Source organism: Arachis ipaensis, chromosome B5, assembly GCF_059453495.1.
Source record: "Arachis ipaensis isolate K30076 ecotype BB chromosome B5, ASM5945349v1, whole genome shotgun sequence".
NCBI lineage: Eukaryota > Viridiplantae > Streptophyta > Magnoliopsida > Fabales > Fabaceae > Arachis > Arachis ipaensis.
The window spans coordinates 93,578,704-93,650,792 of record NC_142440.1 but is presented as its reverse complement, the minus strand read 5'-3'; the positions used below and the strand labels follow the sequence as shown (position 1 = coordinate 93,650,792).

General features: G+C 38.1%; 2 non-coding genes across 2 annotated transcripts; both read left to right on the top strand.

The window, feature by feature from the left end:
• Positions 1–32,946: 32,946 nt before the first annotated feature.
• On the top strand, positions 32,947–33,054 carry LOC148565012 (small nucleolar RNA R71). The gene has a single exon (XR_015884921.1). It is a non-coding gene; the product is annotated as a small nucleolar RNA R71 (small nucleolar RNA).
• Positions 33,055–37,869: 4,815 nt separating this feature from the next.
• LOC148565011 (small nucleolar RNA R71) lies at positions 37,870–37,977 on the top strand. The gene has a single exon (XR_015884881.1). It is a non-coding gene; the product is annotated as a small nucleolar RNA R71 (small nucleolar RNA).
• Positions 37,978–72,089: the final 34,112 nt, after the last annotated feature.

The following is a 72,089-nucleotide window of genomic DNA, read 5'->3' as shown; positions in this document are numbered from 1 at the left end:
TCCTTGAAATAAGCTTTTGATTTTCTTATTAGCTTCTCCTTTTGGGTGCTTTGCCCCATGAGTTGATAATAAAGCTACGACTTCTAAATGCTTTGTTTTCAAGTATTACCACTTGATACATAAGCACCACAAGCATTTAATTAGAGGACTTCATTAAGCTCATTTGTTTCTTTTCTTGACTCTCTAATCATTGATGCTCAGAGCCTTGAGCTTTGAGGGAGTGCATTTGCACTTTGAGCCTAACCTTGACTCTAAGTGTTTTGTTTTCAAGCTTTTTGCTTGATACATAAACACCACAAGTACTTAACAAATTAATTGTCTTTGGTACACAGAGCCTTCAGCTTTCTCATTCTTTCCTTTTTGCTTTTCTTGCCTTAATTGTATTTTCTTCTTCAAGTTTTTCATGATTTTCAAAAGATTTCACAAAATGTCCTAGATGAAAACTTCAATAAAATAAAATCTAATGCAATTGAGCAACAATTAATTATACTAGCTTTCCAAAACTTGTATGCACATGCTAAGTTCTTCTTTAATGACCTTGTTTGTTTATGATCATGATGCTTTATTGCTTTTGAATTCACAAAACTCAAGTTGGTAGTCATAATGTCACAGCAACATTATGCAAATCAAAATTTAGGCTATGCTTATTCATACCACACATGCATATAGAGAAGATAAAGACAAGCATGCAATTTAAAGTGCTGGAAACAAATGAGAGGAAAAGGAACTTTACAACCTTGTAATTCATCTTCTCTATTATTGTCATTTTCCTCCCATTCTCCTCCTTCCCATACCACACTTAGAATGCTTGCTTAGCCTTAAGCAACAATTAGAACAATGGTGCTGGGGTCTAAAATGGATCATGAATGTCTTACACAAGAAGATGTCAGTAGCATATGTGTTTAAGCAAGCAAGTTAAAAATAACCATTAAGGCACAGAGAAACAGAAACATTGTGATTGCAAACATAAGAGGGTGTGCATGATACATTTCATAAAAGATAAGTGGCACAACAAACTTAGTGTGACACTTTCACTTAGAATTGATGCAAGTATCTTGTAAGGATTGGAACCAAATTTTGTTGCATAGCAACACCAAACTTAGAATGCAATCATATGTCAATTTATTTGAATTAAAACTAAGCACATGAAACTGTTATATGTTAAGTACAATCACCAAGACAAGAATATGTCATTAATAAGGATCTCTTGGTGATGTCCTAACAAAGACAGTTAATAAGCAAACTAGATGAAGGCATTTAAAAACAGAAAAAATGACTAAAGCAAGTAGAATGAAAAAGTGTCAAATCAAAAGAGAAAAATAAAACTGCAGAGGCATTATGATTATGCAGACAAGTAGTGTTGCTTAATGGATTGCATAGAAAAATAAGTGGCACACCAAACTTAGAATCTTAGTGTGACACTTCCATGTAGAATTGATGCAATCATCCAAAGGGTTTGAAAACAAATTGTTGCAGGGCAACACCAAACTTAGAATGTAACCGTATGCCAAATTTATTGAAATTTAAACAAAGCAAAGATAGAAAGTAAACAAAGCAAAGAAATGTTACCTACGATTGACATGTTCTTCACTTTCTTCCTCTTCTTCCAGTTTGTTAAGAGGAATGACCTCAAAGGGGGAGAAGATTCAGCTAGTGTCCCTTGTCTTGGCCTCTCCTCAGCAAGCTTCCTTTTGTAGATGGCTTGATTGAGCTTGCTTGCTGGATCAGGGACAGGATTGGTGCTCTTGTTAGTTGCCTTCACTTCTTAGATATCAAGACATGGTTGCTGTGTTATTATTGGAGTTTTGTCCTCATCAAGAGTCCCTTGCAATGGTGGTTCCGTGAGCTCTTCCTCTATGCACTTCTCTACTTTACTTGAGTGTGAATTCTCTTGAGTATCTTCCTCCATTTCTTCTTCATGATTTTCCATTAATTCCTTTGGGAGGGAATCTTTATGTTTCATTGTCACCTCAAGTAGCTTTTGTGAATGTAAAACCTTGGCTCATGTTCCTCATCCTTCATTGCAATTTCACTTGACACAGGGACCTTTTGTTCTTGTTTTTCCACTTCCTCACCCATAAATTGGTCTTCATCCTCACTGTTTAATGGTTCTAAGTTCCTCCTTGTTTGCTCTAAGGGCCCATTCATCTTCTTGAAGAGGATTTCTTTTCAGGATTGGGATTGCGTGTATCTTTCCACGAGTTGCCTGTGTATTTCAATGGCTTGGCATCGACTTTCTGAGGGTTCTTTGGACCATTGAAGGTAATCCTCAACTGCTAGTTCAAGAGATGAAGGTTGAGAGAAATTTTGGTGACATGGATGTGTTGTGTGAAGTTGTGTTGAGGGGTGTGGAATGAGTTGTGTGATTGGTGGGATGACTTGTATGGATCTTGGAGGAAACTTTGTGTCGAGGCATAATCAAGTGATGAAGAACTTTCAAATGAGAAACTGGGACGTGAGGGTGGATGCTCTTTCATTCCTTGGTGATACTCCCAGCCACCATTAGAATAATGACCTGAATCATTTTGTGGTGGTGGGAAGTATCCCATATGATTCTTTTGCTCATCTTGTGTCTCTGAAGAAAATTTCCATGAATTGGAGTGCTCAGAATTGGTTCTTTTTTTGGTGATATTCCCAGCCACCATTAGAGATTAGTGATGGTGGGTAATATCCCATAAAATTTGTTTGATCATAAGATGAGTTAAACTCTATTTGAATTTTGGAAAACACAACCCCAAGGAAAATTGAAATTACTCATATCAGAGATGAGAATTTCTTAGTGACGCAATAACTCAAACACCTTGGTGTCACTTTGAAACAGAAAATAAAAACAAAGAAAATGCTTGATCTAGACTTCTCACCCACTTAATCATTGTTGATCTAAATCAATCCATGGCAACGGCGCTAAAAACTTGATGGGTTGAAATCAAAATTCCAACACCTAAACTCACCGGCAAGTGTACCGGGTTGCATCAAGTAGTAAAACTCACTTAGAGTGAGGTCGATCCCACAGGGATTGATGGATCAAGCAACTTTAGTGGGTGATTAGTTTAGTCAAGCTAACATTAAAGTGAAATTGGATGAAATGTAGCCAACAGAAAGTAAATTGACAAGAATTGTAAATGACAGAATGTAAATAGGCAGAAAACTTAAAGAGCAAGAAATGTAAATTGACAGAATCTTAAATGACAAGAAATGTTGCATCAAATGTAAAGGGGGTTGGGTACGGGAAAGTTAAATGAAAGCAGTAAATCAGTAACTTAGAGCAATTACAGGAAATGTAAATTTGCAGGAAATATAAATCAAGCTCACAGCAAACATCAAATGTAGAATGCAGAGGAACATGAAGATTTAAATTGCATGAAAGTAAATTGGGTGCAATGGGAATAGAAAGCAACGAGAATAGAAGATTGAAATCAACGCTCAATATAAATTGAATTGTGAAATTTCAGAAAGGGAAACTTGCAGAAGAACTAAAACAGAATTTAAATTTAGCTCAATTGTGAAATCTAAAGGAGAAATTCAAGATCTCAGGGGATCAATGAGACTAGAAAACAAGTCTAGATCTCAATTCCTTCTTTGATCCAACTGAGAACAATTTGCAAAAGAGATGAAGATGAAAGCAGTAAAGGAAACTCAGATTAAATTTTCAATTCACTAAGATTATGCAGAAGAAGAACAAAGAGATTTCAAATCAAGATTTGAAACAGAATTCCTTCAAATCTCAATCCAAAATTCAGAAACAGAAAGTAGAATTTCAGAAGTAAAAGCAAAGAGAAGAGAGCTCTCTATTCTACTTGCTCCCTAGTGGAGCCAGCCTTCTCATGAAATGAGAATGATGCTTTTATATAGGCTTTTTACGAAATGAAAATAAAATGAAATTGAAATTAAAAATAAATTACAACTTAAATGAAATTCCTCATCTAATTGATCCTTGTGCCTTTGAGTGATTGGGATTTGCTTGCTTTAGATTTGAAGAAGAGTGGATCCGGTTGGATTTGGTTCAAGTTGGTTGGAAAATGAACCAAGGTCACCTCCCAGGGGAATGCTCGGTTGATGGAGTGAGCGCAGCACTCCCCCTTGCCTTGGCCTTCCAATTTTGGTGCGTGACAAGCCTTCCCTTGGGCAGCTCTTAATGCTCGGTTAACAAGGAGAGCGCAGCATCCATGTTGTGGATTGAGGCTTCAGGTTCGAGCCTTGGTGGAAGCATTTCAGCGCCCAATTTGAGGAATAACCAAAGGCAGCGCTCCTCCAGCTCCTTGGTTTGAATCTTGGCTGCCCCTTTTTTTTTGTGTAGCGCCTTGTAATTTCCTTGAGATGGCGCCCGATAATGCTCGGTTAGTGCAAAGAGCATAGCGCTTCATGCTTTCCTTGGATGATGAGTAGCGCTCGGTTGGTGCAATTCACGCAGCGCCCATGCTTCCTTGTTTTGGTTTTGCAATGTTACATGCATTCTTGCATTTACTTTAATAAAGCTTAATGTATTAACATTAACGAACTCATTTGCCAGTTGCAATGCATGGCTTTAACGTTAATTGCATTAGTAATTAAAGTTGCATGCTTTTATGACTTTAATTAATAATGCTTTAATGCATTAACGTTATTTGCCAATTACATTAAACAATTCATGCATGCATGCATATGATATTAATGCATGTGCCAAGGCTTCATGGTCATGGGCCACGCTTTTAAAAGCGTGGCCTAAGATTCCGAGGCGTGCTCAATCTTCAAAGCGTGCCCAAAATTCCTCTTTTCTTCTTTTTAGCTTATTTTGTGCTCTTTTGCTTCTTTTTCTTCTTATTTCCTACAAAATTTATAAAATTAAAAGATCAAGGAAATATACCATTTAAGCACAAAAGAATGCAATATTTAGGCACTAATTATCAATTTCTTGTATGAAAAAGCATAGAAAAAACATGACATGATGGCATGTCATCATTTACCCAATTTCCTTAGCCTAGGCCTAGAGTAAAGAGAACTACTCCATAATCAAAGGAAACATTTCATCAAACACATGGTAAGCATTACTGAAAGACATATTCAAAGTGCAATTAAATTGAAATTAACAAGTACCCACTAACAATTATCAACATACAATCATTCAAACAACACAATTAATCATAAAAATCATCAATGTAACATTAGCAATTCAAGATTCACAAGATTCATGAAATGGGTATAAAATGACAATTGATAAGAAAACATAAAACTAACACAAGATCTAAACAAAATTATGCTAAGAAATTCAAATTAAGCCATTAAAACTAGTAATTAACAAGATCCAATTCAGAATTCAACAAGGGAAGATCAAATCAAAGCTAGATCTAGAGTGGAACAAGGGTTTCTCTCTCTAGAAGAACAAGAACCAAAAACTAGCTAAAAATTGTGTCTAAGTGTAAAATGAATGATCCTCCCCTTTCCCCTAGCATCCTTGGGTCTTTTCTATGCAGAACCAGCTTGAATTTGGGCCTATTGAGCCTCAGAAATTGCCAGCCACGATTTCCTTTAATGAGGTCACGTGCAGCTTGTCGTGTATATGCGCCATGCGTGCGTGCGCGTCGATTGCTTTTGTGATCCACGCGTGTGCGCCGGTGTGAATTTTCCTAATCTGCGGGGATGCGTCGATCTTTGCGCGCCGCTTCCAGCTGTCCACATCCACGCGTGCGTGCAAGGTACGCGTGCGCGCCCATGCTGAAATTTCCGAAATCCAAATCTTCATGTTCCTTCCTCTTGTGCATGCTTTCTTTCTCTCTTCTAGGCCATCCTTGCCCTATAAATTCTGAAATCACTCAACAAACACGTCACGGCATCGAATGGCAATAAAAGAGGATCAAAATATAGTAATTTTAAGGCAAAAGAAGCATGTTTTCCATCATGAAGCAATATTAGGAAGAGAACACAAAACCATGCAATTCTTGTGAATAATAAGTGTGAAAAATATTAACAAAACCCCCCAAATTCTACACAATATAAACCACAAAATTGGGGTTTATCAAATCTCCCCATACTTAAACTAAGAATGTCCTCATGCTTAAAAAAATAAAAAGACCAAGGATCATGGTAAGAAAGGGTTTATGAAATGCAAATTTCCTAAGTGAATGCATGCAACTAATGTAAAATCATCTATTTACTTGGTCAAGGGTAAATCTATCCTCCAAGAACACATATGAGCATATGGGGAGAAAATGATATGTAGTTCATAAATCCTACCAATTTGAACATTACTATGAAGTGCATATAATTTGCTAGATGAACGCTTGTGAAAGCCGGGAACAAGGAGTTGAGCATCAAACCCTCACCGGAAGTGTATCCGCTCTATTCACTCAAGTGTATAGGGTTCGTCACTCAATCCTCTCCTGATCATGCTTTCCAAGATTTGTCTTTCATCTAACAATCAACAATTACTTAATGCATGCTTACAAGTATCATGAGGTCTTATTCATGGGTTGTAATGGGGCTAGGGTGAAGGTAAGGATGTATATGGTCAAGTGAGCTTAAAATTTGAATCCTTGATTAACCTAAGATCCTACTAGACACATAGGACAACCTATACAACTATAATACAATACCTAGCTACCCATGGGTTTCACTTTTTACATATTCATGCATTCTTTTCAATTGACATCCCATATGCATTGTTATTATTACTTTGTCTTGGGTCATTTTTGTCCCCTATCATTGCTTTCTCTCTTTTTTTTTTATTTCTTTTTCTTACATTCTCATATATACACACAATTTTTTTTGGTCCCCTTTTTCTTGGGATTTTATGTACAAAAGTTTCAATGCATATGGTTCAATCATTCAATACATGAGTATGTTCCCAAATCCTAGAATTTTCAATTACAACTACAATACACCTCTTTACATCTACCCAAGTTCCCAAGTACACCCTCCCTTTTGAATGATACACACCTCCACTTACCTAAGCTAATCAAGGATTCAAATTCAGGGACATTTATTGTTTTTTGCTTAGGGTTGTTGATGCACTCTATTTAAGAACAAAGAGGGTTTATCATGGGCTCAAAATTTGTTAGAAATGGTAGATAAAAGGGTTAAGGCCATTTGGAAAAAGTGACTATTGAAATGATGGCCTCAATCACGTAAATGCATTCATACACAAAGTAATAGACATATAGAATCAGACAAAGCAAGGATTACATTCATAGAGAGAGAATAATGCACACAAGAATGGAAAATAGTGGTTAGAAGATATAACCACACAATAGGCTCAAAACTCACATGCTTGTGTTCTTAGCTCAATCACTATGTTCCAAAATACATTCTCGACGCAAGTTTACAGAAAATTTTTTTTTCAAAATTGGTAGGGTATCCCAAAATTACAGTTTCTTGGGGAAGAAGTCATTATTTTGACCAAGTAACTCTATAGAGACTAACTATCATGCAAAGGGTATTTACAAGCAAGACTAACTACAAATGCAATGTACTAACTACTAAGCAAAAGATAGATCTATGCGTGTTGAAAGGAAGAGATTGTTACCCATGGAGATCGGTCGAATGACCTCCCCACACTTAGAATTTAGCACGGTCTTCCGTGCTACCAACAATGCGCAAAGGACGGTCAGGACCGGAACCTTCACTATCCCCTTCATCAGAGCTCCCATCACTTGGGTTTGAGGTGGATGTGAATATTTCGGGTTCCTCCATGCTAGGGGTAACACAACGCAGAAGCTTCTTGATGTAAGTGTATCGGTGTTGGTTGCACCGCTCATATCTATCAATCTTCCGATGTAGATCTTCTATCCTTTGATGGGTGGATCTTTGCCGTGGTGTTGACGATGAGGTGGAAGGAATAGTAAATGGGAGGGCGATGTCAAGGCTTGTGTTGTTCATAGGAAGATGTAAGTATTTTCCACTTGGGACCACATCGCCCTTAGCCGGAATTATAGCCTTCGTGTCCATGGCTTCCCAAGGAACACCTGCAGCAGCAACTAAATCAGATACCAATGCTGGAAATGGCAAATTACCTCGGGCGTGGACTTGACCCATCGCTTGCCTGATAAGAAGCGGAATGTTCACCGGTCTCTCCGTGAGAATACACCAAACAAGCAAGGCGAGATACGCCCTGAAGGACAACTTGTGGGCGCTAGATAGCACATAGTGGGATAGGATCTGGGCTCAAGCTCTAGCTTCTATAGTGAGGAAACGTGCGTCAATGCACTTGGGCCTCATCCGGAGTCGACCATGGGTCCAAAATGTCTCTAGTTCAGTAATGACTCGGAGGATCGAGTCCCAATCAGATCCAAACTCTACTTGCTGATGTAAGACCTCTTGGTAGCCATCCATGTCACTTGGTACCGGTAACACATTAAGCACTTGCTGAATAGCCTCTACTGAAATTGAGACTTGCTTCCGACGCACGTATACCGATTAAAGAGAGGGAAGATGGTAGTTAGTGTAAAACTCTACCACCCATGAGAGGTTAACCTCCTGTGGTTTTCTCAGAAGAAACTTCCATCCTCGCCGTTCAATGCGGGGTAGAATACAAGGAGCAACCTTGTCTGGCGGGGCGAGTAGATACTCGGCATGATAGTTCCTTTCAACCATGGCGGGGAACTCAAGTTCACAGAAGCGGTTGGGGAACCTTGAGGAATCCTTTGCCGGTTTTCTCTTCTCTTTTTTATCAATAGGAGCAGGTGCCTTCGCCTTCTTAGATAGGGGTTTGGCTCCTAATGACGAGTGCGCCTTAGGATTTGACTTTCGGGGTGCCCTCTTTGCGGCTGGTTTCCTTGAAGCTTTCTCCTTGCCTTTCTTGGTGGCCATCCTGAAAAAGGAAGGGAAAGAAGGAAAGCATTAAACCCAAAGGATCATCTCAACAAAAACATGCAAGTGAAAGATAGTGCCTAAAAGAAATAGTGCAATAAAGTAATCATAGAGGCATGTGTCACAACACTTGGCATGGGATGCAAGAGGGAGTAAAGCATGCAATATGGCATGAGAAGAGTAATCTCAAGCATCCATAACAAAGAGCAAGTCATGTTCAATGAGTATCTAATTAGCAAGCATACACTCTAAGCAAAGTGGACTCAATGTACTTAGAAGAGAGCAAGTGAATGAGGAGGAAGCACCAAATTAAAGGTATATGATTAAAATAACCCAAAATGGCATTCGTGCATTTCCTTGAACACTTGGCGTGCAGTTATCAAGCAATGAGCAATTATGAGATACTCAACCAATTTGAATCCCAAAATGAAATATCAATCATCATACAACATCACTTACTGATAAAGATAATGAGAGACATGATAAACCCCATTTGTAGGGTTTATCTTGTTAGGGGATTTTATAACCTTTTACCCACATTTATTCAATGAAATAGCATGCTTTCATGATTGTCTCCGAATTTGTGCTTAAGAGTGAAAACATGCTTTCTAGGTCTTAAAATAGCTAAATATTAATTCACCTTGATTCCATTAGATGCCTTGATATATTTGTTAAGTGATTTCAGATTTAGGAGGCAAAGATTGGATCAAGGGAATGAAGGAAAAGCATGTAAAAATGGAGAACTCAATGAAGAAATGAAGGAATCGCAAAAGCTGTCAAGCAGACCTCTTCGCACTTAATCGACCATAACTTGAGCTATAGAGGTCCAAATGATGCGGTTCTAGTTGCGTTGGAAAGCTAACATCCAGAGCTTCGAAATGATATAAGATTTTCCATAGTTTTATCTGCGCATAGAGGCACGCACGCGCACGGTACGCATACGCACCGATGGTGGCACATGCTTCACTTAATGCAACTCGTGGCCAGCGATTTTAGAAGCCTTGTGGGCCCAATCCAACTCATTTCTGATTCTATTTAAGCCCAGGATTGAAGGGGAATTAACATACTTTACATACTTTTGATCATTAGTTTATTTTAGGTTAGTTTTAGAGAGAGAAGCTCTCACTTCTCTCTAGGATTAGGATTAGGTTTTAGATCTAGATTAGAATTTCTTAGATCTAGGTTTAATTCATGCTTTGATTTAATTTTCCTTTACAATTTCTTGTTCTTCTACTCTTCCTCTCTCTAATTTTGTATTTCATTCTTGTAATTACTTACTTTGTTGTTGATGCACTCTTTCTTCTTCTATTTTCCTTTAATGCAATTTGAGGTAATTCATGTAGATCTTATTTTCTTTAGTTGTTGTTGTTAATTCCTTGCAATTGAGTAGTGTAGATTTACTTTCCTTGCAATTTTACTATGCTTTCCTTTTGTGCCTTCCAAGTGTTTGACAAAATGCTTGGTTGGATTTTAGAGTAGAATTTTATGCTCCTGGCTTGGGAAGGTAACTTAGGAACTCTTGAGTTGCTAATGTCCAAGTGACCGACGATTAGGAGCCATTAACTCTAGATCTCACTAGTTGACTTGGTGGAGAACTAGGACTTATGGAGTTGGATTGACATAGCTCATTTGACTTTCCTTTATTAGTTAGAGGATGACTTAATGGGGTTGATCCTTGCCAATTCTCATGTTGTGGTTAGTGATTAGGATAGAGATCCTTGACCACCAAACCTTGCCAAGACCTTTCTAGTTGTTAGCTTATTTTCATTGCCATTTACTTTTCATGCCTCTTATACCAAAAACCCCAAAATATCTCATAACCAATAACAAGAAACTTTATTGAAATTCCTAGGGAGAATGACCTAAGGTTCCAATACTTCGGTTTATAAATTTAGGGGTTTGTACTAGTGACAAACAAATTTTTGTATGAAAGGATTATTGATTGGTTTGGAAACTATACTTTACAACGAGACTTCATTAGTGAAATCCTAAACCACACAAAATCCCAATCATCAAGACAACAAGAAGATCTATTAAAGCAATTTACAACTCAAATTCAACATCCATGGAAAAGCAAGAAAAAGGAAAAGTAAACAAATAAAAAGTAAGTAGTATAATCATGTAACTAAAAGAGAAAATAAGTGAATCAACAAGAAACATCTAACTAGAAGAAGAGATTGTGCAAAGAAAGTAATAGATGAGATATAGAAGAAGTAGAACCTTGAGAAGTGTAAAAGAATCAAGGTAGAATTTTCTTGTTGTGAAAATGAGAAAGAGATAGAAGAGATATAGTGCCACCGGAGGTGGTGGTGGTCGCCAGTGAGTGGCCGGAGACGGTGGTGGTGGGTTTTGGAAGAAGAAGGAGGGAAGAGAGGTGATGGAGAAAGAAGAAGAAAGAAACAAGAAAGAAGGTGGGAGAGGGACAGAACAGGGCGCACTAGCTTTAAAACTAGTTCGTGCAATCGACGCGCGCACGCATGGTGCGCTACCGCGTCGATGAGGGTGGAGCGAAGAGCGCATACGCCTGAAGTCAGTTGGGCTCCTGGCATAGAGTTGGCACAAAGTAGGCCTAACTCTCGGGTCATTTGTACCAAAGTTGGCATGCAGCACAAGTGGCACAGACGCACACAGTACGCCTGCGCGTCAGTGCGGGCACAGACTAGGCATAAGTATGGCACAACTATCTGGTTTTTGTACCAGGGAGTTCATATTGCACAACCGACGCATGCACGCACAGTGCGCTGGCGCGTCGATAGCCAAGTTGCAAGGGACGCGCATGCGGCATGCACGCTAGTGCGTGGGTGCCTGACACGAAGTGGACACAAAGTGGGCATAAGTCTTGGGTTTTTGGACCAGGAGTATGAAATGCACCACCAGCGCGCGCGCGCGGATGCCCCTTTTTCCCTTTTTTTTTAAACAACATAGAAAGGGCTATTCTAACACATTATTGGCAGGTGTTTAAGCTAGTAGTCAAGAGAACACTCACAAATTCATGCATTATTCAAAACATAGCATTCTCTCTACTTCAACAATTCATCCATACCAAAATGAGGAAATCTATATGAATATCCTAATTATCCAACAAGATAAACAAAACTAGCATTTTTATGTAATCAACAACATCAGGATGTCACAAAATGCACAAAAATCTAGAGCTAAAAACAAGAAGGTATACACAAGGAAGATCTTACCACGGTGGAGTGCCTCCCACCAAGCACTTTTCTTTAACGTCCTTAAGTTGGACGGTCAGTCGCTCAAGCTTTTCCTCCTCTAGGTGCATCCGTAAGTAGGAACACCTCTAGCTCTTTTGGAAACTTGTAGCGATGGTACTTCTTCACTCTACTTTCCATTCACTTTGAAAGTTGCTTCACTTTTAGGATCAAACAACTCCACCACTCCATAGGGCTTTATCTCTTTCACCTTGAAGGGTCCTTCCAATCTAGAGCGGAGCTTGCAAGGCATGAATCGAAACCTCGAGTTGTAGAGGAGAACCTCATCACCTTCTTGAAAATCCTTCTTCCGGATGTGATGGTCATGAAATGCTTTAGTCTTTTCTTTGTAGATCTGGGCATTCTCATATGCTTCATTCCTCAAACACTCGAGCTCCTCTAGCTATAATTTTCTGGCCACTCCCGCCTTGGTTAAATCCATCTTGCATTGCTTTACCGCCCAATAGGCTTTATGCTCAATTTTCATCGGAAGGTGGCATGCCTTACCGTAGACGATCCGGAAGGGACTCATCCCCAACGGAGTCTTGTAGGCCGTCCTATACGCCCATAATGCATCTCCTAACTGGAGGCTCCAATCCTTCCTTTGTGGATTGACCACTTTCTCCAAGATTCTCTTAATCTCCCGGTTGGACACTTCCGCTTGTCCGTTGGTTTATGGGTGATAAGCAGTGGCAACCTTATGCAATAATCCATAGCGCGTGAGTAGTGCCTCTACTTTTTTGTTACAAAAGTGGGATCCTTGGTCACTCACGATTGCTCGTGGCGACCCATAATGGCATACAATGTGATTTCTAATAAAAGAAATGACGGTATTGGCATTGTCAAGGCGGGTAGGTATTGCTTCTACCCACTTTGACACGTAGTCAACCGCTAACAGAATATATAGATACCCACTTGAGTTGGGAAACGGTCCCATAAAGTCAATGCCCCACACATCAAATATCTCACAGAACAACATAAGTTGCTGAGGCATCTCATCCCTTTGGGATGTGTTTCCTGACTTTTGACACTGATGACAAGACACACAGAATCGGTTAGCATCCTTGAATAAGGTTGGCCACCAGAATCCACAATCCAACACCTTTTTAGCTGTCTGTTGTGGGCCAAAGTGGCCACCACATTCGGATGAATGGCAAGCTTTAAGAATGGGTTGGATTTCAGATTCTGGGACACATCTTTGAATTACTTGGTCAACTTTCCTCCTCCACAAATGAGGGTCATTCCAAATGTAGTATTTAGAATCACTCCTCAACTTGTCTCTTTGGTGTTTAGAAAAGTTAGGAGGAAAGATTTTTGCAACCAAGTAGTTTGCCATTGGTGCAAACCAAGGAAAGCTATCCGACACAGCATGCAAACTATCCAATGGGAATGAGTCATTGATTGGAAATGGGTCAAATTTTAAATTCTCAATGCAGCTTAAATGATCCGTAACTAAGTTTTGAGACCCACTCCGGTCCCTAATCTCAATGTCGAATTCTTGCAAAAGCAAGATCCAACGTATGATTCTAGGTTTTGACTCATTCTTTGTCAATAAGTACTTTAAAGCTGCATGATCCGTGTATACCACTATCTGTAGTGGTATAGTTGGATTGTGCTTCATCTAATGTTTTAGAAGAGTAAGCAATGACATAAGGGAGTTTACCATCGCGCTGTGCAAGCACATCACCTACAGCATGGTTCAACGCATCGCACATTATCTCAAATGGTAGCGTCCAGTTGGGACCTCGCACAATCAATACTGTGGTAAGAACTCTCCTTAGCTCTTCAAATGCACTCACACATGCACTGTCAAACTCAAAGTCCACATCTTTTTGGAGTAGGCGCGACAATGGCAAAGCAATCTTGCTGAAATCTTTAATAAAGCGCCTGTAGAATCCTGCATGTCCTAAAAATGAGCGGACCTCCCTCACAGATGAGGGGTGAGGTAAAGTGGTGATAACATCGACCTTGGCCGGGTCTACAGAAATGCCTTCACTAGATACTACATGTCCTAACACTATACCTTGTCTTACCATAAAGTGACATTTTTCAAAATTCAAGACAAGGTTAGTATCAACACATCTAGCAAAGACCTTGGCCAAGTTCTCTAAGTAACAATCAAATGAAGTTCCATAAACACTGAAGTCATCGATAAAGACTTCCAGACAATTCTCCATCAGATCGGAAAAGACACTTGTCATACACCGCTGAAAAGTAGCAGGTGCATTACATAGTCCAAATGGCATCCTTTTGTAAGCAAAGGTGCCAAAAGGACAAGTGAATGTGGTCTTTTCCTAATCCTCAGGAGCAATGTGAATCTGGAAGTAACCAGTGAATCAATCAAGAAAGCAATAATGGGATTTACCCGCCAAACGGTCCAATATCTGATCGATAAAGGGCAAAGGGTAGTGGTCCTTCCTTGTAGCGGCGTTCAATCTTCTATAATCGATGCACACTCGCCACGCATTTTGCACTCTCTTTGTGACCACTTCACCATCATCCTTTATAATCGCAGTGATGCCTGATTTCTTGGGAACAACCTGGACCGGGCTCACCCACTCACTATCAGAAATTGGGTATATGATACCCGCATTAAGTAGCCTAGTGACCTCCTTCTTTACCACATCAAGGATGGTTGGGTTGAGCCTCCTTTGTGGTTGCCTAACCGGCCTAGCTCCCTCTTGGAGAAATATACGATGCATGCACTTGCGAGGGTCAATCCCCAAAATATCGGCTAGGCTCCAACCAATTGCCTTCTTGTACTTTCTTAGAACATCTAGGAGCTTCCTTCTTCTTCACTAGAAAGATCACTAGCAATAATGACTGGAAACTTTTGGTTGTCCTCTAAGAAAGCATACTTCAAATGAGATGGAAGAGGCTTCAGTTTACTCTTTGCCTCAAGCTGAAGTTCCTTTTCATCAAGCTCATGGAGTTCATTCTCAACAACTTTCTCTTGTTTATCCTCTTGGTCATTCGTTCCTTCAACAATAGGGTAGCATAACTTGTTGTAGTCTTCTTTTCGCACTTCCACTACCACTTCATCGATTACATTACATCGAAGAACGGAATGCTCTTCGGAAGGATGCTTCATGGCTTCCTCCAAATTGAACTTGATAGTATTGTCTCCAACCTCAAAAGAATATGTGCCAGTAAAGGCATCTAACTTGAATTTAGAGGTCTTAAGGAAGGGTCTACCAAGTAGAACGGAGGATGAGCTTCTATTTTCTGTTGGAGGCATTTCAAGGATGTAAAAGTCAACCGGAAAGACTAAGTCCTTGATCGCCACAAGTACATCTTCTGCTATTCCCATCACCGTGATCACACTTTTATCGGCTAAGGCAAACTTCGCCGTCGACTTCTTTAATGGAGCTAAATTCAACTGCACAAAGATAGAAAGCGGCATGATGCTTACACAAGCTCCTAGATCACACATACAGTCATGAAAAGTGTGCCCACCAATACAACAAGACACCAAACAAGGCCCAAGGTCACTACATTTTTTTGGAATAGGCTCCATCAAGGAAGAAATTGAACTACCCAAGGATAATGCCTCCAACTCTCCTATCCTATCCTTGTGTGTACACAAGTCTTTCAAAAATTTTGCATACTTCGGAATTTGTTGGATAGCATCAAGAAGTGGTATAGTTACCTCAACCTTCTTGAACACTTGAAGCATGTTCAAATCAAATTCTGGGGTCTTCTTTGCTTTCTTCACCATGGAAGGGAATGGGATAGGAATGAACTCATCCACTATAGCTTTTCTCTTGGGTTCCTTAAAGCTTACTCCTTCTTCCTCATGCCTTTTGTCTTCCTCCTCTTCTTCATGCGGAGCTTCAACAACCACTTCTTCCTCATCGTCTTTCATGACCCTAGGAGGTATCTCCTCCAATGTAGTCCCCAACCGTAGAGTGATGGCGTTGAGACCACCCTTGGGGTTTGGTTGGGGTTGGAATGGAAGGTTAGAAGAGCTTGAGGGTTGGTTGGTGTTGTTGTTGGGAGAGGGCATGGTCATCTTTGAAAGCATGTTGGTGAGATTGGCCAATTGAGCGCCCAAGGCATCAAATTGAGCCTTGTTGCTCTCGTCCTGTTTCTCCATAGCGTCTCTAAGCTCATCAACTTGATTAGTGGAAGATGAAAAGGTTTGGTTGGATTTTTGTCTATGGTGAGGTGCTTGATATTTGGTGTAGTTGTTTTGGTTTTGGTTGGGGTGATTTTGGTTGGCTTGGTGGTTGGTGTTGTTATGGTGGTATTGGGATGAAGATTGGTTGTTGTTGTGATGATAAGAAGAGTTGTTCCATCTTTGGTTTTGACTGCTCCCTTGTACATTATCCCTCCACCCTTGATTTTGATTACTACCATGAGGGTAGCTATTTTTGGCCTTGAGAAGGATAGGGCGGACGGTTGTTGTAATTCACATTGGCCACGACAAGGGCATGCTCCTCTTGAATTTGATGGCATTGATCGGTGTAATGTGTGGTGCTAGAGCACAAACCACAAATCCTAGGAGGGCCTTCAAGTTGAGTAACTGGGGGTGGGACTTGGATGGCTTGGATGGAGTAGTATTCCTTTTGATCTTTTTGTATCTGCATGAGGATAGTGGTCATGTCCCCAAGCGCCTTGGTCAAGCTTGCTTCGGAAGGGAATGGTTCTACCACACCCTTGAGAGGATTACTTCTCACCCTTACATGTTGTGTAGCCTCGGCAACATCATTTATCAATTTCCAAGCTTCTCCCTCCATCTTGTTTTTTGAAAGGGAACCACCACTAGAAGCGGTGAGCAATCTTCTATCTTCCACACAAAGACCTCCGGTGAAGTAACTAATGAGCAAGTGAGTGTTCAATCCATGGTATGGACAAGATTCCAATAGCCTCTTGAACCGAGTCCAATACTCATATAAACTCTCTTGATCCCTTTGCATTATACTCGAGATCTCTTTCCGGACGTAATCGGTCTTCTCCAGTAAAAAGAACTTATCTAGAAACTCTCTTCTCAAGAAATTCTAATTGGTCACAATCTCATCCAGTAGTGAATAAAACCATGTCTTTGCTTGCCCTTCAAGAGAGAAGGGAAAGGCAAAAACCATAATAGCCAACTCATCGGCTCCATACCTTCGAGCCGTAGAACAAGCAACTTGAAAGTCTCTTAGATGTCGGATAGGGTCTTGACCCGGCAACCCATGATACTTAGGAAGTAGATGTATCAAGCTACTCTTCAACTCAAAGTTTGAATCAAGGTTGGGATACCTTGCTTGCAAAGGTTAAAGTATGATATCTGGAGCTCCTTGCTTATGCAAAGTGATCCGTCGTGGCTCCGCCATGTATGGTTCACCTGTAGGATGCAAAGATGTATTAGTAGTGCCAACAGAAGAATAGGAAGTAGCGGACTCCAAGTCACTCTCGGTACCTGATGACTGGACTTTTGACGGTTTAGAATTCACAATAAGTCTCGTTGTAATATAGTTTCTAAACTAACATCAATCCTTTCATACAAAAATTTGTTTGTCACAAGTAACAAACCCCTAAATTTAAAAACCAAAGTATTGAACCTCGGGTCGTTCTCCCTAGGAATTGCAATAAAGTGTCTTGTTATTGGTGATGAGTTATATTTGGGGTTTTTTATAAGAGGCATGAAAAGTAAATGGAAATGAAAATAAACTAACAACTAAAGAGGTCTTGACAAGGTTTGGTGGTCAAGGATCTCTATCCTAATCACTAACCACAACATGAGAATTGGCAAGGACCAACCCCACTAAGTTAACCCCTAACTAATAGTAGAGGAAAGTCAAGTGAGCTATGTCAATCCAAGTCTATAAGTCCTAGTTCTCCACCAAATCAATTAGTGAGATCTAGAGTTAATGGCTCCCAATCGTCAATCACTTGGACATTAGTAACTCAAGAGTTCCTAAGTTACCTTCCCAAGTCAAGAGCACTAAAATCTACTCTAAAATCTAACCAAGCATTTCATCAAACACTTGGAAGGCGCAAAAGAAAAGCATAGTAAATTGCAAGAATTAAAGGAATCTACAACTACAAAAGTAAGAGATTAACAATAGAAAGGCAAAACAATAGAAAAGTAAACTCATAACTAAAAGAAGTATTTTAACAAACACATAGAAGGCAATAAAAGTAAACAACATGAATTGCAAGAATTAAAGAGAGATCTAACTAGAATAGCAAGAGATCAACAATAGAAAAGGAAAACAATTATGAAACAACAAAGAACTTACCAATTGCATTGAAGAAGAAATGTAGATCTACAAAAGAAAGTTCATAAACTACAACTAACAATACAAAGGAATTACAAGAGAAGAAGAATTCTACAACCACAAGAGAACAATTAAGGAAAGGAAAGGAAAATTAGAAGAGAGAAGAAGAACTAGATCTAGATCTACAACCTAATCCTAATTCTAGAGAGAAGTGAGAGCTTCTCTCTCTAGAAACTAACTCTAACTACTCCTAAAGCTTAAACTATGACTAATGATCAAAGGTATGTAAAGTATATCAATTCCCCTTCAATCCTTGGCTTAAATAGCATCAGAAATGAGTTGGATTGGGCCCACAAGGCTTTAGAATTCGCTGGCCACGAATTTGCATTTAATGAATCACATGCAAATCAGCGCATATGCTTACTGTGCGCGTGCGCACCCTTATCCGTAATGCAAATATGGAAAATCTTATATCATTTTGAAGCTCCAGATGTTAGCTTTCCAACACAACTAGAACCGCATCATTTGGACCTCTGTAGCTCAAGTTATGGTCGATTAAGTCCGAAGAGGTCGGCTTGACAGCTTTTGCGATTCCTTCATTTCTTCATGAGTTCTCCATTTTTACATGCTTTCCCTTCATTCCCTTGATCCAATCTTTTCCTCCTAAATCTGAAATCACTTAAAAAACATATCAAGGCATCTAATGGAATCAAGGTGAATTAAATTTAGCTATTTTAAGTCCTAAAAAAACATGTTTTTACTCTTAAGCACAATTAAAGGAGAATTTACAAAATCATGCTATTTCATTGAATAAATATGGGAAAAGATGATAAAATCCTCTAAATTAAGCACAAGATAAACCCTATAAATGGGGTTTATCAACCTCCCCACACTTAGACCAAGCATGTCCTCATGCTTAAACCAAGAAAGAACAAAGGGTATCAACATTTATTCAATGTAAACTAATCTAAATGCAAACTACTTATATGCAACTAGCTACATGAATGCAATTGCTTGGTCAAAATAAATCAATTCCCAAGAATACATATATGCACAAGGGCTAAGAATTAGCAAGTCTAATCCACAATTGAATTGAGTTATTAAATATTTTTACAAACTTGCATGAAAAGAAATGATCATAGGTGAAAACATGTAATTGAGCATCAAACCCTCAACGGATGTGTTTGCACTCTATTCGCTCAAGTGTTTAGGGTTGATTCTCTCAATTCTCCTATATTTCATGCTTTCTAAGATTTGTTTTTCTTCTAACAATCAACATATATTCCATGCATGCATACAATTATCATGAGGTCTTTTCTTAAAATTTGAATCTTTGATAAGATTAAACTTCCCACCTAACCTACAACATCATATACAATTTCAAAGCTAACCTAACTACCAATTTTTCTCACTTTTTCACATACTCATGCATTTTCTTTCCTTGATCATGACACTTATGCATTGATTTTATTGAGCTTCGCTTTGCTTTAGGGCATTTTTGTCCCTTTTTTATTTCTTTCTTTTTCCTTTTTCTTTCTTTTTCTATTTTCTTCTTTTCTTTTCTTTCTTTTTTTCTTTCTTTTTCTTTTTCTTTCATTTTTCTCATTTTTTTCTTTCTTTCAAACTATATACAAGAACATCAATGGATAAGGTCTATACATTTTATCAATACATGAGCATGTACCCAATTCCCAATAATTTCAATAAAAATACAAAACTAATCTTTTATTCCCCCAATGTCCCAAGATTCCCACACTTGAATGATACACACACTCTAGCCTAAGCTAATCAAAGATCTGAATTAACAACATTTATTGTTTTTTGCTTTAAGGCTTGTAATGTGCTAAATTAAGAACAAGTGGGTTAATCATAGACTCAAATTTTGGCTAACAAAGGAAGATAAAAGGTAAGGCTTTTTGGGTAAGTGAGCTAATGAAATGATGGCCTCAATCATATAAATGCATGAATACACAAAATAATGGACATAGAGAATCAAACAAATCAAAGATTACAATCATAGAAAGAGAATAATGCACACAAGAAGGAAAAAATAAATGGTTATAAGATGTAACCACGCCATTAGGCTCAAGTCTCACTTGCTTGTGTTCTTAGCTCAAAAATCATGTTCCACAATATATATATAATTTAGGCAAGTTTTATGAAAAGTTTTCACTCAAATCAATTGATGCCCTATAGATAGAAATCTTGAAAAATTTCATTATTTTGACTAAGCTTATTATGTATATGTATGTAAAAATATGAAAATGAAAATAAAAATCCTAAAAGACCTAAAATGAAATGCAGAAGTGTTGAAATTAGAAACTTGTCACCCAAAATCGCCGAACGGTCGGACGACCTCCCCACACTTAAAAGTTTGTACCGTCCTCGGTGCACTCAAAGATGAGCAAGGGGGTACGGCGACTCTCCGGATTGCTACCTTCAGCTGGTAGGTCAACCAGTTGCTGCATGTTCTTTCTCCCGCTTCCGTTATTGCTTGTGGTGCATCATTCATGAAAAACAAAAATATAACACCATAAGATGAGAGAATACAAAAGCAAGGAAGTATAATTGTTGGAATGAGGTAAATCACTAGGAATGAGTGAGTGAATTATTGTGACATTAATGACAAAAAGGTGTGTGAGTTCTAAATTGCGTGGTTTAGAACGCACACTAGTACAAAAAGCGATGTCAGAAAAGAAGCATGCACTTTACTCATTCTAGTATGCTTGAGATGCTTTAAGTAAGCTTGTAAGGTAAAACAATCATTAAAGAAGCATGAGAGCATTCAATTCATAACATATGGATGCATATAATCATGAAACACAATGCATTAAGGTAAATGCACAACATCCAATGTCAGGAGATTGCCTAATCAAAGAATAGGGTTTAAATCACATGGTGGCCAAATCATGTAATTCAAGAAGAGTTACAAGCTCGAAGACAATTCTCATCACTTGGTATTCATAAAAGGTAAGCATGAAAAACTCAAAACCATGTAGCAAAATATAACCTCAACAATAGAATCCAACAAAGATTATAAACATAATAATGTTAAGATAACATCCCTTTTTAATACTCAGCAGCAATTAATGGTAAACAAGAATAACAATCCAACACTTACAATGAAAAAGAGAAAATGAAATGAAAATTAAACTAACTAACTAATCAACTAGCTAACTAACTAATTAGTTAACTAAAATAAATGGTCATCAATGGTGTTTGGGAGTGTTAGATGAGGGGTAGAAGAAGGGAAGAAGAAAGGAGAAGGAAAGAAATGGAAAGAGGAGAAGAAAAGAAATGTAATGAAGGAAGGACATCCGCGCGTACGTGCGCATGGCGCACGCGTGGATGGTGGTGGATTGGATGCGACGCGTACGCGCACATGGCGTGTTGGTGCACAAAATCGTGATCATCAATGGCACCAACAACTTGGTACGCACAATTGTAATCTCAACCCTTTATCACAACTTCGCACAACTAACCAGCAAGTGCACTGAGTAAGGGTCGATCCCACGGAGATTGTCGGCTTGAAGCAAGCTATGGTCATCTTGTAAATCTCAGTCAGGAAGATTTAAATGGTTATGGAGAATTGATAATTAAAAGATGAATAAAACATAAAATAGGATAGAGATACTTATGTAATTCATTGGTGAGAATTTCAGATAAGCGTATGAAGATGCTTTGTTCCTTCTGAACCTCTGCATTCCTATTGTCTTCTTCCAATCATTCATACTCCTTTCCATGGCAAGCTTATGTTGGGTTTCACCGTTGTCAATGGCTACCTCCCGTCCTCTCAGTGAAAATGGTCCAAATGCGCTGTCACCGCACGGCTAATCAGCTGTTGGTTCTCGATCATGTTGGAATAGGATCCATTGATCCTTTTGCGTCTGTCACTACGCCCAACACTTGCGAGTTTGAAGCTCGTCACAGTCATTCCTTCCCACATCCTACTCGGAATACCACAGACAAGGTTTAGAGTTTTCGGATCTCAGGAATGCTGTCAATTGATTCTAGCCTATACCACGAAGACTCTGATCTCATGGAATGGAAGGCTCGGTTGTCAGGCGAGGCAACCATGCGTCATGAACCAGGAGGCTAAGAGATACGCACTCAAGCTATTGCAAGTAGAACGAAAGTGGTTTTTAGGCATGCGTTCATAGGTGAGAATGATGATGAGTGTCACAGATCATCACATTCATCAGGTTGAAGAACGAGTGGATATCTTAGAACAGATATAGGCTTGAGTTGAATAGAAAAACAATAGTACTTTGCATTAATTCATGAGGAACAGCAGAGCTCCACACCTTAATCTATGGTGTCTAGAAATTCCACCGTTGAAAATAAAAAGTGATAATGGTGATCATTGGCTTCGGCCCCAGAGAGGGAACCAGAAGAACCAAGATGAAAATACAATAGCAAAAGGTCCTATTTATAGAGAACTAGTAGCCTAGGGTTTATGAAAATAAGTAATTAATGCAGAAATCTTCTTCCGGGCCCACTTGGTGTGTGCTTGTGCTGAGCATTGAAGCTTTCACATGTAGAGACTTTTCTTGGAGTTAAACGCCAGCTTTTGTGCCAGTTTGGGCGTTTAACACCAGCTTTTTTGCCAGTTCTGGCGTTTTGACGCCAGAATTTTTATGCTGATTTGGAATGCAGGTTTCGGCCATCAAATCTCAAGCAAAGTATAAACTATTATATGTTGCTAGAAAGCCCAGGATGTCTAATTTCTAACGCAATTAAGAGCGTGCCAATTGGGTTTCTGTAGCTCCAGAAAATCCGCTTCGAGTGCACAAAGGTCAGAATCCAACAGCATCTGCAGTCCTTTTTCAGCCTCTGAATCAGATTTTAGCTCAGGTCCCTCAATTTCAGCCAGAAAATACCTGAAATCATAGAAAAATACACAAACTCATAGTAAAGTCTAGAAATGTAATTTTTATTTAAAAACTAATAAAAATATAATAAAAACTAACTAAAACATACTAAAAACATACTAAAAACAATGCCAAAAAGCGTATAAATTATCCGCTCATCACAACACCAAACTTAAATTTTTGCTTGTCCCCAAGCAACTGAAAATCAAATAGAATAAAAATAAGAGAATATACTATAAATTCCAAAATATCAATGAAACTTAGCTCCAATTAGATGAGCGGGACTAGTAGCGTTTTGCCTCTGAACAGTTTTGGCATCTCACTTTATCCTTTGAAGTTCAGAATGATTGGCATCTATAGGAACTCAGAATTCAGATAGTGTTATTGATTCTCCTAGTTCAGTATGTTGATTCTTGAACACAGTTACTTTATGAGTCTTGGCCGTGACCCTAAGCATTTTGTTTTCTAGTATTACCATCGGATACATAAATGCCACAGACACATAACTGGGTGAACCTTTTCAGATTCTGACTCAGCTTTGCTAGAGTCCCCAATTAGAGGTGTCCAGAGCTCTTAAGCACACTCTTTTTTTGCTTTGGACCACGACTTTAACTGCTCAGTCTCAAGCTTTTCACTTGACACATTCACGCCACAAGCACATGGTTAGGGACAGCTTGGTTTAGCTGCTTAGGCCAGGATTTTATTCCTGTGGGCCCTCCTATCCACTGATGCTCAAAGCCTTGGATCCTTTTTATTTTACCCTTGCCTTTTGGTTTAAAGGGCTATTGGCTTTTTCTGCTTGCGTTTTCTTTTTCTTTCTTTTTTCTTTTTTTCGCCAATTTTTTTCTCTTCTTTTTTTTTCGCAAGCTTTTCAATGTTTTTTCTTGCTTCAAGAATCATTTTTATGATTTTTCAGATTATCAATAATATTTCTCTTTTTTCATCATTCTTTCAAGAGCCAACAATTTTAACATTCATAAATAACAAATTCAAAAAATATGCACTGTTCAAGCATTCATTCAGAAAACAAAAAGTATTGTCACCACATCAAAATAATTAAACTAGTTTCAAGGATGAATTCGAAATCATGTACTTCTTGTTCTTTTTTTATTAAAATATTTTTCTTTTAAGAAAGGTGATGGATTCATAGGACATTCATAGGTTTAAGACATAGACACTAAGACACTAATGATCATGTAATAAAGATACAAACATAGATAAACATAAAGCATAATTTTCGAAAAACAGAAAAATAAGAGCAAAGAGATTAAAGAACGGGTCCACCTTAGTGATGGCGGCTCGTTCTTGCTCTTGAAGATCTTATGGAGTGCTTGAGCTCCTCAATGTCTCTTCCTTGCCTTTGTTGCTCCTCCCTCATGAATTTTTGGTCTTCTCTAATTTCATGGAGGAGGATGGAATGCTCTTGGTGCTCCACCCTTAGTTGTCCCATGTTGGAACTTAATTCTCCTAGGGAGGTGTTGATTTGCTTCCAATAGTTTTGTGGAGGAAAATGCATCCCTTGAGGCATCTCAGGGATTTCATGATGAGGATTTTCCTCATGCTCTTGTTGAGGTCCATGAGTGGGCTCTCTTGTTTGCTCCATCCTTTTCTTAGTGATGGGCTTGTCATCTTTAATGAGGAGTCTTCGCCACAACTTCATAGAAGTGGTCTTGATGGACCTTTGAGATGAATCTCTCCATCTCCCATGACTCGAAGGTGGAAGCAATTGCCTTTCCTTTCCTCTTTCTAGAGGTTTTTCCGGCCTTAGGTGCCATAAATGGTTATGGAAAAACAAAAATGCTGAGCTTTTCCACACCAAACTTAAAAGATTTGCTCATCCTCGAGCAAAAGAATAAAGAAAGGAGGAGAAGAAGAAGAGATGGAGGAGATGGAGGTGTGTGAATTGTTCGGCCAAAGGGGGTTTTAAGTGGTTATGATGTGGAAAAGGAAGGAGTGATGGTTTGAATTTGAGTGGGTGGGTGTAGGTGGGTTGTATAATGGTTTTGGAGGAGTAATAGAGGTGATTGGTGGAGGTTATTTGGGGAAGAGTATTATGAAAAGGTGTGAAGAAGTGAGAGAGAGTGAGTTGAGGTTGGTGGGGATCCTGTGGGGTCCACAGATCCTGAGGTGTCAAGGATTTCTCATCCCTGCACCAATTAGGCGTGCAAAATGCCCTTAGAGTGCAATTCTGGTGTTAAACGCCAGTTATGTGCCCCTTTCTAGCGTTAAACGCCAGTCTGGTGCCCATTTTTGGCGTTAAACGCCCAGAATGGTGCCAGACTGGGTGTTTAACGCCCATTCTGCTACCCTTACTGGCGTTTAAACGCCAGTAAGCTTCTCCTCCAGGGTGTGCTATTTTTAATACTTTTTTTCATTCTGTTTTTGCTTTTTCAATTGTTTTTGGGACTTCACATGATTATCAACCTACAGAAAACATAAAATGACAATGGAGAATAAATAGATATAATTAAATAAAATTGGGTTGCCTCCCAACAAGCGCTTCTTTAATGTCAATAGCTTGACAGTGAGCTCTCATGGAGCCTCACAGATAATCAGAGCAGGGTTGGGGCCTCTCAATACCAAACTTAGAGTTTGGTTGTGGCCTCCCAACACCAAACTTAGAGTTTGGATGTGGGGTTTTGTTTGACTCTGTATTGAGAGAAGCTTTTCATGCTTCCTCTCCATGGTTACAGAAGGAGATCCTTGAGCCTTAAATACAAGGTAGTCCCCATTCAATTGAAGGACCAATTCTCCTCTGTCAACATCAATTACAGCTTTTGCTGTGGCTAGGAAGGGTCTTCCAAGGTACTTAGCAACTTGCTCTTCAGTGACATCTTCATCCTCTTCAGAGGAGGAATATTCATCAGAGCTCATGAATGGTAACAGGAAGTTCAAAGGAATCTCTATGGTTTCTGTATGAGCCTCAGATTCCTTTGGTTTCTCAAAGGGGAACTCCTTACTGGTCAGTGGACGTTCCATGAGGTCTTCCTCACTGGGAATCACTGCCTTTTCACTCTCTCCAGGTTCGGCCACACCAAGTAAGGTTATGGCCTTGCACTCTCTTTTGGGATTCTCTTCTGTATTGCTTAGGAGAGTGCTAGGAGGAGTTTCAGTAATCTTCTTACTCAGCTGACTGGTGCACGAAATTATGATCTCAGGCAACGGCACCAGAAACTCTGTACGCACGTCTTAATAAATCGTTTTTCATTCACAACTTCGATACAACTAACCAGCAAGTGCACTGGGTCGTCCAAGTAATAAACCTTACGTGAGTAAGGGTCGATCCCACGGAGATTGTTGGTATGAAGCAAGCTATGGTCACCTTGTAAATCTCAGTCAGGCGGATATAAAATAGTTATGGAGTTTTCGAACATAAATAATAAATAGATAGAAAATAAGGATAGAAACACTTATGTAATTCATTGGTGAGAATTTCAAATAAGCGTATAGAGATGCTTTCGTTCCTCTGAATCTCTGCTTTCCCGCTGTCTTCATCCAATCAGTCTTACTCCTTTCTACGGCTGGCTTTATGTAAGGACATCACCGTTGTCAATGGCCACTTTCAATCCTCTCTGGAAAATGGTCCGATGCGCTGTCACTGCATGGCTAATCGTCTGGAGGCATCACCCTTGTCAATGGCTGCATCCCATCCTCTTGTGAAAATGGTCCAAATGCTCTATCACAGCACGGCTAATCATCTGAGGTTCTCGATCATACTGGAATAGGATTCACCCTCCTTTTACGTCTGTCACTACGCCCAGCACTCGCGAGTTTGAAGTTCGTCACAGTCATTCAATCCCAGAGTCCTACTCGGAATACCACAGACAAGGTTTAGACTTTCCGGACTCTCATGAATGCCGCCATCAATCTAGCTTATACCACGAAGATTCTGATTAAGAGATCTAAGAGATACTCATTCAATCTAAGGTAGAACGGAAGTGGTTGTCAGGCACGCGTTCATAGGGAATGATGATGATTGTCACGTTCATCACATTCAGGTTGAAGTGCGAATGAATATCTTAGAAGCGGAATAAGTTGAATTGAATAGAAAAACAGTAGTACTTTGCATTAATCTTTGAGGAACTGCAGAGCTCCACACCTTAATTTATGGAGTACAAAAACTCTACCGTATGAAAATACATAAGTGAAAGGTTCAGGCATGGCCAAATGGCCAGCCCCCAAACGTGATCACAGGATCAAAAATACAATCCAGGATGATCCCCAAGATCCTAATACAATAGTAAGAAGTCCTATTTATAATAAATTAGCTACTAGGGTTTACAAAAGTAAGTAATTGATGCATAAATCCACTTTCGGGGCCCACTTAGTGTGTGCTTGGGCTGAGCTTGAATGTTACACGTGCAGAGGCTCTTTCTGGAGTTGAACGCCAGGTTGTAACGTATTTCTGGCGTTCAACTCTGGTTTGTGACATGTTTCTGGCGTTTAACTCCAGACAGCAGCGTAGAACTGGCATTCAACGCCCTTTTACGTCATCTAAACTTGGCCAAAGTATGGACTATTATATATTGCTGGAATGCCCTGGATGTCTACTTTCCAACGCAATTGGTAGCGCGCCATTTTGAGTTCTGTAGCTCCAGAAAATCCACTTTGAGTGTAGGGAGGTCAGAATCCAACAGTATCAGCAGTCCTTCTTCAACCTCTGAATTTGATTTTTGCTCAAGTCCCTCAATTTCAGCTAGAAAATACCTGAAATCATAGAAAAACACACAAACTCATAGTAAAGTCCAGAAATGTGAATTTAACATAAAAACTAATGAAAACATCCCTAAAAGAAATTAGATTCTACTAAAAACATACTAAAAACAATGCCAAAAAGCGTATAAATTATCCGCTCAGCACAACACCAAACTTAAATTGTTTCTTGGCCCCAAGCAACTGAAAATCAAATAGGATAAAAAGAAGAGAATATACTATAAATTCCAAACTATCAATGAAACATAGCTCCAATCAGATGAGCGGGACTTGTAGCTTTTTGCCTCTTGAATAGTTTTGGCATCTCACTTTATCCATTGAGGTTCAGAATGATTGGCATCTATAGGAACTCAGAGTTCAGATAGTGTTATTGATTCTCCTAGTTCAGTATGATGATTCTTGAACACAGCTATTTTATGAGTCTTGGCCGTGGCCTTAAGCACTTTGTTTTCCAGTATTACCACCGGATACATAAATGCCACGGACACATAATTGGGTGAACCTTTTCAGATTCTGACTCAGCTTTGCTAAAGTCCCCAATTAGAGGTGTCCAGGGTTCTTAAGCACACTCTTTTTTTGCTTTGGACCTTGACTTTAACCTCTCAGTCTCAAGTTTTTACTTGACACCTTCACGCCACAAGCACATGGTTAGGGACAACTTGGTTTAGCCGCTTAGGCCAGGATTTTATTCCTTTAGACCCTCCTATCCACTGATGCTCAAAGCCTTGGGATCCTTTTTATTTACCCTTGCCTTTTGGTTTTAAGGGTTATTGGCTTTTTGCTCTTGCCTCTTAGTTTTAAGAGCTTTTGGCTTTTTTTGCTTGCTTTTTCTTTTTCTTTCTATTTTTTTTCGCTATTTTTTTTCTTTTTTTTTCCTGCAAGCTTAGTTCTTTGCTGCTTTTTCTTGCTTCAAGAATCATTTTTATGATTTTTCAGATTATCAAATAACATGTCTCCTTATCATCATTCTTTCAAGAGCCAACATATTTAACATTCTTAAACAACAACTTCAAAAGACATATGCACTGTTCAAGCATTCATTCAGAAAACAAGAAGCATTGTCACCACATCAATATAATTAAACTAAGTTCAAGGATAAATTCGAAACTCATGTACTTCTTGTTCTTTTGAATTAAAACAGTTTTCATTTAAGAGAGGTGATGGATTCATAGGACATTCATAACTTTAAGACAAAGTTACTAAATACTAATGATCATGTAATGAAGACACAAACATGGATAAGCACTTAACATAGAGAAAATGAAAAATAGAGAATGTAAGAACAAGGAATGAGTCCACCTTAGTGATGGTGGCGTTTCCTTCTTGAGGAACCAATGATGTCCTTGAGCTCTTCTATGTCTCTTCCTTGTCTTTGTTGCTCCTCCCTCATTGCTTTTTGATCTTCTCTTATTTCATGAAGGATGATGGAGTGCTCTTGATGTTCCACCCTTAATTGTCCCATGTTGGAACTTAATTCTCCTAGGGAGGTGTTGATTTGCTCCCAATAGTTTTGTGGAGGAAAATGCATTTGAGGCATCTCTGGGATCTCATGGTGATGAGCTTCATGCGTCGCTTGAGATCTATGAATGGGCTCTCTTGCTTGCTCCATCCTTTTCTTAGTGATGGGCTTCTCTTCCTCAATGGGAATATCTCCTTCTATGAAAGCTCCAGCTGAGTAACATAGATGGCAAATAAGATGAGGGAAAGCTAGCCTTGCCCCAGGAGAGGGCTTTTCGGCTATTTTGTAGAATTCAAGGGAGATGACTTCATGAACTTCTACTTCCTCACCAGTCATGATACTATGAATCATGATGGCTCGATCCACAGTAACTTCGGATCGGTTGCTAGTGGGGATGATGGAGCGTTGGATGAACTCTAACCATCCTCTAGCTACAGGCTTGAGGTCCAATCTTCTTAGTTGAACCGACTTGCCTTTGGAGTCAATCTTCCATTGAGCTCCTTCCACACATATGTCCATGAGGACTTGGTCCAACCTTTGATTAAAGTTGACCCTTCTAGTGTAGGGGCGTGCATCTCCTTGCATCATAGGCAAGTTAAACGCCAATCTCACATTCTCTGGACTAAAATCTAAGTATTTCCCCCGAACCATTGTAATATAATTCTTTGGTTTTGGGTTCTTACTTTAATCATGGTTCCTAGTGATCCATGCATTGGCATAGAACTTTTGAACCATTAGGATGCCGACTTGCTGGATGGGGTTTGTTAGAACTTCCCAACCTCTTCTTTGGATTTCATGTCGGATCTCCGGATACTCATTCTTCTTGAGCTTGAAAGGGACCTCGGGGATCACCTTCTTCTTGGCCACAACATCATAGAAGTGGTCTTGATGAGCTTTGGAGATGAATCTTTCCATCTCCCATGACTCGGAGGTGGAAGCTTTTGTCTTCCCTTTCCCTTTTCTAGAGGATTCTCCGGTCTTGGGTGCCATCAATGGTAATGGAAAAACAAAAAGCTTATGCTTCTACCACACCAAACTTAGAATTTTGCTCGCCCTTGAGCAAGAGAAGAAAGAATAGATGAAGAAGAAGAAGAAATGGAGGAGAGGGAGAGAGAGATGTGTTTCGGTCAAGAAGGGGAAGAGAGGGTTGTGTTGTGTGAAAATGAGGAAGAATGGAGGGCTATATATAGGGAAGGGAGGGGGTTAAGGTTCAGCCATATAGGGTGGGTTTGGGTGGGAAATTGATTTTGAATTTTGAAGGTAGGTGGGGTTTATGAGGTAGGTTTATGGGGAAGAGTGGATGGATGTGAGTGGTGATAAGGAAGAAAGATTGAGGTGATTGGTGAAGAGTTTTGGGGAAGAGTGTTTATGGGATTGTGTGAAAGAGGGGTGAGAAGAAGTGAGTGGAGGTAGGTGGGGATCCTGTGGGGTCCACAGATCCTGAGGTGATCCTGTGGAGTCCATAGATCCTGAGGTGTTCAAGGATTTATAACCTTGCACCAAATTGGGCATGCAAAATGCCCTTGCACACAAATCTGGGCGTTCAGTGCCAGATTGGTGCTTTTCTGGGCGTTGAACGCCCATTTGTTGCCCATTTCTGGCGTTGAACGCTAGAACCATGCTTGTTCTGGGTGTTTAGTGCCAGCTCTTCTCCAGGGTGCAATTCTGGCATTCAAACGCCCAGATGCTGCCCATTTTGGGTGTTCAGCGCCAGAACCATGCTCTGTTCTGGCGTTGAACGCCAGCCAGATGCTCCTTACTGGTGTTTAAACGCCAGTGAGATCCTCCTCCAGGATGTGATTTTTCTTCTGCTGTTTTTTATTCCGTTTTCAATTTTTATATTTATTTTGTGACTCCACATGATCATGAACCTAATAAAACATGAAAGAACAATAAAATTAGATTTAGATAAATAAAAATTGGGTTGCCTCCCAACAAGCGCTTCTTTAATGTCAATCGCTTGACAGTGGGCTCTCATGGAGCCTCACAGATGTTCAGAGCATTGTTGAGACTCTCCAACACCAAACTTAGAGTTTGGATATGGGAGTTCAACACCAAACTTAGAGTTTGACTGTGGGGGCTTTGGTTGACTCTGCAGTGAGAGAAGCTTTTTATGCTTCCTCTCCATGGGTACAGAGAGAGATCCTTGAGTTTTAAACACAAGGTTGTCCTTATTTAATTGAAGGATCAATTCTCCTCTGTCCACATCAATCACAGCTCTTGCTGTGGCTAGGAAGGGTCTTCCAAGAATGATGGATTCATCTTCATCCTCCCCAGTATCCAGGATTATGAAATCAGCAGGGATGTAAAGGTCTTTAACCTTTACTAACATGTCCTCTACTTGTCCATAAGCTATTTTCATGGATTTGTCTGCCATTTCTAATGAGAAATTGGCTTCCTGTACCTCAAGGGTTCTTAATTTTCATGGATTTGTCTGCCATTTCTAATGAGAAATTGGCTTCCTGTACCTCAAGGGTTCTTAGTTTCTCCATTACAGAGAGTGGCATGAGGTTTATTCTTGACCCAAGGTCACACAGAGCCTTCTCAAAGGTCATGGTGCCTATGGTACAAGGTATTAAGAACTTTCCAGGATCCTGTTTCTTCTGAGGCAATGTCAGTTGATCCAGATCACTTAGTTCATTGGTGAACAAGGGAGGTTCATCTTCCCAAGTCTCAATACCAAATAATTTGGCATTCAGCTTCATGATTGCACCAAGGTACTTGGTAACTTGCTCTTCAGTAACATCCTCATTCTCTTCAGAAGAGGAATACTCATCAGAGCTCATGAATGGCATAAGGAGGTTTAATGGAATCTCTATGGTCTCTAGATGAGTCTCAGATTCCTTTGGTTCCTCAGAGGGAAACTCCTTATTGATCACTGAACGTCCCAGGAGGTCTTCCTCACTAGGATTCACGTCCTCAACCTCCCTTACAGGTTTGGCCATGGTGGTTATGTCAATGGCCTTGCACTCTCCTTTTGGATTTTCTTCTGTATTGCTTGGGAGAGTACTAGGAGGGATTTCAGTGATCCTTTTACTCAGCTGGCCCACTTGTGCCTCCAAATTTCTAATGGAGGACCTTGTTTCATTCATGAAACTTACAGTGGCCTTGGACAGATTAGAGACTAAGTTTGCTAAATTAGAGGTATTTTGTTCAGAGTTCTCTGTCTGTTGCTGAGTGGATGATGGAAAAGGTTTACTATTGTTAAACCTATTTCTTCCACCATTATTAAAGCCTTGTTGAGGCTTTTGTTGATCCTTCCATGAGAGATTTGGGTGATTTCTCCATGATGGATTATATGTGTTTCCATAAGGTTCACCCATATAATTTACCTCTGCTATTACAGGGTTTTCAGGATCATAAGCTTCTTCTTCAGAAGATGCCTCTTGAGTACCGTTGGATGCAGCTTGCATTCCATTCAGACTCTGAGAAATCATATTGACTTGCTGAGTCAATATTTTATTTTGATCCAATATAGCATTCAGAGTATCAATTTCAAGAACTCCCTTCTTCACAGGCGTCCCATTATTCACAGGATTCCTTTCAGAAGTGTACATGAACTGGTTATTAGCAACCATGTCAATGAATTCTTGAGCTTCTGCAGGCGTTTTCTTTAGGTGAATGGATCCACCTGCAGAAGTATCCAACGACATCTTAGCTAATTCAGACAGACCATCATAGAATATATCCAGGATGGTCCATTCTGAAAGCATATCAGAAGGACACTTTTTGGTCAGTCCTTTGTATCTCTCCCAAGCTTCATAGAGGAATTCACCTTCTTTCTTTCTGAAGGTCTGAATATCCACTCTAAGCTTACTCAGCTTTTGAGGAGGAAAGAACTTGGCTAAGAAAGCCTTGACCAGCTTATCCCAAGAGTTCAGGCTATCCTTAGGTTGAGAGTCCAACCATATTCTAGCTCTGTCTCTCACAGCAAAAGGGAAAAGCATGAGCCTGTAGACTTCAGGATCTACTCCATTAGTCTTAACAGTATCACATATCTGCAAGAATTCAGTTAAGAACTGAAAAGGATCTTCAGATGGAAGTCCATGAAACTTGCAGTTCGGCTGCATCAGAGAAACTAATTGAGGTTTCAGCTCAAAATTGTTTGCTCCAATGGCAGAAATGGAGATGCTTCTTCCATGTAAATTGGAATTAGGTACAGTAAAGTCACCAAGCATCCTCCTTGCATTATTATTATTTTCGGCTGCCATCTCCTCTTCTTGTTCGAAAATTTCTACAAGGTTGTCTCTGGACTGTTGTATTTTAGCTTCTCTTAGTTTCCTTTTCAGAGTCCTTTCAGGTTCTGGATCTGCTTCAACAAGAATATTCTTGTCTTTGCTCCTGCTCATATGAAAAAGAGGGATAGAAAAACAATAATAATAGGGATCCTTTTTACCACAGTATAGAGGTCCCTGTGTGAGTAGAACAAAAGAAGAAGAAAAAATCTGAACTCAGAGAGAGAGAGGGGGTTCGGATTTTTGGTGAGTGAGGAAGAGATGTTAGTAAATAAATAAACAAATAGAAGAAGATGAGAGAGAGAGTGAATTTTCGAAAATAATTTTTGAAAAAGAGTTAGTGATTTTCGAAATTAGTTTTTGAAAAAGGTTAGTAATTTTCCAGAATTAAAATAAAAAATTAAAATAATTAGTTAATTAAAAAGAAATTTTGAAAAAGAGGGAAGATATTTTCGAAAATTAGAGAGAGAGGGAGTTAGTTAGGTAGTTTTGAAAAAGATAAGAAACAAACAAAAAGTTAGTTAGTTAGTTGAAACAAATTTGAAAATCAATTTTGAAAAGATAAGAAGATAAGAAGTTAGAAAAGATATTTTAAAATCAAATTTTTGAAAAAGATATGATTTTGAAAAAGATAAGATAGAAAGATATTTTTGAAAAGATATGATTGAAATTAGTTTTGAAAAAGATTTGATTTTTAAAATTACAATTAATGACTTGATTCACAAGAAATCACAAGATATGATTCTAGAACTCAAAGTTTGAATCTTTCTTAACAAGCAAGTAACAAACTTGAAATTTTTGAATCAAAACATTAATTGATGATGTTATTTTCGAAAATTAGGGGATAAAGATAAGAAAAAGATTTTTGAAAAATATTTTTAAAATTTTCGAAAATAAATAAGAGAATTGAAAAAGATTTGATTTTTGAAAAAGATTTTGAAAAAGATAAGATTTTTAAATTGAAAATTTGATTTAACTCATAAAAACAACTAGATTTTAAAAAGTTTTGAAAAAGTCAACTCAAATCTTCGAAATTTATGAGTGAAAAAGGGAAAGATATTTTTTTTTATTTTTTGAATTTTTAATGACGAGAGGGAAAAACATGAAAAAGACTCAATGCATGAAAATTTTGGATCAAAGTATGTGATGAATGCAAGAACACTATGAATGTCAAGATGAACACCAAGAACACTTTGAATGTTAAGATGAACATCAAGAACATATTTTTGAAAAAAATTTTAATGCAAAGAAAATATGCAAGACACCAAACTTAAAAATTTTTTTATGTATAGACACTATGAATGCAAGAATGCATATGTAAAACAAGAAAAGACACAAAACAAGAAAACATCAAGATCAAACAAGAAGACTTACCAAGAACAACTTGAAGATCATGAAGAACACTATGAATGCATGAGTTTTTCGAAAATTTTATGCAAATTTTAAAACATGCAATTGACACCAAACTTATAACATGACACATGACTCAAACAAGAAACACAAAAATATTTTTTTTTATTTTTATGATTTTATTAATTTTTTTGTATTTTCTTTTAATTTTTTTGAAAATCATTTTGAAAAAGAAAAATAAGGATTCCAAAATTTTTAATATGAATTCTAGGAATCTTATGCTCTTTAGTCTAAAGCTCCAATCAAAGGGTCAGGCATGGCTTAATAGCCAGCCAAGCTTTAGTATGTAACTCAGACATGACACGCTTGACATTCCCTATCCAGAAGAATTAGACATGGCTTTACAGCCAGCAAGGCTTCAACATGCTTCATGAAACACTAGAATTCATTCTTAAAAATTCTGAAGAAAAATATATTTTTGAAAACATTTTTATTTTAAAATTTTTTTGAAAACAAAGGAGAAATTTTTGAAAGACTTTTTTTTTTTTGAAAAATTTTTGAAAATAAAACAAAAAGAAAATTACCTAATCTGAGCAACAAGATCAACCGTCAGTTATTCAAACTTGAACAATCCCCGGCAACGGCGCCAAAAACTTGGTGCACAAAATTGTGATCTCAGGCAACGGCGCCAGAAACTCTGTACGCACGTCTTAATAAATCATTTTTCATTCACAACTTCGATACAACTAACCAGCAAGTGCACTGGGTTGTCCAAGTAATAAACCTTACGTGAGTAAGGGTCGATCCCACGGAGATTGTTGGTATGAAGCAAGCTATGGTCACCTTGTAAATCTCAGTCAGGCGGATATAAAATAGTTATGGAGTTTTCGAACATAAATAATAAATAGATAGAAAATAAGGATAGAAACACTTATGTAATTCATTGGTGAGAATTTCAGATAAGCGTATAGAGATGCTTTCGTTCCTCTGAATCTCTGCTTTCCCGCTGTCTTCATCCAATCAGTCTTACTCCTTTCTACGGCTGGCTTTATGTAAGGACATCACCATTGTCAATGGCTACTTTTAATCCTCTCTGGAAAATGGTCCGATGCGCTGTCACTGTATGGCTAATCGTCTGGAGGCATCACCCTTGTCAACGGCTGCATCCCATCCTCTTGTGAAAATGGTCCAAATGCTCTGTCACAGCACAGCTAATCATCTGAGGTTCTCGATCATACTGGAATAGGATTCACCCTCCTTTTGCGTCTGTCACTACGCCCAGCACTCGTGAGTTTGAAGTTCGTCACAGTCATTCAATCCCAGAGTCCTACTCGGAATACCACAGACAAGGTCTAGACTTTCCGGACTCTCATGAATGCCGCCATCAATCTAGCTTATACCACGAAGATTCTGATTAAGAGATCTAAGAGATACTCATTCAATCTAAGGTAGAACGGAAGTGGTTGTCAGGCACGCGTTCATAGGGATTGATGATGATTGTCACGTTCATCACATTCAGGTTGAAGTGCGAATGAATATCTTAGAAGCGGAATAAGTTGAATTGAATAGAAAAACAGTAGTACTTTGCATTAATCTTTGAGGAACAGCAGAGCTCCACACCTTAATCTATGGAGTGCAGAAACTCTACCATATGAAAATACATAAGTGAAAGGTTCAGGCATGGCTGAATGGCCAGCCCCCAAACGTGATCACAGGATCAAAAATACAATCCAGGATGATCCCCAAGATCCTAATACAATAGTAAGTAGTCCTATTTATAATAAACTAGCTACTAGGGTTTACAGAAGTAAGTAATTGATGCATAAATCCACTTCCGAGGCCCACTTGGTGTGTGCTTGGGCTGAGCTTGAATGTTACACGTGCAGAGGCTCTTTCTGGAGTTGAACGCCAGGTTGTAACATATTTCTGGCGTTCAACTCTAGTTTGTGACATGTTTCTGGCGTTTAACTCCAGACAGCAGCGTAGAACTAGTGTTCAACGTCCTTTTACGTCATATAAACTTGGTCAAAGTATGAACTATTATATATTGCTGGAAAGCCCTGGATGTCTACTTTCCAAAGAAATTGAAAGCGCGCCATTTTGAGTTCTGTAGCTCCAGAAAATTCACTTTGAGTGCAGGGAGGTCAGAATCCAACTGCATCAGCAGTCCTTCTTCAACCTCTGAATTTGAGTTTTGCTCAAGTTCCTCAATTTCAGCAAGAAAATACCTGAAATCACAGAAAACACACAAACTCATATTAAAGTCCAGAAATGTGAATTTAACATAAAAACTAATGAAAACATCCCTAAAAGTAACTAGATTCTACTAAAAATATACTAAAAACAATGCCAAAAAGCGTATAAATTATCCGCTCATCACTGACCCACCTGTGCCTCCAAATTTCTAATGGAGGACCTTGTTTCATTCATGAAACTTAGTGTGATATTAGATAGATCAGAGACTATGGTTGCTAGGCCAGAATGGCTCTGTTCAGAATTCTCTGTCTGTTGTTGAGAAGATGATGGAAAAGGCTTGCTATTGCTAAACCTATTTCTTCCACCATTATTGTTGAAGCATTGTTGAGGCTTCTGTTGGTCCTTCCATGAGAAATTAGGATGATTTCTCCATGAAGGATTATAGGTGTTTCCATAGGGTTCTCCCATGTAATTCACCTCTGCCATTGCAAAATTCTCAGGATCATAAGCTTCTTCTTCAGAAGATGATTCTTTAGTACTGTTGGATGCAGCTTGCAATCCATTCAGACTCTGAGAAATCATATTGATTTGCTGATTCAATATTTTGTTCTGAGCCAATATGGCATTCAGAGTATCAATTTCAAGAACTCTTTTCTTATGAGGCGTCCCATTGTTCATAGGATTCCTCTCAGAGGTGTACATGAACTGGTTATTTGCAACCATTTCAATGAGTTCCTGAGCTTCTGCAGGGGTTTTCAGATGAAGAAATCCTCCTGCAGAAAGGTCCAATGACATTTTTGACAACTCAGACAGACCATCATAGAATATATATATGATGCTCCATTCTGGAAGCATGTCAATAGGACACCTTTTGATCAATTGCTTATATCTTTCCCAAGCTTCATAAAGGGACTCGCCTTCCTTCTGTCTGAAGGTTTGGATTTCCACTCTAAGCTTGCTCATCTTTTGAGGTGGAAAGAATTTGGCCAGGAAAGCACTGACCAGGTTTTCCCAAGAGTTCAGGCTTTCCTTAGGTTGTGAATCCAACCATGTTCTAGCTCTGTCTCTCAAAGCAAAAGGGAAAAGCATAAGCCTGTAGACCTCGGATCAACTCCATTAATCTTGATAGTGTCATAGATTTTCAAGAATTCAGATAAAAACTGATGGGGATCTTCCAATAGAAGTCCATGAAATTTGCAATTCTGTTGCATTAGAGAAACTAATTGAGGCTTAAGTTCAAAGTTGTTTGCTCCAATGGCATGAATTGAGATGCTTCTTCCATAGAAATTGGAAGTTGGTGTAGTGAAATCACCAAGCACCTTCCTTGCATTGTTGTTGTTGGGTTCGGCCATAGTTGTTTTCTCTGTTTCAAAAATTTCAGTTAGGTCCTCTTTAGAGTATTGTGCTTTAGCTTCTCTTAGTTTCCTCTTAAGAGTCCTTTCAGGTTTAGAATCAGCTTCAACAAGAATGCCTTTGTCCTTGTTCCTGCTCATATGAAAGAGAAGAGAACAAGACAGTATGGAATCCTCTATGTCACAATATAGAGATTCCTTCATGTGAGTAGAAGAAGAGGAGAATAGAAGAAGGAGAAGTGAAAAATTCAAAAATTAATAAAAATATTTTTTGTTTTTATTTTAAATATTAATTAGAATTCAAAAAAAGAAAAATTAAATTAAATTAAAATTTAAAACAATTAGTTAATTAAAAAGAATTTTGAAAAAGGGGAAGGAGTTTTCGAAAATTAGATAGAGAAAATTAGTTAGGTGGTTTTGAAAAAGATATGATTGAAATAGAAGATTTTTAAAATCAAACAGAAAGTCAGGTAGTTAATTGAAAAAAGATTTGAAAATCAAATTTGAAAAGATAGGAAGTTAGAAAAGATTTTGAAAATTGATTTTTGTAAAAGATATGATTGAAATGATTGAAATTATTTTGAAAAAGATTTGAAAAGGAAATTAAAAATATTTGGTTTTGAAAATTAAAGTTGATTACGTGACTAATAAGAAACTAAAAGATATGATTTTAAAATTTAAAGATTGAACCTTTCTTAATAGGCAAGTAACAACTTCAAAAAATTTTGAATCAAAACATTAAATGCTAGTAGTAATTTCGAAAATTATGAAGCAAAATAAGGAAAGGATTTTGAAAATCAATTTTTTTATAAATTTTTGAAAAGCATTAAAGGAAAAATGAAAAATATTTTGAAAAATTTTAAGCAAGAATTCGAAAATATAAAAAGGAAATTGAAAAAGATTTGATTTTGAAAAAGATTTGAAAAGATAGAATTTTTAAATTGAAATTTATGAGTAAAATAAGGAAAGATATATTTTTTATTTTTGACTTTTTAATGAGGAGAGAGAAAAACAACTAAATGATGCAAAACATAAAAATTTAAGATCAAAACTAATAATGCATGCAAGAACACTTAGAATCTCAAGATGAACACCAAGAACACTTTGAATGTCAAGATGAACACTAAGAACTTACTTTTGAAAATTTTTTGAGAAAAGAAAAACATGCAAGACACCAACTTAGAAATTTTCAATGTTTAGACTCTAATAAATCTAAAATTCATATGAAAAACAAAGATAAGACACAAAACAAAAAAAAATTAAAGATCAAACATATAAAATTAGCAAGAACAACTTGAAGATCATGAAAAACACATGCATGAATTTTTGAAATTTTTTAAGAAAAGTTAAAAAGATGCAATTGACACCAAAATTGACACAAGACTCAAACAGAAAACACAGAATATTTTTGGTTTTTATGATTTTATTGATTTTTTTTTTGCATTTTTCGAAAATAAAAAATAAAAAGCTTAAAATTAAAATAAATTTACCTAATCTGAGCAACAAGATGAACCGTCAGTTGTCCAAACTCGAACAATCCCCGATAACGGCGCCAAAAACTTGGTGCACGAAATTGTGATCATCAATGGAGCCAACAACCTTAGTACGCACAATTGTAATCTCAACTCTTTATCACAACTCCGCACAACTAACCAGCAAGTGCACTAGGTCGTCCAAGTAATAAACCTTACGTGAGTAAGGGTCGATCCCACGGAGATTGTCGGCTTGAAGCAAGCTATGGTCATCTTGTAAATCTCAGTCAGGCAGATTCAAATGGTTATGGAGAATTGATAATTAAGAGATGAATAAAACATAAAATAGGATAGAGATACTTATATAATTCATTGGTGAGAATTTCAGATAAGCGTATGAAGATGCTTTGTTCCTTTCTGAACCTCTTCTTTCCTAATGCCTTCTTCCAATCATTCATACTCCTTTCCATGGCAAGCTTATGTTGGGTTTCACCGTTGTCAATGGCTACCTCCCGTCCTCTCAATAAAAATGGTCAAAATGTGCTGTCACCGCACGGCTAATCAGCTGTTGGTTCTCGATCATGTTGGAATAGGATCCATTGATCCTTTTGCGTCTGTCACTACGCCCAACACTCGCGAGTTTGAAGCTCGTCACAGTCATCCCTTCCCAGATCCTACTCGGAATACCACAGACAAGGTTTAGACTTTCCGGATCTCAGGAATGCTGCCAATTGATTCTAGCCTATACCACGAAGACTCTGATCTCATGGAATGGAAGGCTCGGTTGTCAGGCGAGGCAACCATGCGTCATGAACCAGGAGGCTAAGAGATACGCACTCAAGCTATTGCAAGTAGAACGAAAGTGGTTGTCAGGCATACGTTCATAGGTGAGAATGATGATGAGTGTCACGGATCATCACATTCGTCAGGGTGAAGAACGAGTGGATATCTTAGAACAGAAATAGGCTTGAGTTGAATAGAAAAACAATAGTACTTTGCATTAATTCATGAGGAACAGCAGAGCTCCACACTTTAATCTATGGTGTGTAGAAACTCCAACGTTGAAAATACAAAAGTGATAATGGTGATCATTGGCTTCGGCCCCAGAGAGGGAACCAGAAGAACCAAGATGAAAATACAATAGCAAAAGGTCCTATTTATAGAGAACTACTAGCCTAGGGTTTACAGAAATAAGTAATTAATGTAGAAATCTTCTTCCGGGCCCATTTGGTATGTGCTTGTGTTGAGCATTGAAGCTTTCACATGTAGAGACTTTTCTTGGAGTTAAACGCCATCTTTTGTGGCAGTTTGGGCGTTTAACTCCAGCTTTTCTACCAGTTCTGGCGTTTTGACACCAGAATTTTTATGCTGAATTGGAACGCCGGTTTGGGCCATCAAATCTCGAGCAAAGCATAGACTATTATATATTGCTATAAATGCCCAGGATGTCTACTTTCTAACGCAATTGAGAGTGCACCAATTGGGCTTCTGTAGCTCCAGAAAATCTGCTTCGAGTGCACGGAGGTCAGAATCCAATAGCATCTGTAGTCCTTTTTCAGCTTCTGAATCAGATTTTTGCTCAGGTCCATCAATTTCAGCCAGAAAATACCTGAAATCACAGAAAAACACACAAACTCATAGTAAAGTCCAGAAATGTGATTTTTATTTAAAAACTAATAAAAATATAATAAAAACTAACTAAAACATACTAAAAATATACTAAAAACAATGCCAAAAAGCGTATAAATTATCCGCTCATCACGCATCCGCGTCAATGGCTTATTTCGAGAGTGACGCGTACGCGTCATGTGTGCGTACGCATGAGTTGGTTTATGTGAAAGGCACAATGCGCGCGAAACGTTCGCACAACTCTCGGGTTTTTGGCTTAGGGGTGGAATTTCTCAATCCACGTGTACGCATACATGGCGCGTCCACGTGGGTAGGCAAAAATGCTTGATCCACGCGTACGCGCGGATGGTGCTCTGTTTTTCAAAATTTTTTTCTTGGTTTTTGCACCAATCCAAGCATTCCAAACCTCCAAACATCTACCAAAATACCATAAAACCTTATTTAACATACTAAACTATCAACTATACTCAACAAATCAACCAAAAACATGAATTTAAACTAATTACCAATATGTACAAAAGAGAAAATGAAAAGAATTTACCATGGTGGGGTGTCTCTCACCTAGCACTTTTGTTTATTGTCCTTAAGATGGACTTATGGGGAGCTCCTCTCAAGGTGGCTGGTGTTTGAATTCATCTTGGAACTCCCACCAATGATTGGTTCTCTATTGTGCCCCAAGAATTCTTATTTGTTGCACCAAGTGTTGATGGAGTTCTTCACAAGCTTGGGGCTCCCAAAGTTGATCCTCGTCTTGTGAGCTGGGATCCCACACTTTATTTTCACACCCGTCTTGAAGTTGATCATCATTATTAGTCCAACCGGGTGGTGAGTAAGGTGAATTCTCAATAAAGTGGCCAACAATCCTCCTAGACCCCTCTAGTTGAGCACTACTCCAACCTTTATATCTCATGTTTGAAGCATCAACCATAATGAGCCTTGATTTGCGACGCCAACCACAAAATAATTTTCTTTTACGCTTCATCCCACAAAGTTTCCTAAGTTGGCCATCCGTTTCAAGTAAACCATATTCAAGTGGGATAATAAAGCTAATAGAAATGAATTTCACCCACTCAAATGAAGGAGTAGATGGCAACCTAGGCAAAGACAACTCCAAGGGTCTTGATAAAGCGTATTCAATTCCCATCCTCCTTTTTCTAAGGACTTCCACCTATTCACAAGATTTTTCTAATTCAATCATTTGTTCATCAATACTATCTAAGCCTTTTCCCTTAATCAAACTATAATTAGGAGGATGAAAGACATTTACCTCCACATCATTTTCAAATTCATTGGGAGAAGGTTCTTCATGCTCAAATGATTCTTCACCTCTAAGCTTTGATGCTTGGTCTACATCACCAAGGGAACTCAATTCTTGCTCTATCCCATCCAAGTCTTCATATGGAATATTCCTTGGAAGGTGTGCACTTTTCTCCTTAGCATCAAATTCAATATTCTTGGAGGGGTTTTCTTCAACTCTATGTTCCCATGGAGGCTCTGCATCTCTTAAGTCTTCAACCACTTCTTCCTCTTCTTCAACAATTGTAGCTTTCTCTAATTATTCCAATACAAAGCAACTTCTCTCATTCTCCACCAATCTCTCCTTCATGTTATGCTCTTCATTTGAATCTCCACATAGAGCCATGGGAGTTCCTTGAGTGTTTAAGCATTGGGATGCTAATCGGTTTACCACCTCGTCCAAGGCGGCCGTGAATTATTGCACATTCCTTTTCATCTCCTCTTGTCCTTGAACAAGAACATCAAGGATGTCATCCATTGGAGGTTGGGGTGGATGGAAGGGTTCATCAATTTGGGGAAAGGATTCATTGTAGAAGGTGGTTCTTCTTGGTAGAGTTGTGGTGGTTCAATATTATCCATTCTTTCCACTTGTTACACAACACACTCCATGGTTGTTTGAAATTGATCCAATGTTTCCTTGAGATGATCCCTTGACTCTTGTTCCTCTTGGATATCATGAGTAGGATCATATGGCTCTTGGATGGATGGACATGAATATTCTTCCATGGGAGGTTGTGGTGGAAAGTAGTATCCATCTTGTGGTTGGAAATTTGCATGCATTGGAGGTGGTTCATCTTGATAATAATATGGAGGGGGTGGTTCTTGAAAATATTGATGTTGGAATGGTGGTGGCTCTATATGTGGCTCATATGGCTCAAAAGGTTGTTGGAATGGTGGATATGGATTAGGGTCATATGAAGGTGGTTGGTGAAAAGTGGCTTGTGAGTATGGTTGAGGGTTATGTTGAGGGTATGGCTCATAGGCATATGGTGATGGTTCTTGAAAGTCATAAGGAGATTTACCATAGCCATTGGATTGATGTGCATCATAGAATGGCTCTTGTTCATAGTGCATTGGTGGAGGTTGTTGCCATGAAGATTGATCATATGCATATGGCTCCTCCCACCTTTGGTTATCCCATTCTTGATACACATCCTCATTGAAGCTCTCATTTCCTACAACATAGTTAGAGCCAAACTCATAGCCAAAGTGAGAATTCATGATGAAAAGGGAAAATAAAATTCAAAAGCTAATAGAAAAATAATGAAACAAAGTCCTAAACTAGCAAAGACTAGCAAACAATCCAAAAATCAAGCTATTCACAATATTCACATATGTACAATAACCAATAACACAGCACCATTGCAATTCCCCGGCAACGGCGCCATTTTGATGATTGGACTTTTAATGGTTTAGAATTCACAATAAGTCTCGTTGTAATATAGTTTCTAAACCAACATCAATCCTTTCATACAAAAATTTGTTTGTCACAAGTAACAAACCCCTAAATTTATAAACCGAAGTATTGAACCTCGGGTCGTTCTCCCTAGGAATTGCAATAAAGTGTCTTGTTATTGGTTATGAGTTATATTTGGGGTTTTTGATAAGAGGCGTGAAAAGTAAATGGAAATGAAAATAAACTAACAACTAAAGAGGTCTTGACAAGGTTTGGTGGTCAAGGATCTCTATCCTAATCACTAACCACAACATGAGAATTGGCAAGGACTAACCCCACTAAGTTAACCCTTAACTAATAGTAGAGGAAAGTCAAGTGAGCTATGTCAATCCAAGTCCATAAGTCCTAGTTCTCCACCAAATCAATTAGTGAGATCTAGAGTTAATGGCTCACAATCGTTAATCACTTGGACATTAGTAACTCAAGAGTTCATAAGTTACCTTCCCAAGCCAAGAGCACTAAAATCTACTCTAAAATCCAACCAAGCATTTCATCAAACACTTGGAAGGCACAAAAGAAAAGCATAGTAAATTGCAAGAATTAAAGGAATCTACAACTACAAAAGTAAGAGATTAACAATAGAAAGGCAAAACAATAGAAATGTAAACTCATAACTAAAAGAAGCATTTTAACAAACACATAGAAGGCAATAAAAGTAAACAACATGAATTGCAAGAATTAAAGAGAGATCTAACTAGAATAGCAAGAGATCAACAATAGAAAAGGAAAACAATTATGAAACAACAAAGAACTTACTAATTGCATTGAGAAAGAAATGCAGATCTACAAAAGAAAGTTCATAAACTACAACTAACAATACAAAGAAATTACAAGAGAAGAAGAATTCTACAACTACAAGAGAAAAATTAAGGAAAGGAAAGGAAAATTAGAAGAGAGAAGAAGAATTAGATCTAGATCTAAAACCTAATCCTAATTCTAGAGAGAAGTGAGAGCTTCTCTCTCTAGAAACTAACTCTAACTACTCCTAAAGCTTAAACTATGACTAAAGATCAAAGGTATGTAAAGTATGTCAATTCCCCTTCAATCCTTGGCTTAAATAGCATCATAAATGAGTTGGATTGGGCCCACAAGGCTTTAGAATTTGCTGGTCACAAATTTGCATTTAATGCAAATCGGTGCGAACGCATACCATGCACGTGCGCGCCCCTATATTCGATGAAACTATGGCAAATCTTATATCATTTTGAAGCTCCAGATGTTAGCTTTCCAATGAAACTAGAACCGCATCATTTGGACCTCTGTAGCTTAAGTTATGGTCGATTAAGTGTGAAGAGGTCGGCTTGACAGCTTTTGTGATTCCTTCATTTCTTCATGAGTTCTCCATTTTTACATGCTTTCCGTTCATTCCCTTGATCCAATCTTTGCCTCCTAAATCTGAAATCACTTAACAAACATATCAAGGCATCTAATGGAATCAAGGTGAATTAAATTTAGCTATTTTAAGTCCTAAAATAACATGTTTTCACTCTTAAGCACAATTAAAGGAGAATTTACAAAACCATGCTATTTCATTGAATAAATGTGGAAAAAGATGATAAAACCCTCTAAATTAAGCACAAGATAAACCCTACAAATGGGGTTTATCAGTACCATCTAGTGATTCGGTGTGTTCTTCAAGAGAGGCCGAAATACTAGCCGTATAGTCCAACTGCCGTCTAGCTTGCCGAGTATGTAACAAGGTTCTTTCAATCTCAGGGTCAAACTCGGCTAAGCTAGAATTCGGTTGAGACCGAGTCATCAAACTTGGGAGTCATAGCACACATACAAAAAAAATCTAAACTATAGCTAAGTATTGAAAGAAAGTAAACTATCTACAATTTTCACATATTTACATAACCAATATCAAGGCATTTGTCGCAACCACTTCCCGGCAACGGCGCCAAAAATTTGATGGTTGCGGATTATGTCGGTATAGAATTTCTCAATAAAATCCTGTTGTAAGTATAGTTCTAACCGACAACAATCCTCAAATCAAATTTCAAAGGAATTGGTTGTCACAAGTTCAACCCCAATAAAAATAACCGAAGTATTCAAACCTCGGGTCATCTCACAAGGAATGGGCAAACATGTGCATCAACATTGATTAGAATTCCGGGGTTGCAAGTCATGAGCAAGAAATTAACTAAGAATCCTAACAAGCAAGTAATCTTGGAGTGCAAGAAACTAATTCAAACAACTAAAGCAAGATGTGAGCAATTCCAAACTAATAAGATAACATCCAATATAATTCTACTCTAAGACTAACCAAATAACTATGACTAAGACAAGCAATTAGGATTTTTGGGGTTTTCAAATATGAATAATAAATCAACTCTTGGCTAGACATGGGAATTGGGGTCACTATCCTTGTCTAATAACCATATCTTGACAACTATGAGGAACCAAACTCATTAAATCTACTTCTATACTTGAAGTATGTTAAATGGTTTAGTCAACATCAACCCATAAGGTCCAACCTAGCTACTAATTGACTTAGTAGTAGGCTAGTATCAATGGCTATCAATTTGACCACTAAGGGTTCCCAAATCATCAAATTCATTAGACCCAATGACTCAAATTTACCCAATTCCCTTAGCCTAGGCCTAGAGTAAAGAGAACTACTCCATAATCAAAGGAAACATTTCATCAAACACATGGTAAGCATTACTGAAAGACATATTCAAAGTGCAATTAATTGAAATTAACAAGTACCCACTAACAATTATCAACATACAGTCATTCAAACAACACAATTAATCATGAAAATTATCAATGTAACATTAGCAATTCAAGATTCACAAGATTCATGAAATACGTATAAAATGACAATTGATAAGAAAACATAAAACTAACACAAGATCTAAACAAAATTATGCTACAGAATTCAAATTAAGTAATTAAAACTAGTAATTAACAAGATCCAATTTAGAATTCAACAAGGGAAGATCAAATCAAAGCTAGATCTAGAGAGGAACAAGGGTTTCTCTCTCTAGAAGAACAAGAACCAAAAACTAGCTAAAAATTGTGTCTAAGTGTCAAATGAATGATCCCCCCCCTTTCCACCTAGCATCCTTGGGTCTTTTCCATGCAGAACCAGCTTGAATTTGGGCCTCTTGAGCCTCAAAAATTTCCAGGCATGATTTCCTTTAATGAGGTCACGTGCAGTTTGTCGCGCGTACGCGCCATGCGTACGTTCACGCCAATTGCTTTTGTGATCCACGCGTGCGCGCCATGTACGCGTGTGCGCCGGTGTGAATTTTCCTAATCTACGCGGATGCGTCGATCTTTGTGTGCCGCTTTCAGCTGTCCACATCCACGCGTGCGCACAAGGTGCGCGTGCGCGCCCATGCTGAAATTCCAAAAATCCAAATCTTCATGTTCTTTCCTCTTGTGCATGCTTTCTTTCTCTCTTCTAGGCCATCCTTGCCCTATAAATTCTGAAATCACTCAACAAACATGTCACGACATCGAATGGCAATAGAAGAGGATCAAAATATAATAATTTTAAGGCAAAAGAAGCATGTTTTCCATCATGAAGCAATATTAGGAAGAGAACACAAAACCATGCAATTCTTCTGAATAAATGTGAAAAATATTGACAAAACCCCCCAAATTCTACACAATATAAACCACAAAATTGGGGTTTATCAGTTCTCAGTATGGTAACAGTGCCCATTGATGTAAGATGTAAGGCTCTGGGACACCGAAGGTAATCCTAGAACTTCACATCACATATAGATATTCAAGCTTAGAACAAAATAAATAAATATATATAAAACTTAAACCATAAACCGGGTTATCTAAACTTAGGGGAATTCTAACTAATATTAATCACACCGCTGTATCCCACAGCCTACGCCACCCTAACCTCCATGCGATCTCATCGCCACCACCTACCTAACCTCTTCAGCACTAGACAATCACAATTAATACAAACAAGTAAAACACAGATAATATTCATATACAACAAGTAGTCCAAGAAGCAGGTAGGCATGTTATACAATTAGGCAAACTCAAGTAAACAAAGCAAGCAAGTATACAGAAGATGCACATGATGAATGTCTGCTCTATTGGCTGTGATATCACATGTCGGTTATCGCCAAACCCGACAGAATATCCAATTGACAACTCCCGGATTAGTCTCTCTATCGCGCATGAGGAGGAAAATTCCGAGGGATGAGTGCCCTACCACCTTCTCCTTTCAAAGGAAAATATTCGGAGGGAGTGTGCCCTATCACCTTCCTCTGGCTGTCGCATAATTCCATGGGTTAGTGTCCTACCACCTTGCAATCAGAGAGAAGTCACATTTTCAGGAGGAATAGTTCCGAGGGATAAGTGCCCTACCACCTTCTCGTTTCAAAGGAAAATATTCCGAGGGAGCGTGTCCTACCACCTTCCTCTGGTTGCAAGAAATATGAGTGAGAAGCCCAGCTTCAACTCTCACATCCGAACATAGGCGGGAGATTGCCACAGTCCCTACAACGGAGAACAATGCATATCGTAATCACATATTCACCACTCTTCATTCTCTCTCAACCAACTCATCCTCAGTACCCCGGAAACCTAAACCTCCGTTTGCTAACTTTTCAAAGTAAAACCTAATCAAACCTCCTAGGACCTTTCCCCTGTTCCAATATCCAAAAATAAACCCAAGAATTTCAAAATGGTGTCACAGAAGCTTACAAGCTTGTTGGGAAGGTGAAACAATTGAAAACAAAGTTTAAGTTTGAGAAACAGGGCGTGTGCGTACGCACAAGGGTGTACGTGCGCACGCCCAGGAAGTTTCAAAATGTGTGCGTATGCACAGGGTATGCATATGCATAGGTACCAAAATTCACAATGTGTGTTCACTCGCACAACCTGTGCTAGCGCCCCCAACAGACTGACCTTCCCAACGTGTGCGTGCGTACAGGGCTGTGCACACGCACAGGTTGTAAAACTTCCTTGGTGTCTGCGTGCGCACAAGGCTGTGCGTGCGCACATACCAGAAATCACAAAATTCTGCAACTCTGCAGAATTTCAGATTTTGACACCAAATTTTGAATGATCATAACTTCCTCTACAAAAATTCAAATTTTACAAACTTTCTATCAATTTGAAGAGTTTTCAATGAACTTTAATTTAACTTAAATCTCAACAAATTTCGAAAACCGAGGCGCAAGTTATGATCCGTCAAAGTTCACCAAAAATCCATTTTTACCCAAAAACCTCATAACCTCAATTTAACCAACTTTTAAACCAAAACCAATCTAATCACTACCCTAACAATACCAAAACAACATAAAAGGCCATACCTCTCATTCCTCAATCTAATCAACCATAAAAATTATATATTACATAAAGAAAACCGAAACCATACCTTGGCCGATTCCCAAACGCTCCAAACACCAAAATGAAGCCACCAAACTTGATCCAAAGCCTCAACCAACCCCAACAAACACCAAAGCTCAAACTAACAACACATATATCACCAAAATCAAAACCTAAGATACACAAAAAAACTAAACACAAGGGTTTAGTGAAACCTTACCTTACCCAACAAGATTAGGAGTAAAATCTAACAATTACCCACTACTAGAGATCACCTAAACAAGCAAAATCATAAAACTTGCTAAGAAACCAAACCCAAAAATGCGCAGGAATTTAGGGCTAAAAATTGGAGCATGAAGAGAGAGATCTTACCAGATTTCTTTAGATAGAAAGGAAGAGCTCGCCGAGAGCTTCACGTGGCCGTAAATGGTTCGTCAATCGGAGCTCCGGATCAAAAGTTATGGAGCTTTGAAGGAGGAGGTGAATAGTGTTCTTTCTTCTCCCTCTCCTCTCATGGCAGCTGCGCCCCTCTCTTCATTTGGGGAAGAAATAAGCTGAAAAGCTCATTTAATGAGCTTATATATGTTGGACCTTGGGCCCAACTTGGGCCCGGTCCAACCCGTTAGCATTTTTAGCCTGTCCGGTCCAACTTTGGGCCAAACCTTTAACATTAACGCCCGGTTTTCCATTTCTAATATTTTTCTAAGGTTTTTGATTTTTTTCACTTTTTCTCGCACAGTACCGGGCAGACTTAAACCGGTTCGATCGGTTCAACTGCCGGTTTGCGGTTTTTCACGGTTTTTTGCAGAAAACACATTTTCTGACTCGAAAAGACCTACTGAGTCCAAAAATCATATTTAAATCCCTAAATTCTCATTCTAACTTTTCAGAACTTAATTTGGGCATTTAAATTATTTTATTCGTGAAAACTCCGGGTTCTTACACATAGCTCAGAGAGAAAACTAGGATTCTGAAATATTATAAATTTGCAGAATGAGGTAAGAGAGAAGAGAGCAAAGCCTGAAGGGCTGAATCTTTTCCCTTTTATATCTAATCCTAATTAATGTAAGATATATTTTCTAAAACTAAATAATATCTTTTCCTATTTGTAATTAAAATAAAAAGTTTTAATAAAAAATTAAATAAGATTGCGTGCTGGTCTTTGTGGAGAAGCAGGGACCACCCCAGATTGTTGAACCTGGCCCCTAACTTCAAGAATTTGAAGTTAGGCGTGGCCTAGGTAGATTGCAAATGGAGCGCATGTTCTTCTTCCGGCACCTAACTTGGGAAAAGCCAAGTTAGGCGCCAATATGGCCATACAGGTTGGACATGAAGTGTATATTATTATATATCGTTGGAAAGCTCTGGAAGTTATCTTTCCAATGCCACTAAAGTCATGTCAATTGGACCTCTGTAGCTCAAGTTATATCGGTTAGAGTGCAGGGAGGTCAGGGTTGACAGCATTATCCACTTTCTTTGTCTTCTTCTATAAAACTCCATCAAATCCATCCGAATGCTACCTAAAATAAACTAAATTGCACACAACTAAAAGTAGCATTTATAGTGGCTAAAAAGTATTTAAATCTTGATTAAACTTAACAATTCAAATGCAAATTCACTAGGAAAAGATAGAAAAGATGCTCACGCATCAGAAACCATTTCCCTCACTTCTGTAACTTCACCCCCTCTCTCTCTTTCTCTCTCTCTCTCTCTCTCTCTCTCCTTCTCTCTCACCTTGGTTCTCCCCCTCATCTCCCTTTTTCACCAGAGATCGAGATGTCGGCCTCGCTTCTATCTCATGGGTCACTGTCGCTGCCGGGTTCCATGGGTCGCCATCGCTGCCTCGAGTTCCATTGCTGTCGCTGCTGCCACGTTGTTGGTCGTCGTCGCCATGTGGGAGATTGATGAAGGGATCAGGTATCACCGTCTCACAAACAGAACTAACAAGAATTAACAAGATCGTCGAAGTATACCGGCGGGTGAGTGACTTTCATGAAGATAAAGACCAAACTGGTATGTAGTCTAAGTTCGTTTGGTTATTAAGTTTGTTTTGTCTTTGACATTTAATGTTATTATTACTTGATTTAACATATTATTTCAACATGTGTAGTCTAATTCCTTGGATCGTGATGTGACGATGGTGGAGACTTTCAAGTATACTCATACCTTGAAAGAGAAAAATGAGAGATTTGTTGATCAATGGTCTGTAGATCATTATGTGATTAAACATCATGTGATATAAAGTTTTCAATTAACTGTCATTCAAATCATAACATGTGTTACATAGGAGTCCTACATGCAGAGATTTGAGAGTGCAACTGACAATGAGAATTTATCGTTGATCTAGATTTTCACAAAATAGAATTCCGTCGTTGAAAGTATAGTCTAGACCAACAATTAATTCCCAAATCAAATGTCAAATTCAAATCAAAACACAAAATATAAACCAAGAGTATTTAACTCCTGGGTTATCTTCCCTAGGAGTTACAATTGAGTGTATAATAATTGGCTATGAAAGAGAGAGCATGGGGGATTGGGAATGAAAGCAGAAAGCAAGTAATGTAAATAGCAAGAATTGAAACAAGCATGCAAGAAATTGAAAAGAAAGCAATTAAAAGACTCTTAGCAAGAAGTGGGTAATCTAGGTTTTCTATCCTAGTTGTGGACTACAAACATAGCAATTGTGTGGAATCAATCCAAATCAATCAATCCTCCTTGAGAATTAGTCAAAAGAGTGTAATTGATCTCAATCCATAAGTCCTAGTCAACTCACTAATTACTTAGTGAAAGACTAGCGTCAACAGAAACCAAACCAATTAACCATTCTCACACAATGCGGAATGGACATCCACAACTCAATTCCACCCAAACACCCAATTTCTCAACCAAGAGTGTGAAAACTAAACATGCAAGAAATTAAACATCAAAGCAATAAAAGTTAAAGCAATTAAATTCAAGAAAAAGGAATGGCAAGAAAGTAACTTAACATGCAAGAAAGTAAATGAAAGCAAGTAAAAGTCAAAGCAATAAAACTTCGAAGGCAAGAAACCTCTTGGCAAGTAATTGAGGACTAAGGCTACCTATCCTAGCCATTGACCACAAACATATGATGATTATGAAGAGTAAATCCTACTTAGTCAACCTTAAATCGAAGATAAGTCAAATAGACATAGTTAATTTCAATCCCTAAGTCCTAAGTCAGCACTAAAGGGTCACATAGAGTCAAGGGAGAACAAATCAACTAACTACTCTAATATATCAAACAAGAATGGACATGATGGACTCAAGGAGCACCAAAGTCAACAATTTCAAGCCAAGAGTGGAGAAAAACTAAGTAAAAACTAAGCCAAGCATTTTATCAAACACTTGGTGTGCATGAAAATAAAATAACATTAAATTACAATAAAATAAATTCTATAACTACCAAAGCAAGAAAATAGCAATAACAACAAAAGAAAGCAATAAATGACATGGAAACATAAATTTGCATTAATTGGAATTAAAATAACAAAAGTGTTCATAACATGAAAATTCATATAAAAGAGAAAATAACAAAAGAGATGAAGAAGATAAAGACAATAAAGCATAGAAACATAAATGAAACTACACTAAATTAAAGTGCTGAAATTAAAAGGGAACTAAGCTAAAAACCCTAATTCTAGAGAGAGGAGGGAGCTTCTCTCTCTAGAGAACTACCTAAAACATGATAAAAGCTAACCCTCATTGGCCCCCCTTGTTTCCACTTGAATTGGGGTTGGAATAGCTTCAGAAATGAGTTGGACTGAGTTTTGGAGGCTTAGAATTTGCCCCCAGCGATTTGCAATTAATGAGCTGACGTAATTCGGGTCACGCGTACGTGTCCCTGCGCCAAAAATCCATCCACGCGTACGCGTCGCTCTGAAATCCTCGTTGTACGTACGCACGCGTGCTGAAACTTCCAACCTCCATTTCTTCATAGTTTCTTCCCTTTTGCATGCTATTTTCCTCACTTCTTCAACCCATACTTGCCTTGGAAACCTAAAATCACTTAGCAAACACATCAAGGTATCATATGGAATTAAAGTGGATCAAATTTATCACTTATAAGGCCTAAAAAGCATGTTTTCACTTTCAAGCACAATTTAGGAAGAAATCATGAAACTATGCTATTTCAATGGATAAGGGTAGGAAAAGTTGATGAAATCCACCCAAATAGAGCAAATAAATACCATGAAATGTAGATTCATCAGCAACCCAGCAATGTCAGTATACTAGAGAGGACGACAACAACTTCGCTGATTCAGTTGTTGATCCTGATACGGTTTGGCGCGAGACTTCATCTTAGCCATAAAAGAATCGCATTGACATGTTGGGATCATTTTTCACCAACAATCTCCGCACCTCCACATTGAGGGCTTCATCTGCCTCTTCTACTAGCCCTGTTGAGGCTGAGGATAGGGTCAATTTGAGGAAGTAGGTGTAGAATTTCACCCAAAGCCTTTACCAATAGGCTAAGCAGCTGGAGTAGTTTGAGGAGAGGTATAACGAGATCCTCGCACATGTGTGAGACACAGATTCCCTCAGGATGGATCTTAGGCAGGAGGTGGAGCGGATGCAGCAACAGATAAGAGTGTACCACGAGCAGATGCGCGCTGGAGGTAGTGGCATTCCTGTTGGAGGGGCACCGAAATCACCGACTAGTATGTTGCCTCAGCAGGAACAGGGGGATGACGATGACAACTATTAGGATTTATAGTGATTAAAGTTTTATTTTATACTATTCGATTGCATTTTATTTATTTAACTTTTTATTCTGTACGTACAATTGATCTTTAATAAAATTATCATTTGGTTTCTATTATTTAGAATTTTACTACTAATTGTGTTTAAAAACATAAAAAATTAAATTTGACTAAATAAGTTTAAAATAAATTTAAAAAATTGAATTTTACATCGAATTTATCAGGAGAACAATTCAACAGTAAGTAGGCACGAAACAATATAGTGTGGCGCCATAGTTCGCTGGTAACCAAATAGTTTTTGGGCAAAGAATTCGCTACAGAATCCGTTAGTAATTGCTGTCAGATTGAGATATCCGACGGTAATTGTTTATCAGTGCGGGTTTTATCATCGGATTATTTTTGACAGTAAATCCAATGATATTATATTTACTGGCAGATTATTTTTGTTATTCTGCCAGTAAATTCAATGCTTTTACCTGTTTTTCTTGTATTGTGATTTGCGTTGAAACATGTCCTCAGTGGTGTGATACACACCTAGCTCCCATAATGTTGGGAAGCACCATTAAGCGACCCCTATTAAAATTTAAAAGTGTCAAAAAGTCAAATAGAAGTAGAGTAATTCTCTTTTCTTAATTTTCCTCTTATTTTAGGTCTCGTTTTATATCAAATTTAATAAGCTTTTCCAAGTTTCAGTTTTGTTTTTAACGTGTCTAAAACACTATTTAACCCCTTCTCATGTACATTTTTAATAGTTGTGATAGTGAAAAATAGAGAATGAAAATTTTGGTGGGAAAAGGAAAAGAAAAAGAAAAAGAAAAAGAAAGAGGAAGATGAAAAAACATAAAACTGGACAAAAAAATTATTGTTGGCAAATGGTGGTGATTAAAAAGAGAAAATGAAAATTTTGAAGAAAAAAACGAAAAATTAAAAAAAAAGTAAATTTTTTTTTTTCAGACCATTGTCTATTTTAATTTCTACTAAAGGATAAAATCTTAAGATTGAAAAAAATTTTAGTAAAATTAAAACAAAATAACCTTTAGGAATAAAAAAAAAGCCATGTTCAAAAGTTGAGCGTTAAAAGGTATATTTTTTCCTAGTTAATGGTAAGAAAAGTGATATTTAAGTTAGTCTCTTATAATAATTATATAGGACAAATTAGCTCTCATTAAAAAAAAATTGACAAATTAACATCGTAGTATTAGGAAATTAAATAAATTATTCTTTTGCAAAATCAAAAGATAACTTACTACTTTATTTTTCTGAATTTTAGATAATTTAATCTCTTTACAATATTTTTTTTTATCGAAAATAATAGTTGAACACAAATAACTTTATTATTTTTTGAGAAAGTTTATGTAATCAACTCTACTTGCAACTAACTTGAATAACTTTTCAAAAATTTTGATTTTGAAATTAAAAAAAATTAGGATTAGGTTTAAAAACACGCGACCACCCACTCCAATCATTCTTCCCCCGAAGTTGTGACCTCCATCACAAGTTCTTGTCCCTCGCCCCTGCGTCGTCCCCCTCCACTATATCTGTCACTCACCCCTACGTCCTCCTCCTTCACCATGTCTGCCAGTCGCTCCTGCATCGTCCCACTCCTCTGCGTTTGCCACTCGCCCCAGCGTCCTCCTCCTCCACGCGTCTACCACTCTCAACGGCGTCCTTCCCCTCCACCGCATCTCTTGGTGGCACTGTTTCCTCCTCATTCAGCCTTGGTCATGCACGATGATTCTTGCAACATGACTCATTGCACCACTGGGACTGCCACGCCCCCTGATCACCGCGACATCGTGCTTCTTTATGCAACACGTCTCCCCATGCCCGCCGACCCTTGCACATCCAAATGCACCAGGGTCTTCTGGCCACACTTTTTGGTTTTGGATTATTCTTTTTACTAGTTTTAGATGTTTTTTTTCTTTTGTTTTAAAGGCTTCTTTTTGGGTTTTGGATTTTTTTTAAATAGTTTTAGATGTTTTCTTTTAGTTTTCGGATGTTCTTTTTTCAATATTGTGTTAGATGTCTCGTTTTGTTAGGTTTTAGAATTTTAAAAAGATTTTAGGTAACTAATTTTTGTTAGGTTTTGAATATTTCTTTTTTTTTTATGTTTTGAATGTTTCTATTTATTAGGAATTTTTAAAATAATTTTCAAAATTTTGAAATGATTTTTTAAAATGATTTTACAATGATTTTAGATGTTTATTATTTTTTTATGTTTTTTTCTCATAAGTAATGCAGATTTTACAACCCACGTACAATTGGTAAGTGCACCGAGTCGTACCAAGTAATACCACGAGAGTGGGTTATCATTCCCACGAGAATTAACGCATTAAGCAAGCAATAGTCAAATGATTATTCTAGTCAAACAATAAAAATCAAGGGTTTCAAGAGCAATTGCATAAAAATAGTGAATTAAATAAAAGTAAGTTGTGTGTAATTGAGAAAGAAATATGATTCAAAAGAGTTAATGTTTTAGACATGTTGAAACTTCCAGAAAAACATTTTTCACTTTTGACCTTGATCAAGTAATGATGCATCTATGGCAAATCATAAGTAAATAAACTCCAATTCCTTGGTAATTTAATTTTTCTAATCCTAATCAATTATCAATTCCTTAATTAACTAATTGTGACAAGAGGTTAAGAACGTTCATTGATTTAAAGACCACACAATTCTCAAGAACCAAACTTGGTTGATTCGATGTCACTTATCAAGTCCAAGTTCAAAACCTAAGAATCATGAGAAAAAGTTTTTAAGCTTACTTCGATTAATTAACTTTTCCAAGATATTAAGAGAATTAAAGTTAGAAGAGAATTGTTTCCTAACACATTCAAATCCTTTGGATGAAGAACGAAAACTTTTTCTTAAGAAAACATCAATGTATTAATCAAGATAGAAAAGCTATAACATTAATTCATAAGAATCAACAAAGCTCCTAACCTTAACCGAGGAGATTAGTGACTCATGCTTCAATGAAAACCCAAAACTCAAAATGAAAAATGGCAAAAAGATCTCCAAAGATTCCCCGTCAAAATTTTTTAGAGAGACCTTATATACTAAATCTAAAACAAAACCTAATAATTAAATTCAAACTTAATACAAAACAAAATCACATCATACCATATCTTTGACATTAAATCTTCAACTTTGAACTATGTCTTCAGGAGTTCTAGGCTTCAGTGATCCAATTGTTTAGCATCCTTAGTGGGCTTGGAGTGTTGTAACATGTAACACCCTACCACACAGAATCTTATACTTAAGTCATAAGACATAGGTGGTGAGGTATTACGACCTCTAAAAGAAAAATTATATATATATATATTTGAAAAAAAATTTATAACTAGGAGCCTTTGAAGAAAAGTTAAAAAATGAAGGCATCAAACAGAAAAGCGCAACACTCACGAAGTGATAACGTAAACGAAACAAGATAGAGAGAACTAACACAGATATATACAAAAGAGTTCCAAAATACAGATAACAAAAGCTCAAGACTTGGCTCGTGAAGATAAACCGGCCGGAGCACATAAGTATATATATACATATATATAAGAGAACCCAAAATACAAAGTTTACAGAACCTGTTTCTCCAAAATAACCTCTAAGAGGTAGCTCATACATTATATAACTAAGCAGTGGAGATAATAAGTATCTACATATATACATAATCAAAATAAAGCCCCAAAAGACATAAAGATCTTCGCTATCAGAAGCCTTCAGCATGCCTCAGCGAGGTGCCTCACGTCCTGCATCTGAAAAATAACAATATCGTATGGGATGAGAACCGGGGTTCCCAATATGGTTAAGGTGTCCACATATAATAAATAAGGTATCAGAAAATCTAGAGGCAATCCTAGAACTCCGACACTTAGATTATAAAATTAAAGATTTAAAACGGGAAACCATAAACAGGGTGGTCCTTTAAGGTTCTTAAACTTAAGCAAACCTCTATCCCAAACCTCCATCATCTACTTTCCTCCAAGACCTCCAACTCTGATAGAACCACACAGACAATCAAGTAGACAATGGCAAACATAATTAGAATACAAGTAATGCAGATAACACATATAACAATTAAGCATATTAAATTCACATAGGCATTCCCAAATAAAGCACAAGCAAGAAATTCAAACATATGCATATGATGTATGTCTATCCTACTGGCCGTGAGCTCACGCGTCGGTTAAATCGCCAAAACCTAACACATCCGGTAGCTAACCAGATATGATCTCTAGGTTATGCATTCTCAGGAGGAACTTTAACGAAGGAGAGTGCCTTTCCACCTTCTCCTGGAGGTATCACGAAGGAGAGTGCCTTTCCACATCGCAAGAGTGTACCTTTCTACTTTGTAACCAGAGAAGGATGTGGGGAAAACAAAACAAAGGAGAGTGCCTTTCCACCTTTCCCAAATCTCCATCATGACAAGAGAGAGAATCCTCTATCCTCAACTTGCCACACATTAAAGTTTTCAGTTAACTCGTAGGCAGGATCACACCCGGACCCTGCCATCCATCTCGGCCATTCTGGCCATACTCGGTCATTACCAATCTCAATATTTACCTCTCAATACAATCACATCATAAATCAAATCTTACCATTCTCAGCTTTGTCATTAATCATACATCATCATCAATTATACACTTCTTCAATCATAATTTATCACCGAAACCTTTCTTCACTTCCAAGCTACCTCACCTTCCTTAACTTTACCTCATCACTAAGTGATAAACCACTATTTTATGGTTTATCTTGTGCTAATTTGAGTGGCTTTTATCAAGTCTTTGCTCACTTATTCATATGATTTGCATGATTTTACAAATCCTTCCTTATTCTGTGATATAGTTGAAAACATGTTTCCTGGACCTTTAAACTGTTAACTTTGAATACGCTTTATTACCATTAGATGCCGTAATTTGTGTGTTAAGTATTTTTCAGGCTTTATAGGGCAGGAATGGCTTAGAGGACTGAAGGAAAACATGCAAAAGTGGAAGGAACACGAAAAATGAAGTTTTGAAGAGCTGGAAGCGACGCGCACGCATGGACGACGCACACGCGTGCCTAGCGCAGAAGCCAAGCGACGCGTACGCGTGACTTACGCATACGTGATGACAAGTCATCTTAGCCTATTTTAACTAGCCTTTTTCTTTTGTTTTCAATTGAATTATGCACTTTCTTGAGCCATAAGCAAGCCAATTGGGTAGATTTTCATGTTTCCTTTGATTTAATCAACCATGTATGAATTCATGCTATTTCATGAGGTTTTATGCTATATTTGTTGCATATTATGAAAGAATGAATATCTCATGATTTTGAGCATAGCTTTGATGAGTTTGGTTGATTAATGATAGGTGAAGAAAACTTGGAGAAAGGTTGAAGCAAAGAGGAATGGCTAGGAGTGAAGAGAGGACAATGGAATAAATGAAATTGAACCAGGAAGCAAGAAGTTAGCCCCAACGTTAGCCCCCTAACTTGGAGGCTAACGTTGGAACTTGAAATTTCCTCCCTGGCCATCCCACGTTTGCGCCAACGTTAGCCCCCTAACTTGGAGGCTAACGTTGGCACATGAATTACAAAGGGAGAAGGGCCAACGTTAGCCCCAACGTTAGCCCCCTAACTTGGAGGCTAACGTTGGCACATGAATTACAAAGGGAGAAGGGCCAACGTTTGCGCCAACGTTAGCCCCCTAACTTTGAGGCTAACGTTGGCGCCACACACCACAAGGCATACAAGGGGTATACTTCCAACAAGAATAACTTGAGCTACAGAGCTCCAAATGAGGTGATTCAAGAAGCATTGGAAAGTAGGAATCAAGAGCTTTCCAAGCATATATGGCACTGCATGGTGGACACTAAAATTGAGGGAGAAAACTGCCCTGCAATGTGCATAAATGAACATGGTGGCAACATGCAGTGAGGCCACTTGACCTCTGCACCTTCGATGGAGTATAACTCGAGCTGTAGAGCTCCAATTGATGTGCTCCCAACGGCATTGGAAAGTAGACATCCAGGGCTTTCCAACAATGTATAATAGTATGGGGTGGACAATACATTTGAGCCTCCAGAACTGGCGTTTTCGCCAACGTTTGAGGGCTAACGTTACATCAAACGCTGCACACCAAAGCCAGCGACCATGCCCTCTTCAAATGATCATAACTTGAGTTGTAGATGTCCAATTGAAGTGATTCCAAGTGGGTTAGAAAGCTGACATTCAGAGCTTTCCAACCATATATGATAGTCTATATTGGGCATAAAATTGGCAACATGACAAGAGGACAAAGTTGGCGCCATAAATGTGCATAAGGGAGGCCAACGTTAGGGTCAAAGTTAGACCCCTAACGTTGGCACCAACGTCCATACCAGCAGAATGTGTTTGCTGCTATGAAAAGTTGGACCTCTAACTTTGGCTCAAACTTTTGGTCCAACTTTTGCTAACCTCAAACCCGGTTCAATTGGTTCAATTCGGTTCCTCTTCAAACTCCAAGAGCAATCAACCAAGGCCTTTATCAACCCAATTCCATCAAGAGCAAGGGCCCAATTGACACCACTCAGAGGCACAAGAGATAGTTAGAATAGAAATTTCATTTTAATTGTAATTTGTTTTGAATTTCATTTTCATTTTGTAGAAATGCCTATAAATAGGCATCTGTTTCATATTTGTAGGGAGGCTGGCTCCACTAGGGAGCATTAGGATTTGAGAGCTCTCTCTTAGTTTTCAATTTCGTTTTGAACCTTGGGTTGAGAATTGAAGAAATTCTGTTTCAATCTCACCTTGAGAATTTTCTTGTTTACTTTCTCTGCACAATTGAATTTCCATTCCTGTTTACTACTTCACCTTCTCTTGGCTTCTGCAATTTACTTTTCTTTAATTTCTCTTGCAATTGTTCTTGTTGGATCTAGGAAGGCATTGAGATCTAGACTTGGTTATCTAGTCTCTTGAGTCCTGAGATCTTAATTCCAATTTTACATTCTCTGTTTATTGCTTTTCATGTTTATTTATATTTCTGTTTTGGCTCCGAATCAATCAAATCCATCTTTTACTTCTCTGCTTGTTGCAATTTAACTTTTCCTTGTTTAATTTCTGCAAATCCAATTCCCAATTCCCTTTACATTTGATGCAATTTATATTTCTTGTCATTTAAGATTCTTGCAATTTACATTTCTTGCTCTTTAAGTTACTTGCCAATTTACATTCTGCAACTTTAAATTCATTGTCATTTACTTTCTGTTGGTTACAATTTCACACAATTCACATCAATGTTAGCTTGACTAAACTAATCACCCACTAAAGTTGCTTGATCCATCAATCCCTGTGGGATCGACCTCACTCCCGTGAGTTATTATTACTTGATGCGACCCGGTGCACTTGCCGGTTAGATTTGTGTGTTTTGGGAGAAATTTATTTTTCCTCCGAAATACTCATCAATACGCGTGACAAGGAACTTGGCCAAATGATGCGCATGCGTGACTGACGCGTATGCGTGACGGACGCCACGTGCAGAAAGTTGCAGAAAGCGCTGGGGGCGATTTCTGGGCTCCTTTTCGGCCCAATTCCAAGCCTGAGAACACAGAATAGAGGCTGCAGAATGGGGGAATCATTCATTCATCAATTCACAATTTTAGGTTTTAGATGTAGTTTTCTAGAGAAAGAGGCTCTCTCGTCTTTCTAGGTTTTAGGATTTAGGATTTCTCTTAGGTTAGGTTTTCTTCTTCTCCATTCCAGGTTCAATGTTCCTTTAATTTAGTTTCTCTTCTACCTTTATTTATTCTAGTACTTTGGTTTATCTATTTCTCTTATTAATTACTTATGTTGCCAAATTGGTTTATGAACTCTTCATGTTAGATTGGAATTTCTATTTAATGCAAATTGAGGTATTCCAGATTTATGATTTTAATTTAGCTTTTTACATTCTTAGCTTGAATTGATTAATTGGTGACTCTTGAGTTATCAAACTCCTTTGTTGATTGATAATTGGAATTTGCTGGTTGATTTGGATCCCTCTAAAGCTAGTCTTTCTTTAGGAGTTGACTAGGACTTGAGGAATCAAATTAATTAGTCCGCTTGACTTTTCTTTATTTAGTAAGGGTTAACTAAGTGGGAGTAATGAACAATTCTCATCACAATTGATAAGGGTAACTAGGATAGGATTTCCAGTTTTCATACCTTGCTAAGAGCTTTATTAGTTATTACTTTAATTCTTGCAATTTACTTTTCCTGTTCATTATTCAAAAATCCCAAAAAGATAATCTTCCATAACCAATAATAAATACACCTTCTTGCAATTCCTTGAGAGACGACCCGAGGTTTAAATACTTCGGTTTATTATTTTTATTAGGTTTGCTTTAGTGACAAACAAGTTTTTGTACGAAATGATTCTTTGTTGGTTTAGAAACTATACTAGCAACGATAACTTATTTGTGAATTCTTTACTAGCAAAAATCCATTCGTCAAAATGGCGCTGTTGCTGGGGAATTCCAAACTTGTGCCTTATTGTTGGTTATTGTAAATATTTGCTTTTGCTTGTTTATTTGTTTTTGTTTTTGTTTTTTTTTTTATTAGCTACTATGAATTCTCACTCCTGTCGCTTTGAGTTTGGTTCCAATGTTGTTGTAAGGAATGGAAGCTATAATGCGAACATGCATCAAGGTTGGAATAATCAAAGATGGGATGAGCCACGAGGATTTGATCAACCCTTTCGGCAACAGCCCCCTCCAATGCGCTATAACCAACAACCATTCTGTGATGCATACCAAGACAATAGTTATGGTGGACCTCTTCATGACAACCAATCTCCACCAAATTACTATGGTCAAGAGCCATTCCAGAGTGGATATCAAGACGACAATTATGGTGCACCCCCTTGTAGTTACCAACAAGCCCCACCATATGCTTATGAACCATCTCCTCAACATAGCTTTGAACCACTATATTCACAAGCACCTTACCACCAAACACCCTCATTCCAACACAATTACTCCCAAGAACCACCACCTCAATATATACCATCTCCTTATCCTTATAAAGAAGAACCACATTCCTATTATAAACCATTCTTCCCATGCGATGAACCCTTCCAATCACCCCAATCCCCAATGAATAAAACCCTTGGTATACTTCTTCAAGGGCAAGACAGGATGACTGAGAAGGTACTAGAATTCACAGCTGCCTTGACCGAGGTAGTAAATCGATTAGCCTCCCAATGGTTGGACACTCAAGGAACTCCCATAGCTTCATGTGAAGAATCTAATGAAGAACGTAGCATAAAGGAGACACTAGAAACTCCAGTGGATAATGAGAAACATGACTTTGTATTGGGACAATTAGAGGAAGTCGTAATCATCAAAGAGAAAGAAGTGGTTGAAGATCTAGGAGATGCTGAACCTCCATGGGAATCGAGAGTTGTAGAGAATTCTGCCAAGAAGTTTGAAATTGATACTTAGGAGGATAGTGCACAACCTCCGAGGCATATGAGTTATGAAGAATCGGACGGAACAGATCAAGAAGCAAGTTCCCTTGGCAATGATGATCATGAATCAAGCTCTCCTAGCGATAAACTTGCATCCGCAATTGAACTCCTTGAGCTTGAAGAACCTTCCCCAAGTAAATATGAAGATGATGTGGAGGTAGACTTCTCTCAACCTCCAACTTATGACTTGAGTAATGGGGAAGAAGTCGAAGACTTTGATTAAGACGCGGTTGCAGTTGAAGAGGTTTGCAAGGGGGTGGAAGAATTCACAGAAGAGTACAAAGGAGTAGAGCTTGAAAGACAACTAGAAACACCTCCCCCAAGGCCATTACCACCCAATACAAACTTCAAGTGGGTAAAATTCTTAGCCTTTATCTTTACTTTCCCATTTGAATATGGTTTGCTTGACACAGATAGCCAACTTAGAGCTCTTTGTGGTTTTAAGAGTAAGAGGGAGATGATTGGTAATAGGAGTTGGCAAGCAAGGTTCAATATGGTTCCACGCTCAAAATTGAAGCACAAGGATTGGTATCAAGCTCGATTGAATGGGTCTCGGAAGATGTTTGAGTATCTCAGTGAAAATTCCGATTGCACACCACCCGGTTGGAACAATATATATCAAGGCAAAGATGTGTACAAAAACAAAGTTTGGGACCCTGTAATTCATTACGGTAATTAACACTCCTGGAGCTTGGTCACTTTCTTGAACTGGCTCGAAGGCTTTACGTGCCTAGTTTGGGACCCTGGACGCCATTGGAATTGCAAACGTTGGTGGAGATTTCTAGATGAGTTCAAGCATAAGCCACCATGACAAAGTTCTCACCAGATGTCCAACTTAAGGTTTTTAACTAAAAGTGCTAGGTGGGAGACAACCCACCATGGTATGATCGTTCTTTTTCAGTCTTAGTTTTATTTTATTTTGTTTTATTCTTAGTTTTATTTTATTCTATTTTTCTTAGTGTTCATTCATAACATCTGCATCAGCATCTCCATTATGCATTCTATATACTGCCTAAAAAAAAACACACACACACACACACCACGCGTCCGCGTAGGCCACGCGTGGGCGTCGATCCCAAATCGGCGTCTCCATCCAACGACCAGAAAGTTGGGTTGGAATCGTGCGGCTGGTGTGCTATAGGCACAAATTGGCCCACGCGTACGCGTCCATGACGCGTTCGTGTCAATTTCATTCTAGCACATCACGTGTGGGCATGAGCGACGCACACGCGTCGCATGCAAATTTTTGCCCCCTCAAATGGAACAGAGAGATGTGCCAAAACGACGCTGGACTCCTGCGTTTAGCACAATTCTGGTCGACGCGTATCTGTGCCTCACGCGTATGCGTCATCTCCACTTATTCCTTCTCATGTGTTCGCGTACATGACGCGCACACGTGAAAAAATGAAACTCTCGCGCGATCTAGAATTTTTGCAAATAAATTCGCGTTGTAAGTATAGCTTCTAGACCGACAAGAATTCCTTCTTTACAAAAGTTTTGTTTGTCACTTAAGCAAACCCAATAAAATTGATAACCGAGTATTTAAACCCCGGGTCGTCTTCTCAAGGAATTGCAGGGAGGTCAGACTTATTATTAGCTATGAAAAAGGTAGAATTTTGGGTTTTTTTATGTATAAGATAAAAAGCAAGAATAGTAAATGGCAAGAAAATAAATTGTAAGGAATTAATTTAAGTAAATAATAAAACTCTTGGCAAGGTATAAGAACTGGAAGTTCTATCCTATTTATCCTTATCAATTGTGATGAGAATTGAATTTTTCTCCCACTTTGTTAACCTCTAACTATGAAGGTAAATCAAGTGGACTAATTAGCTTGATCCTCAAGTCCTAGTCAATCCCTGTGGGACGACTAGCTTTAGAGCGATCTAGTTCAATTAGTAATCTGCCAATTTCAACCACTGCTTTATTTGATAACTCAAGTGTCACCAATTACTCAACCAGAGCCAAAAGGGAAGAGAATCTACTCGAATGAAATAATTTGGATAAATCGAAAGCATTCATAGCATAAATAAAACAATCTTATAACTGAAATACCTCAAATTATATTAAATAGAATATTCAAACCTAACATGGAAAAGTTCATAAATTAAATTGGAAAAATAAATAAAAAGAACATTGAACCTGTGATGAAGAAGAAATAATCCTAAATCCTAAAACTAAATCCTAAGAGAGTGGAGAGAACCTCTCTCTCTAAAAACTACATCTAAAACTAAAAATTATGAATTATGAGCTGATGATTATGAATGGATTCATTTCCCCACTTTATAGCCTCTAATCTGTGTTTTCTGGACCAAAAACTGGGTCAGAAACAGCCCAGAAATCGCTCCCAGTGATTTCTGTTACGTTCAGGTCGCGGCAAAGTGACGCGGAGGCGTCGTCCATGCGTTTGCGTGGATTGCATTTTTGCCAGGTCACGCGTCCGCGTGATCCACACGTTCGTGTCACCTGGCATCGGGGAAGCTATGGCAAATTATATATCGTTGCAGAGCCCAGGATGTTAGTTTTCCAACGCAACTGGAACCATCTCATTTGGACTTCTGTTGCTAAAGTTATAGCCGTTTGAGTGCGTAGAGGTCAGGTTAGACAGCTTAGCAATTTCTCCAACTTCTTGTATTCTTTCCACTTTTGCATGCTTCCTTTCCATTCTCTGAGCCATTCCTATCCTGTAATCTCTAAAATCACTTAACACACATATCAAGGCATCTAATGGTAATAAGAGAGGATTTAAACATAGGGAACTTAAGGCCAAAGAAGCATGTTTTCAATCAAAGCACATAATTAGGAAGGCAAATATAAAACCATGCAAATAGTATGAATAAGTGGGTAAAGAGTTGATAAAAACCACTCAATTGAGCACAAGATAAACCATGAAATAGTGGTTTATCAACCTCCCCACACTTAAACATTAGCATGTTCTCATGCTAAGCTCAAGAGAAACTATAAAGGGGTGAAGAGGAATGGTAGAATGTATGAAATGCAACCTATCTGTATGAATGCAACTACATGCAAAATGTTTCCACCTACTTGGTTAAAAGTAAATAAGCTCTTCAAGACAAACATAAATCAGATTTTACTAATTCAAATCATACAATAAAAAGCAAGTAAACTTGTAAGAAGATAGCTCATGAAAGCAGGGAACATAGAATTAAGCACTGAACCCTTACTGGTAGTGTATATCACTCTAACTCTCAAGTGTCTAGGGTTAATCACTCTACTCTTCTCTAGTCATGCTTTCTAAACTTTATTCTTCATCTAACCAATCAACAAAAATTTAATGTACTAATTGATGAGCGGATAATTTATACGCTTTTTGGCATTGTTTTTAGTATGTTTTTAGTAGGATCTAGTTACTTTTAGGGATGTTTTCATTAGTTTTTATGTTAAATTCACATTTCTAGACTTTACTATGAGTTTGTGTGTTTTTCTATGATTTCAGGTATTTTCTAGCTGAAATTGAGGGACTTGAGCAAAAATCAGATTCAGAGGTTGAAGAAGGACTGCTGATGCTGTTGGATTCTGACCTCCCTGCACTCAAAGTGGATTTTCTGGAGCTACAGAACTCGAAATGGCGCGCTTCCAATTGAGTTGGAAAGTAGAAATCCAGGGATTTCCAGAAATATATAATAGTCCATACTTTGGCCAAGAATAGACGATACAAACTGGCGTTCAACGCCAGCTCTCTGCCCAATTCTGGCGTCCAGCGCCAGAAAAGGATCCAAAACCAGAGTTGAACGCCCAAACTGGCACAAATGCTGGCGTTCAACTCCAAGAAGGACCTCTACACGTGCAACACTCAAGCTCAGCCCAAGCGCACACCAAGTGGGCCCCGGAAGTGGATTTATGCATCAATTACTTATTTTTGTAAACCCTAGTGACTAGTTTATTATAAATAGGACCTTTTACTATTGTATTAGACATCTTTGGACGCCTGGTTCTTAGATCAGAGGGTCTGGCCATTCGGCCAAGCCTAGACCTTTCACTTATGTATTTTTAACGGTAGAGTTTCTACACTCCATAGATTAAGGTGTGGAGCTCTGCTGTTCCTCAAAGATTAATGCAAAGTACTACTGTTTTCTATTCAATTCATCTTATTTCGCTTCTAAGATATTCATTCGCTCTTCAACCTGAATGTGATGAACGTGACAATCATCTTCATTTCCTATGAACGCGTGCCTGATAACCACTTCCGTTCTACCTTCGACTGAATGAGTATCTCTTAGATCTCTTAATCAGAATCTTCGTGGTGTAAGCTAGAATGATGGCAGCATTCAAGCGAATCCGGAAGGTCTAAACCTTGTCTGTGGTATTCCGAGTAGGATTCAATGATTGAATGACTGTGACAAGCTTCAAACTCGCGATTGCCGGGCGTAGTGACAGACGCAAAAGGATAGTAAATTCTATTCCAGCATGGTCGAGAACCGACAGATGAATAGCCGTGCCGTGACAGGGTGCGTTGACCATTTTTCACTGAGAGGATAAGATGAAACCATTGACAAGGGTGATGTCTCTAGACGATTAGCCGTGCCGTGACAGGGCATTTGGATCATTTTCCCGAAAGAAGACCGAAAGTAGCCATTGACAATGGTGATGTATCACATAAAGCCAGCCATGGAAAGGAGTAAGACTGATTGGATGAAGATAGCCGGAAAGCAGAGGTTTAGAGGAACGAAAGCATCTCTATTCGCTTATCTGAAATTCTCACCAATGAATTACATAAGTATTTCTATCCTTTATTATTTATCTTTTAATTATCTAATCCAATCACATTTAACCCTACCTGACTGAGATTTGCAAGGTGACCATAGCTTGCTTCATACCAACAATCTCCGTGGGATTCGACCCTTACTCACGTAAGGTATTACTTGGACGACCCAGTGCACTTGCTGGTTAGTTGTGCGAAGTTGTGAACCATGGTATTGGCATTATGTTTTTGGAGCCATTACCAGGGAAAGAAAGAGCGATAAATTTTACATAATTAAAGTGTAATCACAATTTCTACGCACCAAGTTTTTGGCGCCGTTGCCGGGGATTGTTCGAGTTTGGACAACTGACGGTTCATCTTGTTGCTCAGATTAGGTAATTTTCTTTTTGTTTTCTTTTCAAAAATTTTTCAAAAATATTTCAAAATTTTCTCACCTGTTTTCGAAAAAAATAAAAATGTTTTCAAAAAAAATATATTTTTATTCAAAATTTTTAAGAATGAATTCTAGTGTTTCATAAAGCATGTTGAAGCCTGGCTGGCTATAAAGCCATGTCTAAATTCATTTAGACTGAGGCTTGCAATTTGTTATCAAGAGCAAGCTAGTTGTTGCTAATCCACCTGCTGCTGTTCCTGATATCTTGCTGAAGCTTGGCTGGCCATTGGCCATGTCTAGTGTTTTGGACCGAAGCTTTCATTGAAAGCTTGGCTGGCTAGTGAGCCATGTCTAATTCCTGGACTGAAGCTTTAGACTAACACTGCAAGATTCCTGGAATTCATATTAAAAATTTTGGAATCCTTATTTTTCCTTTTTCAATTAATTTTCGAAAAAAAAATCCAAAAATAAAAATTTAGAAAATCATAAAAATCAAAAATATTTCTCTGTTTCTTGTTTGAGTCTTGAGTCATGTTATAAGTTTGGTGTCAATTGCATGTGCATCTTGCATTTTTCGAAAATAATCATGCATTCATAGTGTTCTTCATGATCTTCAAGTTGTTCTTGGTAAGTCTTCTTGTTTGATCTTTGCATTTGCATGTTTTGTGTCTTTTCTTGTTTTTCATATGCATTCCTGAATTCTTTATGTCTAAGCATTAAAGAATTCTAAGTTTGGTGTCTTGCATGTTTTCTTTGCATTAAAAATTTTTCAAAAATATGTTCTTGGTGTTCATCATGATCTTCATAGTGTTCTTGGTGTTCATCTTGACATTCATAGCATTCTTGCATGCATCACATGTTTTGATCTAAAAATTTCATGCATTGCATCTTTTTAGTGTTTTTCTCTCTCATAAAAAAAAAATTTCAAAAATCAAAAAAATATCTTTCCCTTTTTCTCCCTCATAAATTCGAAAATGAGATTTGACTTTTTCAAAATTTTTTAAAAAAAATCTAGTTGTTTTCATGAGTCAAATCAAATTTTCAATTTGAAAATCCTATCTTTTTCAAAATCTTTTTCAAAAATCAAATCTTTTTCATTTTTTTAGTTATTTTCGAAAATTACAAAAATGTTTTTCAAAAATCTTTTTCTTATTTTTATATCAAATTTTCGAAAATAACATCATCAATTAATGTTTTGATTCAAACTTTAAGTTCTAGAATCATATCTTGTGATTTCTTGTGAATCAAGTCATTAATTGTGATTTTTAAAAATCAAATTATATCTTCTTATCTTATCTTTTTCAAAAATTTGATTTCAAAATATCTTTTCTAACTTCCTATCTTCTTATCTTTTCAAAATTGATTTTCAAAATTTGTTTCAACTAACTAACTAACTTTTTGTTTATTTCTTATCTTTTTCAAAACCACCTAACTAACTCTCTCTCTCTAATTTTCGAAATATCTCCCCCCTTTTTCAAAAATTTCTTTTTAATTAACTAAAATTTTTTTTATTTGAATTTTCGAAAAACTACTAACCTTTTTCAAAACTATTTTCGAAAATCACTAACTCTTTTTCAAAAATTATTTTCGAAAATCCTTCTCCCTCATCTCCTTCTATTTATTTATTCATCTACTAACATCTCTTCCTCACATCACCAAAAATCCGAACCCTCTCTCTCTCTCTGAGTTTAGATTTTCTTCTTCTTTTCTTCTACTAACAATAAGGAACCTCTTTACTGTGACATAGAGGATTCCTCTTCTTTTCTTTTTCTCTTCTCTTTCTTATGAGCAGGGACCGAGAAAAAGGCATTCTTGTTGAAGCTGATCCAGAACCTGAAAGGACTCTGAAGAGGAAACTAAGAGAAGCCAAATTACAACAATCCAGAGACAACTTGATTGAAAATTTTGAACAAGTAAAGGAGATGGCAGCCGAACCCAACAACAATGCAAGGAGAATGCTTGGTGACTTTACTGCACCAAATTCCAATTTACATGGAAGAAGCATCTCCATTCCCGCCATTGGAGCAAACAACTTTGAGCTGAAACCTCAATTAGTTTCTCTGATGCAGCAGAACTGTAAGTTTCATGGACTTCCATCTGAAGATCCTTTTCAGTTCTTAACTGAATTCTTGCAGATATGTGATACTGTTAAGACTAATGGAGTAGATCCTGAAGTCTACAGGCTCATGCTTTTCCCTTTTGCTGTAAGAGACAGAGCTAGAATATGGTTGGACTCTCAACCTAAAGACAGCCTGAACTCTTGGGATAAGCTGGTCACGGCTTTCTTAGCCAAGTTCTTTCCTCCTCAAAAGCTGAGCAAGCTTAGAGTGGATGTTCAAACCTTCAAACAAAAATATGGTGAATCCCTCTATGAAGCTTGGGAAAGATACAAACAGCTGACCAAAAAGTGTCCTTTTGACATGCTTTCAGAATGGACCATCCTGGATATATTCTATGATGGTTTATCTGAGTTATCAAAGATGTCATTGGATACTTCTGCAGGTGGATCCATTCACCTAAAGAAAATGCCTGCAGAAGCTCAAGAACTCATTGACATGGTTGCTAATAACCAGTTCATGTACACTTCTGAGAGGAATCCTGTGAGTAATGGGACGCCTATGAAGAAGGGAGTTCTTGAAGTTGATACTCTGAATGCCATATTGGCTCAGAACAAAATATTGACTCTGCAAGTCAATATGATTTCCCAGAGTCTGAATGGAATGCAAGCTGCATCCAACAGTACTCAAAAGGCATCTTCTGAAGAAGAAGCTTATGATCCTGAGAACCCTGCAATGGCAGAGGTGAATTACTTAGGTGAACCTTATGGAAACACCTATAACTCATCATGGAGAAATCATCCAAATTTCTCATGGAAGGATCAAAAGCCTCAACAAGGCTTTAATAATGGTGGAAGAAACAGGTTTAGCAATAGCAAGCCTTTTCCATCATCCACTCAGCAACAGACAGAGAATTCTGAGGAGAATTCATCTAGCTTAGCAAACTTAGTCTCTGATCTATCTAAGGCCACTGTGAATTTCATGAATGAAACAAGGTCTTCCATTAGAAATTTGGAAGCACAAGTGGGCCAGCTGAGTAAAAGGATCACTGAAATCCCTCCTAGTACTCTCCCAAGCAATACAGAAGAGAATCCAAAAGGAGAGTGCAAGGCCATTGACATAACCAAAATGGCCGAACCTAATGAGGGAGAGGAGGACGTGAATCCCAAAGAGGAAGACCTCCTGGGACGTCCAGTGATCAATAAGGAGCTCCCCTCTGA